This window comes from Micromys minutus, assembly GCF_963924665.1.
Source record: "Micromys minutus genome assembly, chromosome: X".
NCBI lineage: Eukaryota > Metazoa > Chordata > Mammalia > Rodentia > Muridae > Micromys > Micromys minutus.
In genome coordinates, this window is record NC_137970.1 from 2773847 (window position 1) to 2845935 (window position 72089).

The 72089-nt window shown below is 39.4% G+C and overlaps 1 protein-coding gene across 2 annotated transcripts; it reads right to left on the minus strand.

The window, feature by feature from the left end:
- Window positions 1–16885: 16885 nt before the first annotated feature.
- Window positions 16886–51928, minus strand: RP2 (RP2 activator of ARL3 GTPase). Of its 2 annotated transcripts, XM_080910933.1 has the most exons (6): window positions 51712–51928; window positions 40075–40740; window positions 35501–35615; window positions 20180–20265; window positions 19742–19836; window positions 16886–16914 (listed from the first exon to the last, which is right to left on the minus strand). In XM_080910933.1, the coding sequence occupies exons 1-5, from the start codon at window positions 51811–51813 to the stop codon at window positions 19753–19755; spliced, it is 1053 nt and encodes a 350-aa protein (XP_080767059.1). In that variant the 5' UTR covers window positions 51814–51928; the 3' UTR covers window positions 16886–16914; window positions 19742–19752. The 2 variants fall into 2 exon arrangements, with proteins under 2 accessions (XP_080767059.1, XP_080767058.1); XM_080910932.1 differs by lacking the exon at window positions 16886–16914 and having other exon boundaries at window positions 19600–19836.
- Window positions 51929–72089: the final 20161 nt, after the last annotated feature.

The window sequence follows — 72089 nt, forward strand, 5'->3', positions numbered from 1 at the left end:
CATTTGGAACTTGGGTTAAGGGAAAGGTTCTTACCATTCCAGGACTAAACAATATGTTCACTGTACCTAAACTGTATAAACAAGATTCTTTATGGTAAACACCTATCTTCTTTCCTATTGGGAGCTAGAATTTTAAGTGCTAAACAGGAAGTGCCCACATGACCAACCCTCAGTGTTGCCTCCGGAACTGAGTTTCTAACAGCTTCCCTTGTAGACAACATTTCACACATGTCACAACTTGTCCCTTCGGTCTCTACTAGGAGGGGATTCCTGGAAGCTTGCACCTAGTTTCTTCTGGACTTCATACTTTGCTAGGTTTGTTCTGTATTCTTTAGCTGTAATGAATCATAGCCAGAAGCATGACTCTCTACGCCATGTGTGAGTCCTTGTGCTGAATCATCAAGCATGAGAATGACTTGGAGAACCCTTGACACAAATGTGTTCTCTTCCCTTTGTTCTTCTAGAATAGATTCTGTTCTTTAAATGTTTGGTGGCATTAGCCACTGATACTTAGCACTCAGCCTTTGTTTTTGGAGACCTTTAACATTTCAAATACATTTTTAAAAATAGCTATTGGGTTAGAAAGGTAGTAAATACTCAAATCAGTTGAAATTTGTTAGTTTGTGGTTTTCAAAGATATATTTCTTCAGAATCGTTCCATTTATATGCACAACACTCCTCTATTTCTTGTACCTATAAGGGCTATAGTAAGATTTCTTGTCAAGTTTGTGAGGTTAGTGAGTATGTCTTCTCTCTCTCTCTCTTTCTTAGCCAATATTTTTACATTTTTTTGAAAAATTGTTGAGATTATAATTACATCATTTCTCCCTTTGCTTTTCTCCCTCAAAACCCTCATGCGTTCCCCACTCCTTTGGTCACTTTTAAATTCATGGCCTCTTTTTACTTAGTGGTTGTAATTTTTTAAATGAATGGATTATTCACTCATTCATTTAGTGTGGGAGGGCTTTCTGGTTTTAGGTGAGAAATCTGCTATCATTTAAATCAGCAAATCAGAATTCCTTTAAAGGTAATGCTTGGTTTTCTCTCTAGCTGCTTTCAAGGGGTCCCCCACCCCCTGCGCTTTGTTTTGAGTTTTAAGAGTTTTGTTATGCTGTGTCTTAGTGTGAGTATTTTTGTTGTATCCTAGCCTAAACTTGTGGGCTGCAGTTCCAATGACAATTTAAATGTTAAGACTCTGGCAGTGCCAATCTGGTCTGCTCTGTGTGTTATTCAGAAACCACCTTGAAAACCTGAATCACAGCACGCCACACTGCTAGTTCAGTTCCAGACCTGCAGGTGTGATGATCTGGGCCCATATCACATTTGGGTCAGGCAGATGCCTTTCAGGCCCTTTCCGTGCAGATTTAAAGAATCCCTTTCTCTGGTTCCCTGCTTGCTGAGATCTTTCCTTTACTCTGACTGGGAGGGTATGGGGCGCCAGCTGCTGCTGGCAGACAGGGTGAAAGTCCAGACTTCTCACTCAGTCTTCACTGGCTTGGAAACAGTGGCTGGGAGGGGGAGCACCTGTCTGCTGGTGCCTGCTGGTGGGAGGGGAGCAGCAGATGTCCTGACTCCTCGTGAGCTCTCTGCTGACGCCACTAGCAAAGGAGAGGAAAATGCCTCGGGCAGGCAGCCTGCCTTGTGGTGGGGGTCGAGGGATCTAAAATTCACTTGGTCTCTTGAAGGTGCCAGTAGGCTTGGGAGTTGGAAGGTGTCTGCGAGTGCTTTCCTCTACAACTGCGTGGGCAAACATGGAGTGCTGACTGTTTTCCCTGCTGCTGCGGTGGAGTGGGGGTGGAGGTCTTTGCTACTAGATGGGTATCCACCAAAGCTGCCAGCTGGGCAGAGCACGCCTCTGCCAGCTGCCTGGTGCGGTTGGAGGATTGAAGCTCCTGCTGGCTCTTGGCTGATCTATCAGCCAGCACCGGGAAGAAAGTACTTCCCCAAGCTCCATGGCGCCTTTGGGTCTCCTGCACAATCTCAGCTGATGTTCTCTGAAGGGAGGAGTCCTTTTCCTTCAGCTGTCTTGAGCCACCAAAGCAAGATGACAATCTCTAGACCTACCTGGGCTCTAGGCTTTGGGTTTCACTGCTGATCCTGTCAATTAAGTCCCCCCCCACACACACTGGGTTAGATTTTTCTCCTTTTCCAGTGCTTTGGCCACAGAGAACAGGATTTTCTTTGGTTTGTTTTGCTTTAATAGAGGTTCTTGATTATAGGCCTCTTTAGTACCCATTCCCAACTATGTGGAAGATAAAAGGAAAAGCCAAAGAGCTCACCCAATGCTGTTGGTGCTTCAGACTCGAAGGCCCCTATCAAGGTGACTTTCTGCTTTCTACCCAGCAGAATCCCTTTTAATGAACCTTTTCATCGCTTCTCAGTAATCTTTGTTATGCACAGAGGGAACAGCAAGGAGAACTGACTAGCTACTATCTTATCTGAGGCATAAAGCAAGCTTTGTAGTGCTAAGGATTGAATCTGGGGTCTTACATACACTGAGCTATCTACAGCTCTCTTTTGTTGTTATTAAAAGACTCTCACATTGTAGCCTAGGACATCCTGAAATTCAGTTTAACCTATGCTAACCTCAAATTCACAGCACTCCTTCCTGACTTGGCTTCTTAAGTGCTGAGATTATAAACGGGTACCACCTAGCTCAATCTCATATTTTAAAATAAGTAAATGAAGAGGTTTTTTTTTTTTTGTTGTTTTTGTTTTTGTTTTTTTCTGTCTCAGAAACTGACAGTGTCAGAATTTGACAGTGAGGGTAATGATTTCAGTTTGCACTTCAAAGACAGAATTCTTTTTCCTGGTGGAGAGATGCTTTCAGAGGCAGATTGTTTATCTCTTTTTTTTTCCTCTGCTTCTTTCTTGAACCATTGGTAACTAGTGGCTAGTTGATGAAACAGGGCGCAAGATCGTGAAACTCCTTAGGCTGTTTTAAGTGCTGTAACTTGCCATAAATAAGCTCAGGGGACCCTAAGTGAAAGGACCAAGGAGGTAGAAAGGATTAAATGATCTTTCTTTGCAAAGTTCTCCTGTCCTTTTTCTGCTCTTGTTTTTACTGACCATCACACCACACACCGGACATGATAAGAATCTGTAGCAGGCAGCATTTTCCTCGGACAAGTAAACACCTGCCTTCCACATGGATTCCTCTGTCTGGGGACTGCACTGTGTACACAGATCCGCATACAAAGGGCACTGGCCAAAGGGGGACCGGTAGTTACTAATGGGGAGTAGGGAATGAAGAGGTTTGTAGATTTAGCTATCATTTTTCTCCAGGGAAAATACACCTCTACTTACAGTTAACAATTAATCAAGCAAAACCAATCAGTGTGTGTGTGTGTGTGTGTGTGTGTATGCCAGGCCACACAAGTCTGAATCTGAAAAGTCTTTAAGTTATTCCACACTTGTGAAACTTGACGACACTTTAGACACTTTACATTTGTCCAGAACATTACTACCATGACTCACAAGAACGTTTTTAGATTTAAAAAAATAGGAAACTCTCTGACTCTTCAAATAAAAAAGCAATTGTAAGCACACAATTTTATCTACACTCAAGGTTGAGAAGATAATGTGTAAAAATGGCTTTTGTGTGTTAAAGTTTCAAAATGAAATGTCCCCACAGGCTCATGTTTTGAAAACTTGGTCTCTGTTTCATGACACTATTTTGTGGGGGGGGGGGTGCTAGGAACTTCAAGAAAGTTGGTCACCAGGGGCATGTGTCTTGTGTCTCTTTGTCCAGACTACAAGCTCCCCTTACCATGATGTGTTATTCCATGTGTTGAGGCAACAGAGTCAGGGGGTTATGAACTGGAACCTCTGAAACCAGGAGACAAAGTAAATCTTTCATCACTTAAGTGACCTATTTTGTCTCTGATTAAAAAAATAACACACTATACACAGAAGTAAATACAAAAGATCCAGTCAGTACGAGCTTTTGTTGGTAGTGGTAGTATCATTTTGTTTTATTTCATTTTTATTAAGAAAAAATTGGTGGGGATAGAGCAGAGACTGAGGGAAGAGTCAACCAGTATAATATGCCCAACTTAAACCCATTTCATAGGCAAGCACAATCCCTGACACTATAAATGATACTGTGTTATGCTTACAGACAAGAGCCCAGCATGGCTGTCCTGTGAGAGGCTCCACCCAGCAGCTGACTCCGATTCAGACACCTAAGGCCAAACAGTGGGTGGAGAGCTTGAGAAGTCACTGAAAAACAGAGGAAGGATTGCAGGCCTTAAGGGGACATGAGCTCCACAGGAAGACCAACTGAGTCAACAGCTTGGGCCCTTGGGGCTCTCAGAAGCTGAAGAACATACATGGGCTGGACCTAGGCTGTCCGCACATATGTAGCAGATGTGCAGCTAGGTCTTCATGTGGGTTCTGAACAGCTGGAGCAGGGGCTATCCCAAAAACTGTTGCCTGTCCATGGGATGTGCTCTTCTAGCTGAGCTACCTTGTCTGGCCTTAGTGGGAGAGGATACACCTATCCCTGCAGAGACTTGATGTGCCAGCATTGGGGCTTAGCCAAAGGGGCCCGCCCATACCTGCTCAGAGGATGAAGGTGTATGGGGGAAGGACTGTGGGAGGAGGTGACCAGGACAGGGGCAGTGAATGAGATGTAAAGTGAATAAGTAAAATATAAATTTAAAAAACTGGAGTCTAGGGAGGTGGCTCGGTACTTACAAGAACTTTCTACCAAGCTTGATGACCAAGTTAAAACCCCAGAGCCAACATGGTGGAAGGAAAGAACCAACTCTCCTTTAACCTTTAATCTCAGCATGTGCACAATGGCATGTGTGCACATGTACAGTAAATAACCCGAAGAAAATTATCGTTCCAAATAATGAGTTTCATTATGACATTTTTCATACACACGTATCACTGTACCCCACTCATATTCACACCCGTGTGACCTGTCCCTGTTCCCAAACTGGTCCCCTTTCTCCTCTCATACAGTTCTCTTTCTCCAGGGTGTGGGGATTATGGGTATGTATCACTGTACTCAGCTGGAGAGCACTTTCTATTTTTTTTTTAATTTTTTTTTTGAAGAGAACTTTTACCTCGCTATATTCATGAAAAGGGACAAAAATGTTGTTATTTGTAGAGTGTATGCTGTGTAATTTTTTATTAGATACTCTGTATTTACATTTAAAATGTTATCCCTTCCCCTACCCTGCTCCCCTCCCCCTCCACTTGTCTCCAAGAAGGTGCACTTCCTCCCAACCATCCTCTCCACCTCAGTGCCTTGGCATTCCCCTACCCTGGGAAAACAAGTCTTCCCTGGACCAAAGGCCTCTCCTCCCATTGATGTCAGACACTGATGTCCTCTGCTGCATATGCACCTGGAGCCATGGGTCTATTCATGTGTGCTCAATGGTTGGTGGTTTAGTCCCTGGGAACTGTGAAGGGTTTGGTTGGTTGATAATGTTCTTCCCATTGGGTTGCAGACCCTTTCAGCTCCTTCAGTCCTTTCTCTGGCTCCTTCATTGGGGTCCCTGTGTTTAGTCCGATGGTTCGCTGCATGTATGCTGTGTATTAAACTTACATTTCCTTACCTAATTCTTCCCAAACCCTCGTGATAGTAATAATTATTTACATTTTAGAGGTAATCAGAGGAGCCTAGAGAATAAACAACTTATCCAACCCTTTAAAATAAAAGTGCTTTTAACTTACATGAAGGTTTTTATATTTTTACAGTCCTTCCAATCTCTAGGAGAGAGCTCAAGGAAAAGTGGAAAGAACCAATGAAGGCAGCCCAAAGCTCTTTTGACATGTGTGGCATGAGAAAATAATTTCTGGAAGAAATGCATTATTCCTTGAAATCCTTCCTTCTTAAGTATGCACTTCAGTTGAAAGACAAATATTCGTACCAGTCAATGGCAAGAGGTTTGGTGGAACGAAGCACTAGCGTACCCCAGTAGGTAGTTTTAGTCTGTCCTCTCTTCTTCCATGCGGTTAGTGAACTGTCAACCAAGGACATACTGAAACTGACGCCATCCTAGCGACATCAGCTCTCTCTCCTTGGAAGCCTGTTTGGGTTTGTGGTTTATTTTCACAAAGAATGAAGTGTATACTAATGGGATTTAAAAGAAGCACTACATTTCATTGCGGTGGTTAATTGTGGATCATAGCACAGTTAGGTCACAGTCCCAAGTTATTCAATCAGATACTGATCTAGGTGGTCCTGTGAAAGAATTTTATAGACATGATTCAAATCTGTAATCAGTAAGGAATTTTAAAGGAAGATTATTCTAGATAGTAATTCAGTCAGCTGGAGACTGAATTTAGCAGAACTGTGAGCTTCCAGTGAAAAATGCTGCCTATTAATGGCAGCGTCAGCACGTATCCAAGAGCTCTACCCTACAGCCTGTCTTTGCTGATAGCCTGCCCTAAAGGTAGCAAACTTCAGAGTTGCCTAGCCAGCCTCCATAACGTCTACCCCAGCCCACAGTTTCTCTGTGTACGTGCACACAGAGAAGTTTCTTTCTCTAGTGGAATCTTGATTAATGCAATCACTCACTTTACTATTGTTTTGCAAATCCAGATCTACATGCATTTAAAAAATTATTTTAACCAAGCTTTGTTCTTTCTTCAAACTGTATTTTTAAAAATAAATCAAAGAGATTCTTTCAAAAAGAATTCCAGAGAATAGTCAACTTTAGAGACGAACCATTGTTGTCCATATTTGAAGTAAACTGTGCTTTATCTGGCTTAGAAAAGACTTCTTCCTCTTGGGAACCATCATGTAAGTGAGTTCTCACAAGGCTCTGTGGTCAGCTTTCTGAAGATAGAAGCACCAAAGCCTTATGGGACAGAGCCATGAAGTTTGCTCTAGGCCACCTTCTATGTGTGCATTCTCCAAGTCTGTCTATAAATCCTGCATGCTGGACAGGATTAAAAAAAACTGGGGCTTTTAAAAAATTACAACAGCAATATTTTTGCTCCTTATGTTCTCCAGAAATTTTTTTGGAGAAGTTTGACTTTACTGGAACACAGGATCCAAGTATCTTCATTTCTCTTTTTCCCTGAAGGAACTTGTGGGTTCAGAAATGGTCTTAGATCTCTACCTTCTCATTTTAATAGTTTTTAAAATTCGTATATTATACAAAGTTGATCCTTTTCCAAAAAATCACTTAATATAAACAACAAATATGCATTAAATCCAGCAAAACATAGAAACCAAAATTGTTAGAGAAAAGAGATTTAGCACAGAAGAGCAAAAAGAGACAGTAGGGAATAAAAGGGAATTGGAGATCAGAAAAAAATGGCATAATTATCTATAAAATTTTCCGATTTAAGTTTTCTGGCAAGAAGGGTCTCTATGGGAAGGAGGAGGGCCCACAGTGGGGTGGGGACAGGGAAGAAAAGAGGTAGATGAGTGCATGTGTAACAATTCTATTTCGTTATTTTGTTCATTTATTTAAAAAATTCTCTAGTGTAATAGATACAAGATAAGCTACACGCTTCAAATGTTTTAAGAGAGGAGGCCAAAGCAACTTTTAAAACAAATAACAAGTATTTTTGATGTAAAGGGAGACATTGCCTACAGGGATTTGTTACTGTAGTTTTAACCTTTTGTGTTAACACACACACACAAATACATAAAAGCAATGCCTCTAACTTCAAGCATCACGGGTAAAGTTTTAAAAAGATATGTCCAGGTAGCAAATTTTTCCAATTTTACATTCTATTTAATTACCTGAATTTGGGAAGAACTTGTCTATAACTGCACAAAAAGCAGAGCAATAAATTCTTTGTATTTCATACTTCATGTTTGACCCGAGGACTTGCTTGTCTGGTGGAGGTAGCCAGGTGTAGGGTCAGAGACCAAGGATCCTCATGAAGTGTTTGTTGACCTAGTGTGGCTATCGGAGAGCAAACAAAGGGAAGAGAATGTACATGTGAGGCTGGGGTGCTTTCCAACCTGGACATTGGCTTGATAGCCAGCTGTTTGGTGTTTTCTAAGCAGTTCGTCAAATTAATGTGACAAATAGTGATATTTGCTTACCCACTATCCATCTTTTTGTCTCTTCTGATAGAATCTCAATTTTTCAAGACATTGTACTTAGTGCAGTGGTCTCCTTGGTTCCCTGGAAGCTGTGACAGCTGTATAACCCAGCTCTGGCAAATGAGCTACAAGTCTACTGAGTGAGTCTTTTGGCAAAGTTATTTTCCTTGATGAAAAAAGACAGCATTCATGTGCTTTTACTGTTCACCAGCTCTAGCCTTTCTGCTTAGAATGCAGTTAAAGGATTTAGAGGCATGGGAACTACTCCACCAGCAGAAAGCAGAGCCACATTTAAGATAACAGCAGGAAGATAAAAAGGCTTAGGACTTTCAAGATAACCATGGAGATTCTGGGTGGCCTATCTTAAGGTTTTGAGCTGTTCCTGGAACCCAGTTTAATAATTTCCCCTACTTTCCTAGTTAACTTCCACACTGGTGGCTCATGGGAGATATTCAATGAGTTACTGATTTAGTGGTAGTCATGTCTAAGACATCTCCTCAAACAAGTCTGTGTTTGCGTTTGTCCAGCTTTAGGCAGTTTCAGGCAGCCTGAGCCTGGAGGGGCTGTGTACAGAGAGGTCTTAGTATAGGTCCAGAGATAGCTTCGTGTCACTTTGGAAAAACAAGGTAGAGAGAAAAACATGTTTTTCTCTCTTTTCAGAGCAAAGGCCAACATTTTTACCTTATTTTGTGGATTACCTCAAAATAACTGCCAAACAGGCCAGAATCCTCATTTTGGAGATGAGGAAATTAAAGATATTGTTTAGGTGACAGATTTTTCACAGTGGTTCGTAGCAGGAAGTGTGTCATTCTTAGATCGGAGGCTTCTCCATTGTGTGTGGTGGGGAGGGGCAACTCTGACATGAGTAGTGTGGGGAAAAATCAGGGATTAGTGGTTTCCTGATGCAAAGACAGCTTGGGCTTGAACTGAATGCTGGGCAGAATTTGAGTATCTGCAAAGGGAGTGGGGAAATGGGATTCTTGATACAGAAAATAACATAAGCAAAAATCTTTTTTATTCTTTTTGTTTGGAGGGTGCAGCAGAACTTTATTGCTGGTATTCAAAAGATTAGGGAGGGCTCCCCAAGTCCCTCCTATTATTATGGGGTCTGGAATGGAAATTGTGAGGGAGATGCTTAGTGTTGGGATGGGACTCCTCAGGAGCTGAGGACCTCTTTCTTTCTCTCAGTGTCCTTGCTGGGGGGGGGGAGGTGGGTGGTCCAGAGTTTCTTACTCCTTGGAGGCTATGTAGGCCATGAGGTCTACCGCCCTATTGCTATAGCCATATTCATTGTTATACCAGGAAACGAGCTTCACAAAGTTGTCACTGAGAGCAATGCCAGCTCTGGCCTCAAAGGTGGAAGAGTGGGAGTTGCTGTTGAAGTCACAGGAGACAACCTGGTCCTCAGTGTAGCCCAGGATGCCCTTTAGTGGGCCCTCGACTGCCTGCTTCACTACCTTCTTGATGTCATCATACTTGGCAGGTTTCTCCAGGCGGCATGTCAGATCCACAACAGATACATTGGGGATAGGAACATGGAAGGCCATGCCAGTGAGTTTCCCATTCAGCTCTGGGATAACCTTGCCCACAGCCTTGGCAGCACCAGTGGATGCAGGGATGATGTTCTGGGCTGCCCCATGGCCATCACACCACAGCTTTCCAGAGGGACCATCCATAGTCTTCTGAGTGACTTTGATGGCATGAACTGTGGTCATGAGTCCTTCCACAATGCCAAAGCTGTCATGGATGACCTTGGGGGGGGGCAGTTGGTGGTACAGGATGTATTCTTGATTGCCTGTGACTTAATAGTCAGGAAGCCTACTGTCTAAAGCAGAGGATTGATTTCTTGAAGCAATTATCTGTTAACACCATAGCCTGCAATACTCACTATGAAAAAGCTCTGTTCACAAGCTGATCCAAGACTACAGATAACAAGCCCACGAGCTCTGTTTTTCTCTACTGTGCCTTTATTCTCAGTGAAGGAGATGACAGAGGAAATGAGGAGACTGGCTCTCAAGTAAGAACCCTAGTTAGGAGGCTGATAAAGTCACTACAGAGTCAATAGCACCCATTGGGGTTGTGAGGTTGAACATTCAAAAGGAGAACATGTCTGAAAGAAACATTGCCCAAACCAGGGTAGTTAAGAGCTGCTTATCAAGTACGAAACCACTCAGGTAAACCTAAAATGTGAGCAGTGGAACTGAGACAACTGAATGCAGCCAGTGGAAAGAGATGCGCAGATGCAGAGCACATGCAAATTGCTACTCAATGTGTGCATTTGAACAGTAACCAAATAACAGTCCTCCTGGCTCCCATGTGATAAACTGAAAGTGTTACTTCTGTCCTTGCACTTGCATCTAAGTCTGAAAGTTGAAAAGTTTGAGTCTATCAAAGTACTTGGTGAAAAAGACAGTTATCTATGTAAGGGCTGAATCTAGGGAGACATTTTGAAGAATCCTGGGAAGGAACCTGGAGAGATGGCTCCGTGGTTAAGAGAAACTGTTGCTCTTGAGAGGTCCTGGACTCAGTTTCTAATGTCCATCTGTAACTACAGTTCAGGGGATCTAACACCCTCTTTCGACCTGTGCAGGCACCAGGCATGAAAATACATTCATACACAAAAAAATTAAAATGATTTTAAAGTTAAAGAAATAAGGGACTGGTGATACACATTGGAACATGATACAGAGAAGGTGTGAGTAAGGAAACATGCAGGCCTTTTTTTTTTTTTTTTGCCGTATGAAAAGCACCCCTGTGAAGTAGGAATCATTCTTGAGGTATGAAGAAGCAACATTAACAGCTGATGACTGTTCACTTCTTATCCATTAATCGTTAGTTCTTCCTGAACTCCACTGTTCCATTGGTCACAAGGCAAGCATCTTCCTCTCAGGGCCCCAGGGCCAGTCTTTGGTTTGGAGCCAAAGGTCATCTCTAGCAGCTGTCTCTGAGCACGAATCCTTGCCTTCCCTGAGTTCCATTTCAAAACTAAAAACTAAAAACCTTGTCTTTAATGCAGCATTCCCACTTGCTGTTTCTTCCCTTTTGCTTTCCAAAGATTTTTAACATTCAAATCTGACTTTGACTTTGACAATTCATTTACAAAGTTTAAAGATCAGGACAGTAAGAGGTATCGAATCCCATTCTCATCTTTTGATGTTTAATGGTTCCATTTTTGTCTGTCATACTTCTGCCCTCATCACCTTCATCCACTCTTTCTCTCTGCACAGAACTTCGCTTCCTCTTTTAGTAGTTCATCTAGGAATGGGATTCATCATGGCCTTTCATCCTTGTATATGAGGGATTTTTTTAGAGTCACCATTACCTTCTCTTGTGTGTGTGTGTGTGTGAGTGAGTGTGTGTAGTGAGTTTAATAAGGATTACTTACAGGAGCATGGGTAATTTATACAAAACCCACAAACACAAACTTAACCATCAAGCCATTTTGAACATAAAGGATTATACAGTGGGCACATTATTTCAGGTCGTGGTTTTGTAACCTAACAGCAAGATTTCTTCTTGCTACAAAGAGATCTTTGGTTGTTTTGGGGATGGGGTCACCCCATCTTTGATCCATTCTCTCTTCCCTTTAGTATTTTTTCAAACTCAGTATGTATAGACTTTCTAAGTGGTGGGCCATACATACTTTGAAAAATACTTGAATCATTTTGGCACATGCCTCCTTCTCGAATAGTGGTAAAGAAACCCACATTGCTCTATACCTCAGCACCCACATTTACTCTCGTAATGCTGGTCTTCAGGAGAAAAGTGGCCCAGAATTTGTCTTTCTCTTCTCCCAAGCTCTCTGCCTAAAAGGCATGTTACACTGGATTCGGGAGATTCTTTGGCAGTAGGCTAAACAGTCACAGAAAGTAGAACTTCCAAAGTGGTCATTTTCATGTGTCTAGATGTACCCTTTTGCTCAGGCCTCCCTTTGAAGTAGTCATGTCTAGAATTAGAGGCTCTCAGTTGCAAGACAGCATTCTTTCCATTTTTTTCCCATCTAACACTCAATAGGGAAGACCAAACGTAGAATATGGGTGTGGTCCTTATATCTTAGTAGATCCTCCTTACCTAATTTCAAATATGATACCCTGGACAAAGAGGAAATTTCTTCATCTGGCCACGTGGAACCAATCATACAGACTTTGCGACAATGTAGGCAAAACACTAACATTGTGCCTAGCTATCATGCAGGTACCCAATTATAAACATGTTGTTACTGTTATTGCTGAGGACAGTGTAGTGCTTGCAAGTAGAGGCTTTGGAGTTAAAGTGTTCTCTCTTTGACCTGGATCCAGACTTTACTGAGCATGTTTTTGCCACAGGTTAAGTTAACTGACGTCAACTTCCTCAATCATAAAAAACGTGTAGACAGAGAACCTCTCTTATTTGTGGACATTTCATCTGTTAAAGTACTTAACATTGAGCCCAATATTGAAGTAATTTCTGTACCTTAGATACATTTTAAAACCCAAACTTAACTATACTTTAATGATCTTTATCTCTTCAGTTAACATAAGAGGTACCTCTTTATATATTTCCTTATAGGTAATTTACCTATAAAAGTACATGCACAGTATGGTACACTTCAAATGTGATGAGAGTAAATCTCATGTATTTTTTCTCACAATTTAAAAGACTTGTACTCTCCGAAAAAGTTTTAGAGGGTAAATTACATGTCCTGAGGCTTTTATTTTTTCTTGCATTTGTTAACATAAAAAAAAAAAAAAAAAAAAGAGCAGAACGGCACCTATGTGTAGAGCTGTCTGCCAGATGCAGTATGGACACCACCATATTGGACTCAAATGCTGTCCTGTCTACACAGCACTGCATAACCTTTGATCGTGTGTTTGCTCTACAAATATGCGTTAACACCAGAAAATTTACTATGCCCCTGACCAAGGATGTGTAAATGATAGTAAACATTTTCCCCCTTTTGAACAGCTGAGCCCTGGCTCAAGTCCGAAGCATCTGACTCCACATCTAACCACTGCATTTTTGCACACGGTTCTCTTTTCTTCTTCATGTATCATGCTGTTTTTAACATAGTAACAAGAAGAGGGTGAGCTTAGTCTTGTGGGTCCTGGTCTTCTATCATGGACTAAACATAAATACTTTCTAAGTAAGAAAGTCCAGTCTCAAAGACATGAATGTATTTTTATCTGAGTAATGGGAAGAAAAACAAATAAAAGTAAATTATGAAGTTTGGATTTTAGTTTTCCTTCAATGTTTGGATTTAAGCTAAGCCTTCACTCAGGAAAAAAAAAATAAGATTCCAAATCTGAAAACAGTGAGCTTTCCTGGACAACTGTACATGTTTTATGGATACCTGTATATCTGAAGTGGAAAGATGCCAAAAGATACAGATGGTGACAGTTCTGAGGGGACCAAGTAATTAACTTCCCCTTTAAGTCCAAAGCAAGTAGCTGACTGTTCTTTATCTTAGAAATTCAGCCTATTATCGACGAATCACCTAAGCTTCAACATTGAAACACATCAGATAAAAATCCATGTCAGAAATATCTATGCTCTTGTTTCTAGTGCACATCACTGATGTTAAAGCTTCCTCCCTAGGAACCTCCGTGAGCACACAGAACTGACTACTTCAACTCAAAACAAATAAAAATAAGTTTAATATTTAAAAATGTTTGCTTTTAATTCCTAAACCAAGGAGAGTACATGAAGAGTGGAATTAATTACACAAGAAGCTAAACTTGTATAAGTGATGGATAATCTAATAAAAACATTTATTAAACACAGATCACATTATTGGACCCTAATCAATTCCCTCTGTACATAATGATTTCTGAGTTTTGATTCTAGAGCTTGAGGTCAAATAATCTAGAACAAGCTTCTCATACATTAGCATGAATGCATATAGATGGCTGAATTACACGTATATATTCATAGATGTTTAGTCAACAGGTCTAGAGTGACTCTAAGCAGTTCCTAGGTGATGCTACAGATGCTAGAGTAGAATATGAGTGGCCAGACTGGCACAGAAAAGAGTTCGTAGAAATTTGTATGGAGCTTCAAGGGACTAGGCCTTTCTGTATGTGATTGTTAGAAAAGGCTTTGCATAGAAGATTCAATAAGTGAGTCTTGTTCCCCTACTAACCACAAGGGGGCAGCAAAGAGGCCTACATTGCAGTTCAGTGAAGATGGTTTAGGCTGGACAGGCCATCCAACTTTCTGACCCTCAGTTTTCTTTCCTATACAAAATTTTAAAAATTGAGACTCTTGACACCCTAAAACTGAGACTCAAATGAGAGAAAATGTAAGGACGGCATGGAGCAGTTATGTAGCATATGTAAGGGCCTGTGTTCTTTCCCCAACATCTAAAATTATTCTTAAATCACTTATGTGTTTATAAGAACAATAGTATCAAGGAGTTTATGAATGAGTCTATAAAACCATCCTGCACTTTACAACTGGAAGTACAGCACACTGCAAGAAAACAGCACTCAAGTCCTAACTGCTTGTCATCCTTGTGTTTTTCTTACTCAGCTGCCTAGTTGTGCTGAGTTATGTGGCTCTTAACACTAAACATCCACTTTGTTCAGCACAATGATACTTAAGCTTTAAAAATTACTTGTCATTTTCAATGGACGCAACAAGCATCAGGTAATCGGTTGTTACACAATTGAAGTTATTTTTCACTGCTTAATTAGAAGTGGATCAGGGTAAACCAAAGAAGTGAAGGGAGGTGACAGGAGGCTCAGAGCCAGGATGAGAATGCTGAGGGCTCCACCAATTATGTTCACTATATATACATGAAAACAAGCCGTCTCCAAGAAAGTATGAAATCACTAAAAAAGGTAGAAATCAGTTTCTAAACATCTAAGAGCCAAGGTGTCATATACAGAAAGGGATGAAATATAATGACAGCTCTATTCTCTAATATCCTGTATATACCAAGAAAGGAAACAAGTCAAGAGTAAAGGAATTACTTCGCTTAACAAACAAAAGAGGTCTTCGCTAGTAAGACAGCGTAAATCTACATAAATCTGTAAGATAGCATAATCTGTTCTAAATACCGGAGGAAAGCCAACTTTTAAGGAGGAAAGGCTTATTTCCATGTTTTCAAAGCTTTCAGTCCATGGTCAGATGGTCCATTTCAGGCCTCTTGCAAGGTATCATGGCTCAGAGATGGACATATAGCAAAGGTTTTCACCTCATGGTGCTGGGGAAGCATAGAGTGGGGAGGGTCCTGGTTCAAATATCCCTTTGAAGGGCCAGCAGTCACCTTCACTAGACTATTTCCTAATACCAGCACCTTCTGGCAGTACCATGGGCTGGTGACTATTCCTTTAACACATGGACTTTAACATATGTGTATTCTTTTTTTTTTTTTTTGACATAGAACTTCTGTGTGTAGTAGCCCTGGCTGTCCTGGAGCCTCACTTTGTAGAGCAAAGTGGCCTTGAACTCAGAAATCTGCCTGCATCTGACTCTGGAGTGCTGGGATTAAGGGTGTGTGCCATCACTGCCTGACTATATTCTTTTGTAATTTCATATATAAATAAAATATATTCAGATTATATTTACCCCCCCCCCCCGAAATCTTCCCAGGATCCTACCATATCCCTCTTTCAACACCTAGGGGTAGATCCATATGTATGGTAGAATGCTGACTGGCTTGATTTTGTGAAGGTATCAGGCAGAAAATCACAGTGTTGGAGGGTTGACTGGCTTAATCTTGTGCAAATGCTAGGCAGGCAACCATAGCTGCTGATTTTAGGAATGCAAGGGTCCTATTATATTCAGGAGACATGATTTCATTGCAGTCTTCCCTGGCTCTTACTACAATCTTTCTGCCCCGTGTAATGGACTCTTAACTGTAAACTCAGATTATAGCAAGTTCCTTTACCTGCTAAACCCAACACATGGACCTCCTTCGACAGGCTCTTCAGATTGAAGCTACACTACTATATGACTACCAGTCACGTGAAGGCTGGCTTTTTTAGTGTTAAAATTTTTAAAGAAGTTTATGTTTTAAGGATCCTGTGCTGTTTTTGAAGTAGTACAGTATTTATGACACAAGCAGAAATCAAACCACAAAACTTAATCCCCATGGATCACACTTCCTGCATCTAGTTTGCAAACAAATTTATTCTTTGGAAATTCCATGTGACATATTTGAACATACTTACCCCTTCCCCCAACTCCTCCCGTAACTACCCTCTCTATCCTCCCATTCCTTCTCATATCATTTTGTGAGTTTTCCCCCTTTCATAGTTCAGTTTGTCTGTCTAGCTAGTTTTGGGAGTGTGGCCTGTTTCTCCCACTCCCAGCAACTATCAAATGATAATACTTTCTTAGCTCATGGTGGGATTTTGTGCCTACTTTCCCTGCTCCATGCTGGGATTTTCGTCTGGCTGGAGCATGCACAAGACTTGTCCATGCTGTCACGGTCACTGTAAGTCCATATGTGCAAGTGCCTGTTTGGATCTGAAAAAATAGTTCCCTTGATATTATCCACGACCCATGGATCTTTCCAACCTCCTCTTCCAAGAAGATCCCTGAGCTTGGGAGGGACAAGTGTGATATTGATGTCCCATTTAGTGCTGAGCACCCCAAAGTCCATCATTCTCCATGTTACTTGGCATCTACTGTAAGGAGATGCCTTTAAAAGATAAAATGTTTTCTAGAATGGGTTTGAAGGCACCACGATTTTAGAGCTTGGAGAACTAACAGTATAGAATGAATATCTTAAATTTTAATGTGCATCGAAATCACCTTTCCATATATATATAAAACTTACATATATCTTTTATGAGAAAAATAAAGGATAGACATCAAGAATTAACCAACAAAAAGCAATTTTATTATTGTGTTATCATTTCTGCTTGTTCTCAATGCTCCAAATGTTCTTAATGTGCTTGTTGAACCTTTATAAGTAGAAATAAACACAATGTTATATTTTTACAAACTAAACAATTTGCACTTTCAGTATTGTTTTATGAGCTAGGAAAGGAGGACAAAGACTGGTAAATTTGACAATAAAAATACCATCTACTTTTATAAACCTGAATGAAAATTTATCACATTTATTTTTTGAGACAGGTTCTTGCTATATAGCCCAGATTGGCCTGGAATTCAATATATAACCTAGGTTGGCCTTGAATTCCTGAGTACTGGAATTACAATTGCATATACTACATCCAGCATTTTTAAAATATGCAAGGAAAGATGCCTAATCTTAGCAAATATCCAGTCATAACAAAATGTGACTTATTTTAGCAAAGAAAACACGATAGAAATTCTTTATATCAAAATGTTTCTTTCTTTTCATTTCTTCAGAGTACCTTGTGTATATATGCATGTACATATATACATCAAATACATACATACTCAGTATACAGTCTATTTCTCATTAGTATGAGACAGAAATTAGACCACTTTGTTTTGTTTTTAAAATTGAAAAACAAAACACCCAAAGAAAACAAAAATTTTATCAAATTTTGGTACATGTATGAGTAAATATAGAGTACTCTTCATAAAATTAGTACTAAACCATTTGAATTTTAACATTTATTTCAAAGCAAACTTTATAAACACTAGATAAATTCACATATAAAAGCCATACATAAATATACAGACCTAAAATATAGCAGTACTATTAATGCAAGAGAAGTAAACTAATAAGATGTTTAAACAAATATGTCAATAAAATCACTTTTTATGGCTATTAATTTTTCGTGAATTTAAAAGCTATTTAAAAATCAAATGTAGTTAGTATGTTATGATTGCTATCAAAGTTTAGATTTGCAGAAACAATATAAAAGTACTCATAAAAAGTTCTTATCTAAATGGATATAAAGTTTCAGGCTTTGGTTAACATACTAAATTTGGTGGGAAAAATCTTAAATAAAATAAATGTCTCCTTTACATAATATTCCTGAGTTTTTGCACACCATTATTGATATGATAAAAACTTCAATATACAGCTTTGTATAACATTGCATTTTAGTTCTAATAATAAAAACAAGTATTGGGATGATTTCAAATGTGGATAAAGACAGTTAGTGATATAATGAAGGCAGAAAAGAATGCATTTAATTTAGGTTAGCTAAGGGAAACATTAATGGCTCTGATCATTATTTGCAAAGACCATTTTCAAATTATGATAGGAATTGTTCTACCTGCCAGTTTTTATTTGCACCTTATGAGATCATATTGACTTTGTAGAACATGATGCTCTTATAGTAAAAGAAATGTTGAAATGCTGATGGTCAGCACAAGGCTAGGCACAGTGTAGGTACTCAATATTATTAATTCAAAATAAAAAAAACATTCTTTCTACACATTCACAATTCAATATGGTTGCTATAAGTTGGCCTGAAAGTATCCAAAATCACTTTAAACATGAAAATACACTTTTAGTAATAACCATGAAAGGAATTTTTACAAATGGCCATTTTCAATCTCAGTTTTATAAAAATAGAGTTTCATTCAGATTCCTTTAAATGAGCCTATGAAAGCTGTTCCTGTTCCTTGGCAAATATGATAAAATCAACCTATCAACTCCTTCAGAACTGATTACTTTAGATAACAACACACCCTCATTCAGTTTCCCTGGAAAACTGAATCTGTGTATCTTTAGACTGGATTCATCAATGTGTATTTCTGAACAATTCCCGTGTCTTCTCCTGGGAAATTACTATTATCAACTGGATTTGAGAAATAGTGATTTCAAGAAACCAAACTTTATCATGTCTTAATATTAGTTGACATGAATAAAAAAATGGATGGAGATTTTGAATAACCTGTCTAGATTATCATCACACCTAAGTATTCCTTGCCTAAAAGTCTTAAGTTTTGCTCTAGGTCTCTTGCTAGTCACAACAGCTAACAGAGAGTAGTGACCTCTGTCAAATCTACTGGTGACTGGTGTTCTATACTTTTATGTTGTATATACCTTTTCTTATTAGAAAACAGAAGAATCATCTGGCAGCCATACTACTTTGGAAGTAGTCCTTAACATAGCAATGCTGGGGCAGTTACATGTAGCTGCAAATCTGATTATCTTAGTTTTTTACTTTCTACTTGCCAAGGCTCGTTTTTTACTTTCCACTCCTGAGCTCAAGTGATTCCTCCACTGCAGCATCCCAAGTAGCCTGGGACTATAAATGCCATGGCCACACTCAGCTTTCAAATACCATTTTTTAAAAAAGAATTCCAAATTTACAAAATAGTTTGTCAACTCCATGTACAAAATCTCATTAGTCATACAATGAAAGAAGGAAATGATTATTTAACTGGCTATGTATGTATTGTTTTAAAAGTGCATAGGTTTATTTAATTTCACCTAGTAACAAATTCCTCTAAATTAAAAGAGAAAATAAGAAACAAAATATACTCTTAAATGAATTATCATAGAACACTAACAAAATTTGGAAAGTTTAATTACCAGAGATATGAAAGAACTTTTAATTAGGAATAAAAATCATGAATATTTCCTAGTAAGACTATTGTATGAAAAGAAATAAAACTGTAAGCTTATTGAAGCAGGTTATATGGTTTCTAAGATGATTAGAACTCAATTTAAATTAACTATTTTAGATCCTCAAATAAATGATATGGTACTCAAAGAGCTATTGAAAAATGGCCTTCAACAATTTTAGCATTAGTAAATTACTAATTGCTAAATGACTAACATACATAAGTATATTATCAAAATGTCTCTCTTTATAAAGATTGGAAGGGGCTTAATACCACAATCTGCTTCATATCCCCATCTGGATTTCAGCCAAGTTATAGAAGCTTTCAACATCTCCAGATGCAGTCTCCTTCTTTTCTGATACAAACATCTATTGAAAATACAATAAACAAAAAATTAGTTCTGTAGCCCTTAAATGTCAAAGGCCACCTCTTCACAGAACAAACTCACAGGCTGGGTTTTCTTTCTAAGTTTTTAGAGTGATTTTGTATGGGTATGAATGTTTTGCCTACGTGTATGCAGTATGTGTACCACACACATGCCTAGTTTCCCCAGAGGTCAAAAGAGTGTGTTGGATCCTCTGGAGCAGGAGTTAGCGATGGTTGTGAACCTATGTGTTATGGTATATACCGTAAATAAAAGTACTATTTGGTAGAAGGGAAAGGAGATAAAATGGGAAGCTGGATTGAGATACAGTCAGTAAGATTTTCTACCTTTGTCCCGTTGAATATCCCATTTACAATAAGGTGACATTCTTGTACAGCACCATCTCCATTGAATTCCAAGGCAATCACAGGACCTGAAAGGAACCCCAAATAGTGTTTTCATAGCACAAATACAAATATATTGTAAAAGTAATCATATTCTTTATCTTAGGTTTTTGACAGTCTCACTATGTAGGCCTGGAATGCACTCTGTAGACTGGACTGCCCTTGAACTTTTCCTTATTCTCCTGCCTCTGCCTCCTGAGTACTGAAATTACAGGTATGAACTACACCAGACATTCATTTGTGGATTCTCAAGAATCATCCGGTATCTTTGTGAGGTAGGAAAGGAGGTAAGTAGAAGGGCACATGACTTCAGGGCTTTGTCCCTGTCTCTACCATTAAACACCACGTCTCATCCTATGACGAGCAGCTCCCGTACTATTAGTAGACTAGTGTCACATTTTTAAAAGTATGTGTGTGGGGGGGGCGTCTGAGCATGTAGAGGGCAGGTGACTTGTAGAGGCCAGAAGAGGTCATTGGATTCCCTTCAGCTGGAGTTACAGACAGTTGGTTCTGAGCGGTACCCAAATTCCAGTCCTTTGCATGAACAGTTCACTCTTACCACTGAGTCATCATCTCTCTAACCCACTCACTGTCACATTTTTAGCTGTTGGAAATTGTCTGGTTGCTCTCTTTTTATTCTTGTTTTTAAAACAAAACAAACAAACAATACAGAAGAATCTCCACTCATTTAGCAGTACAAAGAATAGTGGGCAAAACAACAAATGAGAAAAAAATCCAAGTCAACATAAACAAGTCTTGCCAGGCAGCTGGATTTCCTTCCAGTTCCCCTACTTACCAGCCAGCCACGCTCTAGGTTATCAACTGTGCAAGTAAACCAAAGGGGAATTGAGGCCAGGCACCAAAGCCATGTCTCCTTGAAAAAAATTCCCCAAGTGTGTCTTAAAGCTACATTCTAAAAGCAAAGATAGAACTTTTCTTTTTAGTCCTCTGAATAGAAAAATTTGTCTCTCCTTTCCCATCCATTAATTTGAATACTTTTAAAACCCCTATGATTTATATTTTGGGGTAGAGATTCATGATTTAACCTTTGGTAGACCTGGACTGTAAGGATGCCAGGTATTTTTTGTTTTTGTTTTGTTTTGTTTTGTTTTTTTGGCAAGCAAGGCCAAGGCCATTTAGACCAAGAAAATGTGCCCTTTAATTCAAGTAATGTTTATTCAGTGATCACCATATTCCTAACAGATCAGCCTTTTTAACTCCTATCATGATGGAAAAATTCGGACCTCCAGGGATTTACAAACATGTCTTGAAAGCAGATATAAACTGATAAAACAAAAATAAAATGATATATAATAATAGAGTACTAAGTATAAAAAATTAAATATCAATGTAGTTGACTGTCCTGAACAAAGCGCAATAATGAGAAAGATGTCATTAACTTTGGCACTAAAATAACTGGAGGGTTGTAATTTAATACAGTAAACATACAGGAAAGACAAGCAGTATAGCAGTCAACCCTCAGACCCAGAGAACAAGCTAAACTATGAACTCCCAGCACCACAGTATCTGTAGATTACCATAGTACTGAATAAAAGAAAAGGTAAGAGCTGGAGAGATGGCTCAGCAGTTAAGAGCACTGGCTGTTCTTCCAGAGGCTCCTGAGTTCAATTCCCAGTAACCACATGGTGGCTCACAACCATCTGTAATGGGATCTGATGCCCTCTTCTGGTGTGTCTGAAGACAGCAACAGTGTACTCATATATAATAAATAAACAAATAAGTAAATAAACTTTAAAAAAAAAAGGTAACTGCTAACATTTTCTCATTCTTGGCAAAAAGTTTCATAAATACTAAAAACTCTCCATGTTATTGTTAGGAGCTGGTGGGTTGAGATAGTCTGATGATATTGATCATTGGGTCTCAGGAGTTTAATCTGGAGTTAAGATCATTCCAGGTGGCAAACAATAGTGGCACTGTTAGCATTTTGAGTTGGTGATATCAAAATATGCTGTCTAAATTTGCTATTGTACGATATTTGCTTTGAGAATATTTCTTATTCAATATAGAAAAAAAGAGCACTTGAAAATCTGTAAGGATGTATTAAAACAAAACCTTCCTCTCAAGTCAGTGAACTTAGTTCAACTCTTTCTACGAGTGCTCTTGAAGCTCCTAACTGCTCTCTCTAGACAACATTATAGACTAGCAGGCGGGGTACTCTGAGATTCAAGATGAATTTTAAGTTGAGATGTCTCAGAAAGCCTTCTGATGGGTATAATAAAAAATAGAATATACAGAACACTTAAGTTTTGTTTTAGGGCCACACTGTATCAAAAAAGGGACCTGACAAGGCACTCATGCTTGGGATTAAGTTGCAGATTACTGTTAATCTCCACCATCTCAGTTCTGTAGGGTTAGAGGGTCTCACTCATCATAAGTGTCCTCAGATAATGAAAGTGAGCACAGTGAGGCCAGCACAGCTGCAGTGAGTGCAGAGACAGTGAGTGCCTCTCGCTCACTTCCTGTTTCTTCCAGCATTCATTGATGCAAAATACAGAATTTGTGACATTAGGCACCTTAAAAATCACTGTTTTAATTACTGCCCAATCCCATTATCTACTTTTTTTTTTCCAAGTCAGGCTCTTACAATATAGCCCTAGCTAGCTTGAATAACTCTGTGTAGACCAGGCTAGCCTTAACCTCTACCTCATGCATGCTGGCCTTATGTCCACGTGCTTGGGGCTCTTTGGTCTTGTTTTCATTTCATTCAGTTCTGTCCTTTTCACTTTTTAATTCAAGACAGGGTCTTGCTGTGTGTCCTAGGCTGGCTTCAAACTTTCCTGCCCTGGCCTTTAACTCTTGGGATTCCTGCCTCGGCTTTCCTGAATTGCAAGTGTGAGCCCCAATGCTTGCCTTTGTGTTCAGTGGCCTCTGTGATCCTGTCTACAGATATACCCCTAAATCACTTACAGATCATATTTAAAGTAGAAATGGCAGTATGATTAATTTTAATGAGCCCTGCAGTGGATTAAAGATATGTATTGTGCCATTTTGGAAATTGAAGACTAATTGAGGACATTTATTTTTTAAGTTCCTTAAGTGAGAATGCGTGGAGTCATTTTGGTATTGAGATTCTTTTCTTACCTTTTACCTCTTCAGTTCATGTGGTGGTCAATGCTGGCCTCTTTAGTAAGACCACATGCTATTTTTCCTTTTTTCTTTCCACAATTCTCAGCTCTTTAAATCAAGTTGTTAACAAGCATAACTATAAAATTTGAGAAGCCACCAAGGCAAATAAATTGTTTACTTGGTAGGAATTCATTTAAAAGAGTCTTACTAATAGATTTATTTAAATGAAGGTCCAACCAGTGATCTTCTTCCCTCAAATTACACTCAGCATTTGAAGCTATGTCCAGCTCACCATCGGCATTGTTCTGCTAGTTAAATGTTCAGTTTATCTTTGTTTTTTTAAATGCCTTTTACCATCTAAAATACATGTTTACTAAAAGATGTACATTATAAAAAAGTTTTTTGATTCTTTGGAGATGTGTTTGTGAATATCCATTGTTTTTCAGTATACCTAATTCCTGTGATAAGTTTTCATTGTCTCACTGTAAGCCCTTGATGATCAATATGGGGGAAACAGATACTGTAAAATGCAAAATAAAGTATCCAATACTAAGCGAAAAATAAAGAAAAATGTGAATGATAAGAGGAAGGTATCAAATGAAACCTTGCAAGGAACAGTAACTCTAAAGGAAGCATTTAAGGAAACAGTTCTTATGCTAAAGAACCTATTCTATGCCACAGACCTGTTCAGAAAAATGTAAAAAGGTAAATATCAAAAACCCTGCCCCCAAACGTTTACACCCATTGAAAGAAGGAGGGGGTCAAAGTATGCAGGTGAAAATTCTATCAATGTACCATTTTATATAACTTGATATTGGAAAGAATGTCGACATCTCAAAGCCAAAAGTAAATGTGGAAAACAAAAGCAGTTCTAAAATTTAAAAGCAAACTAAAATAAATGAATCTATTAAGTTAGTGATATGACCATACAGAGTCCTAGTCTAAGCTAGCTTAGAAGGCAATGTTTTGTCTGTATACCCTTAGTGGAATATGGCCTAAGTACAAAAAGATAGAAGGGAATTTTAAAGTTTCATTAAGTCTAACTATGGTAGCAAAAGTTGTTGTTATTTACAAAAACCATTGTGTTAAAACAATAAGGTAAGAAACCAAACTTTCAGAAGAAAAGTATTATAAAAGTAAAAATTTACTAAGTCATATATTGGCTATGAGCTAGTACCTAGCCCAAAGTACTGGAAGCTAGTGCTGGAAAGTAGTAGAAATGTTTAAGAGAAGGTACAGAGTGGGAGATTTTTACATCTTTGGGGGCTATTCACAAAGAGCATCCTGGGGCCTTATCTCTTCTTCCTTTTGTTCCAGGTACAGGGCGAATAGGCTTTTCTCTGATATGTTCCCATCATAGTAAACTGTGCTATGGAGAGCCCAAAGGAACAGGGCCAATCAGTGACAGACTGAAAGCTCCAAAACTTCAAGTCAAAATAAAACCTTTCCTTTTTATTAAGTCGACTGTTTCTGTTATTGTTTTATAGCAATGGAAAAGTTGTGAACAAATTTGCAAACAGTAAAACCATGATGGTAGAAACAGTTCTGTGTTACATCATTACCTTGTTTTTTGTTGCTTCTTTTTGAAAAGAAAAACAAAACCTACTATTTAGTACTGGCTGGTCTGAACTTGGTGGACCAGGCTGGCATCAAACAGAGATCATCTGCCTCTGTCTCTTCCATCAAACCTAGCTGAAATATCTTATTGAGTTGAAAGCACTGAAATTATCCAAGGGCAACAGAGTGTATTAAAGGGATATGAGACATGGTGAAATCAGAAGGAATAATTACAGCTTATTCAAACACACTGGCTATATAAAATCCTTGAGTTCATATTGGTATTTAGACAAAAAAGGAATAAAACTCACTGGACATTACTGAGGGTTGCTAGGGTACCAATTCAGTACTCTGAAAATTGATGTATACTTTTCCTTTTTTTTTTTTTTTTTGGTATGAGCATATTTCAAGTCAACCAAACAGTGCTGGTGTAGTAGGTGTTCTCTTAACATCTGCTAATAAATGTAGAGGTGGGGATATAACCAAAAAGTGATCATTTTGCAACTCCTATTAAAATAATTAATTCAAGTAAAACTCCTATGGTCTTGAAATCCTATTTACTTCATTCACATTGAAAACGTCACTGCCACCTGAATCTGCTGATGACTCTTAGCATGATTAAAATTCCTAATCAAACACTAGGCATTTGCATTTAAAGTGATAAGAGGTACTGCCGCCTATGAAGTATTCTTGTCAAAAAATAAACCTAAGTGTAAACAAGGTTTAGATTTAACTTCTACAAAAACGTAAGTAGAACAATTTAATCCCATAAACACTACAGAACAACTGACCAACCTTCATTCACAGAGGCATAAAACAAAAAGAGGGGAAAATGCTTGGTTTTTAAAATTAAGACATGCAAGATATGAAACAACAAATTACAACAAGTGGGTCAATTTTCAGACCTGGATGAAATTAGCTGTAAAAGGACATGAGGAATTTGACAATGAAGATAATTTGCATACGAGTATGAAAGGATCTTTAAGAAACTGCCATTAAATATTTGTTAGATGTTAAAATGCAGTGTGGTTACTCACAAAAGCATGTTTTAAATTTTGCTTTAGTTGAGATACATAGATGATTGAGAATGAAAAGTCAAGACAAAATAACATTGGATTATAAAATTTTAGTGAAATGGGAGGTTACAAGTTTGTTGTTTGGGGGACAGTGGTAAGCCTATAACCCAGGCTAGCCTGGAACTTACTATGGAATCCAGGTTGCCCTGAACTTTGTGTTGATCTTCCTGTCTTATCTTCCAAGTGCTGGGATTACAAGCACAAGTCACCATAGCTGCTTTAAAACTAAGACAAAAAGTTGATAAAACTGGAGAATGAAACACATGGGCTCAATACATTTTATTTTTTTAAAGATTTATTTTATTTTAATGAGTCTTTTGCCTGCATGTATGTATGTTAGGTGAGGGAGCCAGATCTTCTGGAGCTGGAGTTATGGATAATTGTGAGCAATTGTGTGGGTGCTGGGATCCAAATTCCAGTTCTTTGCAAGAACAATGAGTGCTATTAACCTCTAAAACATCTCTCCAGACTCCAATTCTATTTTGAGTAAAAGTAATATGCTTGAAAATTTACAGAAGAAAATATTTATCTAAGTTTTCTTCTTCCTTTCTTTTCCTTCCTTCTTTTCTTTCCCCTTTTCCTTTCCATTTCCCTTTCCTCTCCTTTTCCTTTTCTTTTTCCTTTCCTTTCCTTTCTCCATTCCTTTCTCTTCCCCCTCTCTCCCCTCTCCTCTCCTTTCACTTTCTTTCCTCTTTGGTATTGGAGACTGAACCCAGAGTCCAGGGGTTAAAGGCAAGCATTCTACCACTAAGATATGTTCCTAGTCCCTCTCTCTTTTAAGTTAGGCATTTATTAATGTTACTGTTTTCTATGAAGAGAATATAATCTAGAATTCAGAGTATATTGGTTGATATTCTTTACTAGTACATAGTAAACTTCCAATAAGTAGCTAAATAATTTTCTAAGACAGAAATACCAATAAAACAGGAATGTAAGTATATCATTTTACACTAGGATAATCCTAAATTTAAGCCCAAAAGCTCAGATTTCCTAACATACAATTCACAGACCACATGAAGCTCAAGAAGGAAGACCAATATGCAGATGCTTCAGCCCTTCTTAGAAGGGGAAACAAAAATATCCACAGGAGGAAATATGGAGACAAAGTTTGAAGCAGAGACTGAAGCAAAGGCCATCCAGAGACTGCCCCACCTGGAGATCCATCCCATATACAGACACCAATATTTCTGACACCAAGAAGTACATGCTGGCAGGAGTCTGATACAGCTGTCTCCTGAGAGGCTCTGCCAGATCATGACAAATATAGAGGTGGATGCCCACAGCCAACCACTGGACTGAGAACAGGGTCCCCAATGGAGGAAAGTATTGAAGGAGTTTTCATTCAACCCCATAAAAAGAACATTAATATCAACCAACCCAGAGCTCCCAGGGACTAAACTACCATCCAGAGAGTACACATGGATGGACCCATGGCTCCAGCTGTATGTATAGCAGAGGATGGCCTTGTTAGGTATCGATGGGAAGAGTCAGTCCTGCCAAGGCTAGATGCCCCAGTGTAGGGGAATGTTAGGGCAGGGAGGCAGGAAGGGGTCCGTGGGTGGGGGAGCACCCTAATGGAAATAGGGGGAGGGGGATAGGATAGGGGGTTTATAGAGGGGAAACCGGGATAACATTTGAAATGTAAATAAAATATATCCAATAAAAAGGAAAAGACAAAGAAAACTGTGATATTGACAGTGTATTCCTTAATTATCCCTGTTTGTCTAATGATGCTTACTAACATTTCTGTGATTATTTCAAAGTAAAGTACGAGGTCAACAAGGACAGTGGTCACGTTTTAGTGTTTCAATGTAAATTTCAAATACTCTGCAATAGCTTTAAATCTAGACTTTTTGGTTGCCATGAACAAGCCACTATCCTGCATTAATTAGATCATAGCAGTACCTACATGGTCTCTCTACATGCCCCCTACAACAATAAGAATAATAATATTTGCATTTTAAAAGAACCATGTCATTCCTCTTTTATAAAACCTCCATTAAATATGATCCATTTGTTCTATTTTATATTGCTCTAAAATGCATGTGAATTCAAAGCAATAACTAACCATCATTATTACAATGCATCATAGTAAACATAAAAGAAATGATAAGGGATATAAGACGAAAAGGGAGATCTAAAAATATGCTAGCAGTTCTTAGACTGAGCGAAGCTGGATGGAAATTATCTAAATTGTAATTTACTTCTGTGAAATGAAATTTTAGAAAACACATGTACAATCAGCAAGTCAATAGAAGGTTCAGTGGAATCATTAAAATGCTCAATTACGTTTATAAAGGTAATGAAAATGTAACAAAAAATAGCAAGATAGAAGACTTTGATCCAACTTTATCAATAATCTACTTTGATATGCTCTAAGGACAACAGTTAAAGACTGTCAGACTGGACTGAAAAGCAAAAAACAACTATATGTTCTAAAATGTTTTACTTTAATCACATATATTTGATAAGAAATATGTTATATATACATTATATATAAATATAATAAATGAGTAACCTATTAATTAGAGCAAAGAAGATAATCAGAGATAAAGGGTACTACTATATAATAAAGATTCTCCAAGAAGAGCATCCTAAATGCATGTGCAATTAGCAGACTTTCAAAATATACACAGTTAAGCCACAAAGATTAGAAAAGAGAAATGTCACAAATCCTCATGACACATGTAGACTTCAACATTTCTCTCACTAAAGTATGAAATAAGTAGGCAGAAAGGAAAGAGATGACTTGTTTGCATATTATCAACTAAGTTGACATAGAAGTTATTTCTATAATATCCTACCAAGCAAACAGAATTTACATTATTATCAGATGAGCATAAGATCTAAAAAAAATAGAGTCATAAAATAGATTTAAAGAAAACAGCGTGTTTGTCTTTATTGTACTTGAGTGCAAGTGTCCATGGAAATCAGCAGAGGGTACCCTGGAGCTTGCCTTCTGAGTCGTCCAACATGGGTACTAGAAGAGTAGCAAGTGATCCTAATGACTGAGCCACCTCATCAGCCTCCAATTGTTTTTTCTTCTTCTCTTCTCCTTCTCCTCCTCCTCCTTCTTCTAATGACTTAACCATCTCTTCAGCCTCCAACTGTTGTTTTTCTTTTCTTCTCCCTTCTCCTCCTCTTCTTCTTCCTCCCCCTTTCTCTCTCCCTCCTCCTCCTCTTCTGAGACATCATCTAAATAAGTAATCCAACCTGATCTTGAACTCAAATATAACCCACACTGGTTATATTTGATCCGAAACCTGTGATCCTCTTGTCTCAAGCATGTGCCACTATACTGGCTTCAAAATTACTGTTTACCAAATTAAATGTCAAGTTAGTTTCTCTATAAAGGATCAGATAAAAATATTTTAGGCCTTGTTGACTATACATTGCCTGCCACTAAACAAGACTTTGGTGGTAACACTAAAGCAGCAGAACAGAAAAAAAAAATGCATATGGCCATATTCCCATAAAACTCCATTTTCTAAAGCAGGCTATGGACTGAGTTTTACCAAATCTTCAAATGAATGAATATCAAAACAAATTGAAATAATAATACTTATAGGAAGAAAATCGGTATTAAATAAATATATAGTAGCTCCTCATTTGCTTATTTGCTAAAGTTCTTCTGAAATCACATCCAAGTCCTTTAGGTGTATTCAGCTCTGTCTTAGTCAGGGTTTCTATTCCTGCACAAACATCATAACCAAGAAGCAAGTTGGGGAGGAAAGGGTTTATTCAGCTCACACTTCCACATTGCTGTTCATCACCAGAGGAAGTCAGGACTGGAACCCAAGCAGATCAGGAAGCAGGAGCTGATGCAGAGGCCATGGAAGGATATCACTTACTGGCTTGCTTCCCCGGGCTTGCTCAGCTTCCTTTCCTATAGAACCCAGGTCTACCAGCCCAGGGATGGCTCCACCCACAATGGGCTGGACCCTCCCCCCTTGATCACTAGTTGAGAAAATGCCTTACAGCTGGATCTCATGGAGGCATTTCCTTAACTGAGGCTCCTTTCTCTGTGATGACTCCAGCTTGTATCAAGTTGACACAACACCAGCCAGTACAAACTCCTCTACCCATCACTCTCTGTCTGCTTTTGTAGCTGTTCTCAGATCCAGTTGCTGTGCCTGTTCCCAGCTGAGAGAGGTTCAGCCTTCTTGTTTTATTCCTTATATAAAAGCAAACATCCTTTCTGCTGTCTCGACTGTATCTTATTTCTCACTTATGTATCTTATGGATTTTGATGTTGACATGGTCCTCAAACGTTGTGTGCATTGTACCTAAGTGAGGAGGGCTGTTCCATGTTTCATGTGAACATGTATGCATATACACTTCACTCAGGCATGCTGTTAGCTGTTAGTTTTCAATGTCAAAACTTACTATTACTTACTATTATCTGTAACTTATACTAAAACTTTAAGAAACTGGAGAAAGAATAACGCATACCTAATGTTAGTGAAAGTAAGGAATAACTATGAGAACAGAAACCTAATGGAATTGAAAAGGAAACTGAAATGCAAAGCACTTCTTTTAAATTACCATAGAAGCAACACATGAAAGAGTACCAAATGTTGCTAATCATGAAAATACAAACCGAACCTACAATGACATATCAACTTCTCATACATATTATATGGGCTATTATCATAAAAATATGTTGATAAGGATGCGGAGCAAGGAGAACCCTAGTATACTGCTAGTGGGGGTGTAAATTGTTATAGTCATTATGAAAATACTTCAAAAAATAAAAAATAGAACTACCATATAATCCAGAAATCCAACTTCTAGGTATGTATTTGAGTGGATAAAGGAGTACAGTATGGCTCACTCTTTGTGGCCTTTAATCCTAGCACTTGAAGAAGAGAGGCGGCAGGTCATCTGCGGTTACACAGTAAAACTACCCCCCTCCTTCCCCCCCAACAAATATACATGCACACATTCACATCTATTTTGCTATTAAAACAATCTCACCATCGACAATGACATGGGTGAGCCACAGGGAAGTATAAGTAAAATATATAAAAATACTGTATAATTTCAGTTATATGTGGAGTCTTGAAAATTTGAATCCACATAACACGGTGGAATGCCAGGGCCTAGAGGCAGGAGCAACTGCAAAATGCTGGTTACATCATGTAAACTTAAATGATTAGGTAGTTGGGGCTGCATGTATAGCTTGAGCTATCTTCTGCCTAGAATGCATGGTGTTCAATCCCCAACACAAGCACCCCCCCACACATACAGAACGATAAGTTCTTAAGATTTAATGTATAGCAGTGGTGACTATGCCATATTGTATACTGGAAAATTGCTATGATGACACTTAAGGTTCTTCCCACAAAAAGGCTATCACAATGGCTCAGTGGGTAAAGAAATGCATAAACCTGGAAACGTGAGTTCAGTATCCAGAACCCTGAAAAGGTAGAAATGGAAAACTGACTTCAGAGTTTGCCCCTGACCTCTAGAAGTATGCTATGGTAATGTACCCATGTACATGTACACAAATATGCATGCTTATATATAATAAGAAATTTTATACAAAAATTTGAAGGTGATTATTTGACTTACTACATTATATACTTTAAAATGTAACATCTGGTAATTATACATTTAAAAAGCTGAAAAAAGTTAAGTTACCAAACAAAATCTAAATCTCTAGACTGATAGGAACATGAGAATAAAAGCCTCCTAATAACCTGAGTTTGATCCCTGGGACACACATGGTAGAAGATATTCCCACAAGTTATCCTCTGGCTTCTACATTCATCCTGTAGCACAAGATAAATAACCACAGCAGATACCATCTGATGCCAAGCCAAGGCTGTGATGGAAGGAGAGGGCTACTTTACCTCTTCTACAAGACCTACAACCCTGTCTAACCTTAGAAAACAGCTGACAATCCCCAACAGAACGATATTCTTCAAACTAACTGGAAGTGTTTCAAAGTTTCGGATTATGAAAAAAAGAGAAGTTTAACAACTGTGACAGAGTTGGGGAGATGAGGGAAACACAGCGACTAAAGCCAATGTGAGATCTGGAATGGAATTCTGGAACTGAAACTTGCACAGTAAAATAAATCTGGTGAAATGAAAACAGACCATATGAGTTAACATTTTACCAAGATTAATTTCTTGGTTTTGACAAATTTTCACTGGCTATGTTAACATTTGGAGACTCCAGTAAAGGGCATACAAAAATTCTTGGTACTGTCTTTGCAAATTTTCTGTAAATTTAAAATTATTCTAAAACTTTATTAAAAATAAAAAGTATACAAATGACTACAAGCCTATCTCATTTAGCCTAAATCTGTAGTGGCCTAGAAAGCACCATGCTGTCTGATGGCCCCCTACTGATGCTCATCTACTGTGTGTGTTCAATAAAAGAAAGACCTAAACCAAAGGTAAACAAGATGCTCAGAACTGTCTGAAAAACTACCAAAAATGCTGATTCCAAGGATACATCAGAAAGACTTCTGAATCACTCGAGACAGTAGTCGGAAATTGATATTTTAAAATACATCCTATATAGTTTTGAGGATTAGTCAGGTTTAGAAGTCTTAGAACAGACAACAGACTCTCTTATTAATAGTCAAATAGTAATATTTATTCATTAAAACTACATAATTGTAATTAAAGACTAGATTCAGCTATGAATTGCAATAAAAGTAAAATTTCAAGAGTAAGCCTACCATTTCAAAAAATAGCTTTCAACTGACAGCAATTTTGCTCCTTAAAGGACATCAGGCAATGTCTAAAAACATTTTGTTGCTGTTGCTACAACTTAAGAAATTAGTATCTAGTGAACAGAAGTCAAGAGTGCTGTTCAGCATTGTATTACACACAGGCCAGTCCTACCCAGGACAAAGAATTATCAGACTTAAGATGTCAGTGGTGCCAAAGTCAAGAAATCCTGCCTGAGAATGGACATTGTTCACTGTAAAATAGGGCCCAGTGCAACCTTTTGGAATATTAGCACTGAGTCTGTTTGCTATTCCATATGAACTCACTACAGGACAGCTTGGATTCTCCTAAAAAATCTTGGGGACTTTCAGAATAAAATAGGTAATTTTTTAAAAGGTTTGATTTTTTTTTTATAGTTTGTGTGTATGTGTGTTTTGCGTGCATATATGTCTGTGGACCATGTGGGGTCTGAGGACCCCAAAAGAGAGCATGGGATGGTAGGAACTAAAATTATAGCCAATTGTTAAACACTACATGAGACTAAAACCTGGGTCCCCTGGCTCTTAACCACTGAGCCATTACTCCAACACTTCAAATTCTTGTTTTGAAAAAAAATCCCACATTATAAAAACACTGAAAGAACAGCTAAATATTCATCTTATTGTTTGAGGCCAGCCTGGTTGGTCTACAGAGTGAGTTCTAGGACATCCAGGGCTACACGGAGATGATCTTTTCTCCATTCCCTGCTCCTCTATTTGACCTTGTATTTCCTCCCATGAGTGTTTTGTTCTCCCTTCTAAGAAGGACTGAGGCATCCACATTCTGGCCTTCCTTTCTTTGAGCTTCATATGGTCTATGAATTGTTTCTTGGTATTCAGAGCTTTCTAGGTCTAGTATACGCTTATCTTACCTTCAACTATAGTTACCAAGAGTCAAAATCTGGCCACAGAGGTTTTCTTTATTTTATATTTATTTGTTTGTTTATTTTTTGTAGCTGTAGATGTATGGGGGCACTCATGACAAGGCATGCTTATGGAAGTCAGAAGGCAACTTCTCTCCTTCTTCCATGTGGGACCCAGGAGCTGAACTCAGGTCATCAAGCTTGGTGACAAGTGCTTTTACTCACTGAGTCATTTTGCTGGCCCTATAAACATGCTTGTTATCTTATAAGAATGTCTTGTATTTTGGACTTGGTTCATTGTTTCCTTATGTTGTCATTTAATTTACTTTCTTTTCTATCTTGGTTCATTCATGACAATGATGTAAAAAAGAAAATCCCTGTCTCCAGATTTCAAAAAGAAGAGAACAAGCAAAGACAAAAGAGAAAAGAGGCAGGAGGCAGAAAATAAGAGGTAGCCTAATCCTAATGCACCCTCCCCTCTTCTGGAAAGAGTCTCAAGCAGTCAAATGTGGCCCCGAACCATGGCTGAGGATGGCCTTGAACTCCCAAATACCTCTTGCCTCTCCCTCCCAAGCACAAGTGTGCACCACTTCACTCATTCCTAGCCTTTTCCACAGGTGCATTTATGCCTTTTGATGCATTATCTTAATTACCCTTTTGTGGGGTTTATTTATTTTTATTAGAAATCGAATCCAAGTCCTCAACACACTAGGCAGTCTTACCACCGAGTATACTCCCATTCTTCTTTTCCATGGTCAAAGTGTCCCCCAATTCTGCCAATGCAAACTCCTCCAAGCTGGCTCTTTTGACTTGATATGACTACATCTGTCTTTTGAGTACTTCCTGTAGGCTTGTACTTCCTTTTAAAAACTTATTTGTATAGCATTTATTTCCTGAAATTCTTATAACATCTGCTCACTGATTTTTGTTCTACTTTTGGTAGCATTTCACTATTACCATATGAAATGTATTATTTAAAGGCAGACATTGTTTAGGTTGAAGTAATTGCACAATGCTTCTTTACTAATACTGTACAAATATAAAACCCTTGATTCAGATTATTGACTTCAACACTAATCCTCACACTTTATGATCCATTACAGTCCTCGCTCAATTCCATTTCTGAAAGTTGACAAGAGTTTCAAGGTTCATTTTCAAGATTTCATTTGAATGTCCTATGTCAAAGTATATTCTAAGGTAGACTCAAGCGCTGGATTGGAGTAAGTCTTTCCATTACTATAATAACTGTAAAAGGATATGAAATATTGTGCTAACACTTAATAGCCCAATTACACACAACATTACTGATTAAAATTATCCTAACAGTCCTCCAATGCTTTTTTCATATACAATTTTACAGTTCCTTTTAATTTATTTATATATAAAGAAACACACATGCAGATGTGCCCTCTCTGTAGGGTGTACCTAATTAGCATTGCATATTGCTATTCATATCAGCTTGGAGCCTCGAGCAAGCAAACAATGTCCCTACTCCCAACAGACAGATAATACTTTGGTCTCCAGAGTCAGTACACCTTTAAGAAAATACAGGCAAACAGCAACCCTTCAGCAAGGCATACATACACTGTAGCTCCTCTCTTATGTACATTTCTTCAACAGCTGAAATTTACTGGTGACATTCACTCACTAAAAACATTCTACTTTTTTCCTGGGAAGTTAATTATATGAAAACAGAAACTATTGGTTTGTATTTCTTCTTTTTCAGATTGTTGAAAGTTTATCAAGTGCTTTGCAACAAAACAAAGGTACAATAGTAATAAAATAAAGGTAAAATAATATAGAAATCTGACTGGTTTAAGTACTAAACACAGAGCAGGAAGAGAAAAATTGAAAAAAAAGAAAAGAGAAAGAAAAGGCAACGTGGAAGGAAGAGAAAATGGTAAGATGGTCAGTCAGGAAAATAACCACAAAAGCACCCTGATCATTCAGAAAATACCTTTGTTTAGAAGAAGTAAAAAGTCTGATGCCTTTTCCCGGAATATCCTTTGAGCATCTTCGGTTTTCAGTGTCATTTCCTTTGTCTGCACTAGGGAAAAGCCTTTCCCAACCATCTGTGGAGAATAATATTTTATTTAGATTTTCAAATGAACTTCTGGTATGAAAACAAGGTTTTGATACTTCAGCATTTTTCGGCAGATAATGCAACACAACATTCTGACTTCTGCTTTGGTTCTGACTAATTCAGACTCTGGTGTACTTTCTTTACTACAAGTCCTAAACAGAAACTTAATTTAATAATACAGCAAATATTCAGGAAAAAATACCATAGTTCATTACAATCAACATAATCTGTTAGATATAATAAAGATGTTATAGTAAAGTGGAAAAAAATTACCTAATGTTAAGCTTAAAATCCACCATATCAATTTGTATAGCAATAGTGCAAGAATGCTAGACTACACTTATGGAGGCACTGACTATGTACATGAAGTTTTCTGAACTTTATACATATATTTTTGTGTATATATATATATGTGTATATATATATTTATAATATATTTAACCTCTCATAAGATGGATAATACGACCATCTTCCTTGTAGAAATAACTAAGAAATGACACGGTTAAGAAACCTGTCCATGGTAATATAGTTATTTTAATTCAAGTTAATCTGATGGTGAATTAAATAATTCTTTTTAGGTCAAATGATTGTAGAATATGCCTGTAATTCCAGCACTCAGGAGGCAGAGGCAAGTGCATCTCTGAGTCCAAGGCCAGGCTGGTCTATAGAAATGAGTTCCAGAAACCCTGTCTCAAAAGACCCAAAAGAATTCTTTTTTTAAAAAATCAGTTAGCTATATATTTTTTCAAATTTGTACTTACTTGATTATGAATATTTTCCAACCTATTCTATAAAGTCAGTCAATACTCATAATATTTCATGCTGTGGTTCATTACTGAATATCATACCATCAAATTGAATCAAAGTCAAGTCCTATTTCACAAAAATAAACTACATCGACATTGTTGCTAGATGGTAAGTATAAAGTTATTTAAAATCTCAGAAACAATCTCACCACCACTTTCTAATGTTGAAGACATTTTATAGTCAGATATGGAAACTGAAAAAAATATCCTTAAACAGTTAGGGATATTCCTGCTTATAACCCTAGCACCCAGTAGACAAAGGTAGGAGAACCAACAGTTTAAGGTCATTTTTGGCTACATACCTAGCTCAAGGCCAACATGGGCTGTATAAGACATTTTCTTGAAAATATGATTAATTAAAATACCATTATCTAAAACAAAACGGGAACTATGAAGCTGTATCTATTTTAATATTTTCACTGAAGACATTTAGAGACTCCTTTACATAAAAATTCTATTTCTGAAGATTTGTAAACTGTGGTAACTAATCAAATTCAACTATAAAATATACTTAAATAATTCAAACCTTGTTTACCTAACTTATCCTGTACATAAATGGGACTCATAAAAGCAAACAAGTAATTTTGGTGGTGAGAAAATCAAGTCTTGGTAACTTCCTTTAACTCCGTATGCATTGTGCTTCTGCTTTAGAGAGCTAGTTGTGCTAGCCTTTAGAGAGCGTCCTGCCTTCTCAAGTTCATACTCCTTAGCTCACACAACCATGTACTGAGTTTGTAAAACAATACAAAATGCACTTTATGATAATCCTCAGCAAACCAGAGTTGGTAATTGCATCTCCAAGCTGACCTAATGTAGCTGTGCAGTGAGACAAACTTAAACTCAATCATGGACGAGCCAACATATTCAAGTCTCACTGCTCACTTGCCAGTATTATGCTATATAAAAAGAAAGTTTATATTAACTTATAGGGAAAACAACAAAAGAAAAATAACAGCCATGGAACCAAAAAAGTCAACATCAAATGGAAAACTCCGGGACCCATGTGCATTTTTTCCCTTCCCAATTAAACATGGGAATTAACCTATAAAATCTATGAACAGGGAACTTGACCAACCATGGGACTGCCAAGTGCACTCTATGGGAGTCATCTTTAGCCTATTCCAAAATTACCATTTTAAATAAGGATATGCTTTACAGCCTACACTACCAACTTTTTAGGTGGGTAGGTGGAAGGAGCCTCCCCACATTTTAAATCTGTAATGATGTCACTTAAAAAAATAAAGTTTTACAATAAAAATGTGTAGGTCTTTTACTATTCTGCAAGCTTTGATACTTTCCATATGTAAGTTTCATTTTCAATTTCTCTCTCTCTTGTACCCTCTTCCTTTTTCTCCCATGTGTGAACCAATTAAATTAGTTCATAGGGCTTACTTAGAGTGTAGTTGAGGCGTTACTTACAGGAAGGAACACTGGTGACCTCTAAACTACTTCATGCTTAGTCATTTATCCCTTAATATTGTGCTTTCTGAACTAGACAGTTCTAACCAAAGCACCTCTAGTTTAGAAGCCTCCTGAGTCTCAATATGTGGGGTCACATGCCTATACCTCCCATCCATCAGTTTTCTGTTTCAGGGTTAATACACCAGCAGCCTGCAGGGATGAATCCCAGCTCCACTGTTTACCAGCTAGCTGAGTGACCTTTGCCAAGTTACTTATCCTGTCTATGGTTCATAGGGTTTTTTTTTTTAAAGGAGTGTGTTAATTCATGTAAATCATTTTTAACAGTGCCTGACACAGTAAAAGTGCATAGCTAATACTATGTAAGAGTAAGCTACTATTATTAGTAGTGTAGGATTTTTGCATTCTAGAAGGATATTTAAAGAATAGCACTCTTCTAAGCTATATTTTTTGCAAAGGCCACCATGTCAAACATCAGATACCAAAGGTCAAAAGGTTCAAAACATTCATAACTCATAAATAAAAGACTGGGTTGATAGTGTTTTTTCTTTACATACATTAACTTATCTGTATATCCACTCCCAGTTATCTACCAAAGGAGTTTAAGTTCAATGATCAATATTTTAAAAATAATATATAATGAAAATTCACCATACAAAAGAAATTTGCCATGCAACCTAATGAAGATATTTACTTCTCAGATATTGAATTAACGTTGTGACTAGATATAGTGAAAAGGCTACAAGCATATGTTTTTCCATTTTATAAAACTTACAGAATGATTCTTATCATACTGTCATAACAAAAGAAAACATCAACGTCTGAAGCCAAACACAATGGTTTAAGCCACTGGGTCACAGAGACAGAAGGATTGTGGGAAGTTCAAGATACAGCCTGGTCTACATAATTAAGTTTCAGGCTAGGTATGGCTACACAGAGAGACCCTGAATCAAAAAAATCCAATAATGAATAAAGTATCAAAGTCTTAAAATTATACTTTAGGTTCTACAGTTTTAAAACTTCTGCCTCAAATATACTTTGTGGAGTTCAGACATGGATTCTCTGAGATATTCATTTTTATTTTTTGTCAAGAAAAATCATTCCTTTTGGTGTATTTCAACTTTACAACAACCCCTTCAGAAAGAAACTTACTAATCCACTTCTAGAAGCTTGATTTTTAAGTTTAAATAGATTTTATTGGATAAATCCTGATCAATGCATCTTCTTACTGGCTCACCTACCAACAAAGGGACTACTGCTCCTGAAGCCTTAACTGTTCACCCCTCAAATGTTTTTTCAAAGGAAAGCTGCTGTGCATTAACTCTTCTCTACTTAATGAACTCACTGAAAGCCACTGCTCATAAGTGTTAGAGCTTTTGACAGTCCAATCCCCATCTTATTCATATTATTGAGTCTATATTAGATTCTATCCTGGCCTCCTATCAATGGCAATGGGGACAAGAGTGTGGATATGGATGGGGCTGTGATGTGCATTGTCACAGCAGGGTCTAAATGTATTAAGTGTCATTTACAACCAATTAAAACCCCAAAAAGGGGCTGGAGAGATAGCTCAGCAGTTAAGAGCACTGACTGCTCTTCCAGAGGTCCTGAGTTCAATTCCCAGCAACCACATGGTGGCTCACAACCATCTGTAATGGGATCTGATGCCGTCTTCTGGTGTGTCTGAAGACACCTACGGTATATTCACATACATTAAATAAATAAACCTTTTTTAAAAACTCCAAAGAAATTTCCTCAGTAAGCCATTAGAAAAGGCCATGCTTCAATATGCAGTGCTGTTGAGTGTGCTGCGTGGAAATTGTTGATGATGAAGAATGACAGTTCTTGAGGCAGAGAATTGTATCTATATGCCTTCATTTTAAACATCAACTATGTTCAATTACTTCTAAGTTGCAACTGATTATGAAGCATGCAAGCAGAGATGGAAAGCAAACATGCCTCATATAGTGAATGAAATATGGTAACAGCGTGACACATATAATTGGTGTTAATGAATGCTTACTGATTCCAACTAGGATGAAAAGTTTTCGGGATTTTTGAAGACCAAGTGATCTGCTTCTAAGGCAAGCCTTGTGGAGATAAGGAGTTGGGGGGAACTAACTTCAGGCCTGCCGGTATTTCTAGTAATAAATTTGAAAACAAGAAAACCTAGAAAGTCTCCAAAGTAGCATGGTCCTATGTAGCTATTCTCTTTCTCCTTACCTCATCAATTAGTTTCCTGGCATTTGCAGTTGTATAATCATCAGCAAATAATACCACGAGACATGATTCATCACTGTGTTTCTGTCTCTGGCCCCGGGATACAGGGACGATGCTTCTATTGGCATCCGTGGAAATTCGCACAGCTTTGAATTCTTCAGTCGCTGGAAGAGGAACATAGTCTTGAACCACGGCATTTTCTGGCAGAAGGTTCCAGTTGAGCTCTCCTGACACAGGTGTAAAGTCATGAACATGACTCCATATGTTATTGAAGATGCTGAGGCCTGCATCTTTGAACTGGGCTGCCAATTCAGGGTAGTACCATTGAAAACAGCCAAACTTGATGTTTGTGGAAGATTCAATAATGGGTTGAGTAGCACAGCACAAAAAGACTTCCAACTTTCTACAGTCCCTCACACGAAACTGTTGGCAAGCCAGTGTGCACTTGCAATCTCTACAATTTCGGAAAAACACACTGCCTTTCACTGGTCCCAAAAAAATCACACAGTTAGTGCAGTCATCAATGGTAACGGTAGCTGAGTGATCAAAAATATAGATATTACAGTTCTCACAGTCTTGAATGACAAATTGTTGTCCCACCACTTTTCCAGGTAAGCGACCTACTGTTTCATCCTTCAGTCCACTAAACATGTAATCTTTTGGATCAACCTGCAGAAACAAGACACATTACCTTGATTATTGTTAACATTATTCACCAAAACTAAATAAGTACCTATGGGATGCCAGGTACAGTTAGTTGTCAAAGCTAAAACTTAAGTTCCTTGGCCTCACTGTATAGGAAGTTCTTTGTTTGTTTTCAGTAAATGAAAAGCATGAGTGAGGAAAGCAGGAAAGAAACCAAAGTTCCAGTACACACTCACCAAGTGCTATGTATATCGCATGGATCCTGTTTCAACCATTTCAACTGTAAACATGCATTTTTGAGGCAACTGGGAATAGTCACACATATCTAACACAAAGCCTGTTAGATAACCTTAAGGGCTTTTATTTTTCCATTTTTCTAAGTGTGATAATGGCAGTAAGGTTACAAGAGCGGTCAATTTACCAATCTTAAATAATCTAAAGTTCCTAACCTTGGTTAATATATAACTACCCCCTAGGAAATGCATCCACTCTTTCTACTATCAAATTTCATTCTTGGGCATGAGAACCTAAAGGGAAGGCCATGTGACACTATGACTTGGGTCTTCCTGTGAGTTAACCCAGGTGGTATATGGTCACAGCTACTATCAATAGTCTTTGGCCTATTTGGAATCAGTATAACCACAAAATTAATATGGAGCGCAAGGTAAAGAATAAATTTTTAAAAAACAAATATTTTAATGGAAGTAGATATGTAAGCCAAACATGGGGTATGTACCTGCAATCCCTGCACTTGGCGAGCTGAGGCAGGAAGATTACACAGCAGGCACTCAAATCCAGTCAGGGCTACAGAAAGAGTCTGTTTCAAATACAACTCCAAAAAAACACTGCTAGGAAATTAAAGCCTATATCCTCTGCATCTATCCTAATCAGGACATACTAATTCAGGCTAGGATATAACTCGGTATTAAAATGTAGGTTTAGAATGTACATGGTCTTGGATCCATCCCTGTAACTGAAAATTAACTGCTAAAAATATAGACACATGCTATTTCAGCTTTCTGATGATTTGCTTTTCCTTTGCTTCAATTTTAAAATTTATATTTCTTTTAAAAATCTTAAATTGAATATATTTCTTTACCCTACAACAAAATGATATTTGGGTCTAAGTTTCTAAGTCCTGAGATTTTCATACACCACAGACAATGGAAGAATCTAAAGACACATAAGCCTTGATATGTTGGTATTTACATTTTAATCAGACATTGAATGAGCTATTCATCCAGTGTAATTTTTCAAATTGTGCTATCCTGTTAAGTATTATAAACTTTGCCCCATATAAGCTTTTAAATAATAATATCTAGAGTATGTCACTTTTTTATTATAACTGTGCTATCTATCAAAATATAGTCAGAAAACTAGTGATGGAGTGTGTTTAGCATGCTTGAGGCTCTGAGTCTGATTATCAACACACACACACACACACACACACAGAGAGAGAGAGAGAGAGAGAGAGAGAGAGAGAGGAGAGAGTGAGAGAGAGAGAGAGAGAGAGGGGAGAGAGAGAGAGAGAGAGAGAGAGAGAGAGAGAGAGAGAGAGAGGGAGAGAGGGAGAGAGGGAGAGAGGGAGAGAGGGAGAGAGGGAGAGAGAGAGAGAGAGAGAGAGAGAGAGAGAGAGAGAGAGAGAGAGAGAGAGAGGAGAGAGGGAGAGAGAGAGAGAGAGAGGAGAGAGAGGAGAGAGGGAGAGAGGGAGAGAGGGAGAGAGGGAGAGAGAGAGAGAGAGAGAGAGAGAGAGAGAGAGAGAGAGATTGAGAGAGAGAGAGAGAGAGAGCTCAAAAGTCAAGTCTGGCAGTTTAAAAACAGCTGAAAATGTATTATAAATCTACTGAAACTATCTTAACCATTTATGAATATAAATATTTACATGCAAAACTATGTACTAAAAACAGGTTTCTACAGATACAGTACTTTGTCTATTTACAAAGTAACATATAAGCATGTTCATCATTAATAAAGTAGCTTAAAGTGACTTCCATCATACACAATATTATATTTATCTTGCTTTACACAATGTCCTAGAATTAGCTTAGCACTGGTCTATAGCATAAGGCAACGAGAGGTCTTTTTTTCTAGCCTCGGTTTTTGTCACCTATGAGCAACATGATCTTGAAAAAGGTCACTCTACCTTTCTGGATCTTTAGTTAGTCTATTAACACTTGAATGGACCCAAAATGAACCAGACACTATTTTAGGCTCCAAAAGGGAAGTAACATATACCTAAAGAAACCATTTAAACAACAGGACCACGTGGTAAGAGGTGCTGAGAATATTTTAGAAATCCAGAAAAGGGAAACATAGAGGACAACCCAAGACTTAGTGTACAAAGTTAGAATGAAAAAGTTGGAGTTTACTGGAAGGATTGGGAAAGAAAGACAGTACAAGACAAAGGTAACACATTGACCAAGGCAAAATTTTCCAGTCGTCAGGAAGAAAATGGAAAGAGACCTGGTATTTCCAAAGATACTAGAGTGAAACTACACAATTAGGCAGGGGTCCTGGTATAAAGTTTGGAAGCTATCTATGAACAGAAGCCACAGAACAATTTAAATATGCTAAATTTACATTTCAGAAGATTAATAAAAATATGGGGGTTGGAGAGATGGCTCATTGGTTAAGAACACTTGCTCTTTCAGATTTGAGTTTTTTCTAGCACCTACATTAGATGGCTCACAACCAAGCATCTGCAACTCTAGCTGCAGGGGTTCTACTGGTCTCTCCTGCAGGCACCTGCACTCACACAGGTGCATATACACAAAAATAAAACTAAAATAGCTTAAAAGGAATATGGAAATATGGAGTGTGAATCTGAGAGGCTTAGACAGAATGGACTGAAGTAGTTAGACGGGACGGGAAGGATGGGATCATTTGAGAAGTGTTGAGAAAATTAAATCAACAGGTAGGCTAAATAAAGCAGGAAGATTGTCATTTTGAGGCCAGCTAAGGCTGTACAATGAGACCAACCAACAAACAAAAGGCAAACATATCTAAGAGACTGTGGTATTGCTCAATTGTACAGTGCTTGCCTAACATCCACAAAGCCCTTGGTTGTATTCCTAACACCTCCAAATCAAGAAAACTAAAATATCAAATAAAATCCAAGGAATGTTTTCTAACACTACTTCTCTCAATTACTTACAGGTAAAAACAAAACAAACAAACAAAAACCCAAATTAAAATCTAAAAATACAGGATTGGGGAGATGGTTTAGTTGGTAATGCACATGCATATCAAATAAACAGGCTGTTGCAGGAAAATCTCCAGCTCAGATACAACCTGCATTAAATAGCAAGACCCTACCTCAAACAAACAAAATCAAATCAAAAGAGCCTCAGGAGACAAAAAAAAAAGATCTAACTTAGGGACCTGAGTTGCAGTTATATAAAAAGTTGGATGTGGTGGAATATACACGTCACCACAATAGTACTGCAGAATCAATTACAGGCAGAGCCTTGTAGCTCACTGGCCCACTGCCTAGTATATGTGGAGAATCCCAGGGTACTTGCTTGCCTCAAAAGACAGTGTGTGTGTGTGTGTGTGTGTGTGTGTGTGTGTGTGTGTGTGATGCCTAAGGAATGACACCTGAGGATGTTCTCTGGCTTCCAAAAGTACATACATGTGCATGTGTGCCCCCACACACATGTTCCTGCACATTCATATGTATGTACAAAAAAAACCCAGATAAAACTACAAATGAAGAAAACCTGAACCCACCCACAACAAGTAAGCTTGCACTACATATCTAACAAGAGTAAAATTACCTTGTCCATAAACACACACTGAAAAGAAAACTATAAATAAAATTGGGGGATTGGAGAGATGGTTCAGTAGTTGGGGTGCTTGTTGCTCCTTCGGAGGACCCAGGTTTGATTCCCAGCATCCACCTGCCAACTCACTGCTGTCCTGTAACTCCAGTTCCAGGGGATCCATCACCCTCCTTGGGTACCAGGAATGCATGTAGCTAGGTACAGTGGCACACACCTATAATCTTAGTGCTTAGAAGGCTTATGAAGAATAATCTCATGTTTTGAGGCAACCCCGAAAAAAAAAAAGGCTTGGAAATTTTAAAATAAAAGATAATTTACAAACATGCCATGGAATGTTAACTATATTTGCAATTAAATGCTAAAACAATCCACAAGAAAAGTTAAAATCACAGAAGAAATTAATAATTTAAACATTAAATATAATAAAGAACATCAAAGTCAAAACAAGTTTTAATAGACAAGCCAGTCAAGAGTGATTAAGATACAAGACAATACGGTACAATGAATGAAAATGAGGAAATGATTATAAACAGGTTCAACGCAGACTATCAGGTGCGGAGAGATGGCTTAGTAGTCAGGAGCACCTGCTGCTCTTCAAACAACCTGGGCTTAGTTCCCAGCACCCACATCAGACACCTCCAAATACCTGTAACTCTAGTTCCAGGGCTTCTGATACCTTCTTCTGTGGGTACTTGCATGCACATTGTGCACTTTCGTACACATAAAATTTACAAAATCAATAAACCACTAAAAACAGAAGATAAACAACTATATAACCATTTTAATCAACGAATCTTGGTTACCCCAGAATATAACCCAGACAATAATATAGGTATTATGTGAATAGTAACTAAATCTGATTAGCAAATACCTTTTTTGTTATGTGTATGGGTGTTTTGACTGCATATATGTGCCTGTGGAGGCTTGAAGAGTGTATCAGATCTCCTTGGAACTAGAGTTATGGATGGTTGTGAGTCACCATATGGGTGCTGGGAATCAAACTCAGGTCCTCAGAAGAACACCTAGTACTCTTAATGTGGTGCCATCTCTCCAACCCAATCACACAGTCTTGAACAGAACTTGAAACTTCTCCATATTCCATTCTCCACTCCATCTCCAATGAACTGGGATTCTGATGCTGATCAAGAACAAAAGAATAAAGCTTAGGATCTAGCCCAGTAAGAGCACTGGTCTAGTGTATGAAAGGTCAGAGTTCAATTCCCAACACTGAAAAAAAATGGGAACAAAATAGCACTCAGGGACATTCATTTAGGTCACTCTTCATGGCCAACTTCTGGTTAGGAAAAGAAAAGAACTATAGCGGGCAGAGGCACTACTTATAATAACTGCTGTAGGTCTTTCTTTCCTTTATGTATTCTCTTTTCTCCAATATCCCAAGTAAAGGGAGGCTGAGGTGGCCCTCCTCTGTAAAATGCCAGTACCAGGACATGGGATTATAGTTATAGTGTGGGCTAATGAGAGCCTGTTCTAGTTCTAGGCCTTAAAGTGAGAAAGAACATGAAGGGGTGGCTTAAGTCTGTTCTGCATTAAATTTTAGGGAGGAAAACAGTATTCTCTGATCATATTTTGCTTATCATCTTGGCACTGACACATTAATCGCAGTGGAGGTAGTGAGAGCAAAGGTGAATAGGTGAAGGGAAAAGACCACCAGGAGTTGACTGATTTCTAAAAAGCTGAATGGGCAAAAGGAGCCAGGTATGTGTGGTCCCACATTCAAACAACAACACCACATCATTAGTAGGAGTTAAGACTTCTTGTTCCAAGTAAAATCTGTTTGCTAAATCACTGAGCTGCTATTTTAATAGGCTTGAGTGTGCTGGGGACTTAATATTCACGTCACCCTCATTTTTAATGCTACTGGGGATTGAACCCTGGGTCTCATGTATGCTAGGCAAGTGCTCTACCACTGAGCTGTATCTCTAGCTGGTCTCCCCAAATTTCTATTTTGAAGCTCTAGCCTTTAATATCGTATTTGGAGGTGGAGCCTTTGGGAAATAATTAGAGGCCTTTATAATGGGATTACCAACCTTGTAAAATGTGGGGGGAAAAGAGAGTTCTGGAGCCAGAGAAAACATAGAGAAAAAGTCCTAAAAGAACACAGCAAAAATTCAGCCATCTACAGCCACGAGGACAGGCCCCACTAGACAATGAATGTGCTAGCATCCTGATCTTCTGAATCTTGGACTCTAGAACTTTGAGAAATAAACTTGCTGTTTAAGCCATCCAGAATGTGGCATTTGTTATGACAGCCTGGCCTAGCTGGCTCCAATGGAAAAAAACCCTTCATCTCTATCTTCACCAGCACTTTCTTCTAGGAGGGGTTGAGGGACATGACTGTGCTTACTTTCTGATGAAATCTTCTGAAGTCATCAATCCTGTAGGATTAGAACTCTACACTTATAAATCTTATGTAAGCTTATTTCTTTCTTTAGTGACCCTAACTCCAAATATAACCACGGGGGACTTAGGCCTTCAACAATTTTTGACTAATACCCATTCCATAACAGCTTCCAATACTGAGGAATTCAACGTAATCTACTATTCTTAGTTTCCCCCTAGACATCCATTTTTACTGGCTTTTAAGGATGAATTAATCCTGTAGCAAAAGATTCTATAGCTCACATTACAGTATAAAATTATTTGGATTGTCAATTACTATTCAAAGGAGAAACATAGGATATATGTTACTTTATCTTCTCAGAAATTCCTAAAAGTTCTTCAAAGCAAAAAATTAATAACTAATTTCAAGTTTAGAATAATTTTATAAAAGCTACTAGTTCTTAAAATGTCTAAAATTATAAGCATAGATTGGTTTGGTCTAAAGTATTTTAACATAAGAGCCTTGATGAAGAGTTAGAGAAATGGCTCAGTCAAGAGTACATCCTGTTCTTGCAGAGGATCTGAAGTCTCAGCACTCATATTAGATGGCTCCTAACTGCATGAAACTCCAGTTCCAGACAATCTGATGCCTGTTTCTGCTCTCTATAGGCATTGCTCTGATGTGTACAACCCCCCACACACATTTGTAAAATATATATACACATATATACCTAATTATAAAATAAACTTAAAATATATTTGTAATAAAATATTGAGATTAGAAATACTTATTTGGGGGAAAAGATGTAACATCAATTAGACTCAATGAAGTCATTGGGCCCTGGACCCTGAAGCCCCGAATACACATGGAGAGTACTTGCCTTCAGCCCCAGTTGAGCTTCCCAACTGAATACCTGTATTAACCTGACAATCACCTTTGTGGTTAAGCCATTCTGAAGGTGATCCTGGAACCCCTGATCAAGTTGCCACAGTTGATGCCACATAGAGTCAACTCTACCTAACTGTATACAAAGGGCAGAGTCCTAAACAAAAACAATATTTGCCAGTGTTTTAAGGTATTAAACTCTGGGATGATTTAGTTCATGTCAATCGACAACTAATTTATCTCACATACTTAGATGATGAAAATAGCATCTAGCTTTCTATCCACGGCAGATACTTCTTTCTAGCAGGCCACCCATTCAAATAGACATTGGTTCCCCACAAAGTCATCCCTTCTATTGATGATCAACTCTTGGATTATATTCTCCTATAAATTGTTCTCGAAATGTCTCTGGAGATGACAATGACTATTTAATGTCTCTTCTTTAGGACAGACCGTTGCCTTGCTAAATTGTACAGAATTTTTTAGGACTAGCCAACTTTACAGCTAAGAAGCTTGAAATGCACAGATTGGCTGGTTTACCCAAAGTTGAACAACAGACAATTGAATTTCTGATCTGAGGCTCTGGCTTTAATAAGTACTATTTTGAATAACCATGAGACAAATGTAGCCGATACAAGTATGTTCTTCATACTCAAATCACAATTTTCATACTTAGGCCATCATTTGGAAAACTTACTCTTTCTTTTTCTTTTTAAGGAGTGAAGATCTCAGTCTCACAATCACCGAACTCACATAGGGCAGCCTGAAACCCAGGAGGCTGGTCCTGAACTCAGAAGCACCAAGTCTTCCAAGTTGCTAGCGTTATCGGCAAGCACCACCTTGTCCAGCCATAAGAACTATTATTCTTTCTATCACTGAGGAGTATTAACATGAATAAGTGGGAACTGAAAACTCCCCTTCTGTGCCACTCATCCTCATCTCATTTTGCCTCAGTAGTTCCCATTTTCACTCCAAAGGACAAGTCAGGTCTTGGAGGACAAGAATAATAATTTTGGCTCTTCCTTGGTGTTTGAATATATATAATAAGTTGCTTAACTATCAAATACAGCATACAGATAATAAGAAAAGGCATTTCTTTACAAATGACTTAAACAGAGATCTTGGAATCCAAAATATTTCTCATGTCAGTATAGTAAGTTTTTTTTTTTCTCTTTTTCAAAGTCAGCAGCAATGGAAAATGAATTCCTTCTACTGTTGACTGTAGTATGTAAGTTGCCATGACACCACTTAGTCCTCAAACATTCTTTCTAATTGAGACAATTTCTCCTTGCTTCAGTCCCTTAAGGCTGACCCAATTACCCAACACAAAACCCAAACCCCATGGGATACCCGTCAACTCTGATTATTTAACCTAAGGAAACTTTAAACGCCACTCATTTTTTAAAAACTCTTACAGGTTGACCAATTGTTTGTGCTAACTTTAAACCACACAGACTTAGACTCCATAATATTATGAAAACCTGAGACAAACTACATCTTTTGCTACAGATACAGTGTATCTCAGTTATTTCTGTAGGCTGTGTATTTACATTCAATTCCTTGTAGTGAAAACCTAAAAGTTTCAAGAGATAGCAAGACCAGGCTCAGTAAAAGTACCGCTGGAGGGCTAGGGGTTTTAGATCAGTGGAAGCGTGCCTGCCTAACATTCTGTGTTCTAGTCCCAGCACCACAAAAGAGGTTTTAACTTTTATATCTATATAATACATATAATTATACATATAATATATATGTGTAATATATAACAATATTATATTGTGGTATATTATACACACTATGTATTATAGAGAATATAATTATATATCTAGTTACTTATATAATATATATAGAAGCATGAGCTTATTTTATATTTCCAATAACAGCTCTTATATCTCTACAACTATATTACCTAGTAATGCTTTCAAAAAGGGTTCCTTTATTATTTATATATATATATATCTATGTATGTGTAAGTATGCATAAATATATAAATATAACCTATTGAGTCTGTTTTTGCTGTTTGTATTATATGGTTTCAGGGATGGCCTCTTTATTGGATAAAAACATGTAAAAAATATAAATGAAAAAATTGTAATGTTCCTATTTATACCAGAAAGTTTAATGTAGTCCATATGGTAGGGGAGGGAACATTTAGATGTTAGTATCTACTATACTATTTTTTGGTACTTTTACTTAGATAAAGAGCACAAGAAAAAGGAATCACAGAACACATTCATATGAAAGATCCCAACCATCAGGGTGTGGCAGTACAAGCCCATAATCTCAGAACTCAGTAGGCTCAGGCAGGTGAGTTGCCAGAAATCCAAGGCCAGCCTGAGCTACATAATGTGTAACAAGCTAGCCAGAAGTACACATCAAAACACTGTCTAGCATAAGTTGGTGATGCATGCTTACAATTCCAGCAATCAGGAGATGGAGGCAGGGGGATCAGCCAGATATTCAGGGCTAGGCAAAGTTACATGAGACCTTGTCTCAAAAATATAACAAAAAAGATCCTGTTGAAAAAAATAACATAATAAGACCAGAAGATCCCAGTTAACCAGAACTTTGTAAGTAGAAGTTAGCAGAAAGACAATTATTATGAAACAGCAGACCACAGCCAGCTAAGACTACTGGAAAAAAAAAAGTACACTTTTACTTTTAGCCTGAGACTTTAAAAGAAAACAAAAACTATCTCTGCAGCAGGAAGTTCAAGTTTAAAGAGCATTGTTTAGCTAGGGATGCCACTCAATGGTAGAATGCTTGCCACTGAGCATGGTTCAATCTCCAGCACTGGGGAGAAAATACTTAAACAGAACTGTTAGAAATCCCAAGGTTGTTGAAAATGAATATTTCAAAATCCACCCACCAAATAACTTTGATGGGTACAATCTTCTTATAAAACAGAAAATACACCACTTTCCTACATGACAAAATACTGCTATATAAGAAGAACAAAAGGCCACATGGCCTAAGAAGGGTTTCAGAGTCAAGGGCAAAAAGCTGAGCCTGAGAATTCCATCAGCATCTTCCATTTGTTAAAAGCCAACATTTTGAGAATATCATTCATAAGAATGCCTAAGTTCTGCTGGGGATTTGAAATGATGCAGGATGATTTGTTATATCAAAAACATTAATACAAGACTTACTTACAAAGCATTTTTGGTCAAAGGTGTTGCACTAAGCAATAGTTAACTGTTCATGACACCCATTTAAAAAAAACAACTTCTCTTATTTCGTTTAAGAAACCAAATAATTGATGTCTATTAAGTGTTTTTACTAATCAAGTATACTAAGCAGAAATGAAGAACTATGTAGAAAGAGGAACCATTGTGAAATGTATGCCTAAGTAAGTGCATTTTGTGCAAGATTAGGAGACTTTTTCAAATCTTTATAGATATATGATAAAAATAAGGGCGTTTTCATTAATATAAAGCAGCAGTAATAAACTACTTCCTGGTTTGTGTTGGGCACTTTAACCTTACACAATACATTCCAAGACTGCCTCAATTTTCATAATTCTGAAGAGAATAAAGGAAGACATGAAACAGTCCATTTAATAACTGAGCAATCCCAACGAGAAGGGCAGACAAAAGATTTAAAAGCTTGGGAATACAAGCCGCAGAAAAGATGAGAATCAGTCTTGTGTGTGTAATTCGACCACTGGTCCAAATCCCTTTGGCCACTGCTGGTGAAATGAGCTGACTGGAGATTCATCACCCTCCCAGCTCTTTCCCTCCCTGAGTTCTTTTTGGGATCGGGAGTCAGGGTGCACAGCCTACATAGAGGCCCTGGGGGTCTAGTTAGGCTGACCACCAACTCTATGCCTCCTTTGGGCCCTTCACATCCCGCCCCCAAAGTCTTGCGACTTCAGCTGCTTGTGCCCGCCAGTGAAAGCCAGTTGTGGGCCACCTGCCAACCTGCTCTGCTCTGGTCTGCTGCAAAGGGCAACCAAGGAGGACGCGAAGCAGGGGATCCCCAAAACATCACCTTCTCCCGCTGGTCCCAGCTGTACAGCTTGGGCTGCTCCTCCTCTCCCTCAGCCCGCGACTCCTTTTCACTCTTCCGCCTCTTAGTGAAGCAGCAGCCCATGGTGCCGGCCTAAGGGTCTTGCTAGTGGACCCCACTCGCTCAGACACCTTTCAGAGGGTGGCGGGAATCCAGGACGACTCGTGCAACAGCTCCCCAGACACCGCCCAGGAGAGTAGCCCAGCAGCCTCCAAACCTCAGCACTCCCGCCAGGCCCAACACCCTTCTTCTCCCACCCCCTCGGTCGCCGTGACAACCATGGCAACCAATAAGCGGGCAGCAGTCCCTGAGCCAATCAAAGCCTCGCAAGTTGCTCTGCTCCTATGAGCTCAAGCCGAAGTACTCATTCGCCAATCCTATGTTAGCGGCGGGGCTGGCCAGCTCAGGTGCTCTCACAGAGGGTCCCGCCCCAAGGCCGGTCCTACCCCGCCCCCAGCTCCTCCCCTCTGGTGAACTAAGCTGGGCTAGCTGGCTGCTGTTTGCTTGGGCTGAGTACCCTTTCCCCACATGGTACTCAAATTTCTAAAGTTTCCAAATTTTAAGCTCTGGAGGGGAATGACATAAAATGCAAGGAAAAAAGAATTCTTGTTGATTTTGTAAAACAAATTTGTGTCCTTCACTCCTCCTTTTCAGTACCCTTCCAGGGAGCCTACAAGCTCTGGTCGTATTGTCCCTGTCTGGTGTCTGTGGAGGTCAGGAGAGGGCTCAAATCTCCTAGTTACTGATGGTTGTAAGCCACCAAGCAGGTGCTAGGGACCAAACCCAGATCCTCTGCAAGAAGAACAAGTAATCTTAAAGACTGAGCCATCTCTCCATTCCTTTGAGAGATTTCCAAAAGCTTCCACTTACTGCTCCAATATTGAATCTCTCAGCCTACGCATCTAATGACAGAAGCACATATTACCTTCTCCAATCTCTTCCAAAAGACAGTAACCCAACTGCAGAGGTAAGAGAGGCATATGGACTTACCACAAAGGAACTGTAGGAACTCAGGCAGTACAAAGTCTAATAGAGGATATAAACCCTGCCATATAAATCTGTTCAAAGCAAATGGTACAAAGTTTGCATAAAGATATAAAAATATACACAATCACTAACATTTGTTTTATTTGGGTGGACTTTGAGTACAATGTCCATGTACAGCTTTCATGATAGACACATTGATTTCTGTGAGATACAGTATGAAAACATCATAAGACATCAAATGCAGACCTATGGTTTTAAATTTCTTTATCTTTTTACTTGACCATACTTATTGCATTTAATGTGGTTCTAAAAGAGCCTCTGACTTAATTTGGGCATTAAGATTGTTCCTCCTTTCACTTCCTGTCCTTTTTGCACAACCAGGAAGAAAGGTACAGTGCTTAGGAATTATAAATGACCGGAAAGTTAGGTTTCAGGTCTTAACTAATAAAAGCTATCCATTACCCCCTTTTTCTTCAGTCAGGTCAAAGTTATATGTAAGGGTGGTTTTGTATTAGAGCTTTGCTGCTAGTTTATATTCATAGAATAGCAAAACTTTGATCACCGCAAAGTGACAACAAGAAGCCGAGATCCAGGGAAGAATCTGTGGCCACAACGAGAGGAGCTGAGCAAGAACTAGAAAAATCCAGATCCTGTGGTATCTGGGGCTTTTTCCTATATTGATCTTGTAACTCTCAAATTTGTCATCAATATAAAGAAGTAGAGATGCATCTGCATTGGCCTTCTGATGCCTATGGGACTCTATCACTTGGGGATCATATTCTTTATCAAGACACAACTTAAAAAACCTAATTTTAGAGAAAGAATTTCAAAAACCCATTTCTTTGAAACATGTGCTCTTGAGAATCTCAAACCTGAAACAAAACCTTGACCAACCTGTATTATTTCTTAGAAATCCTCAAATAAAACTGAAGGCACTTGGATAATTCTCATCTCACTGTCAGTCTAATCCCAGATGAAATTAAACTAATATTAAATTGAAATTATACAAATTGTAGCTGGGTGTGGTAATATATTCTCAGCAATTGAGAGTTAGAAGCAGGAGGGAGTTCAAGAGTAGCCTGGGCTACTCTAGACACTGTCTCTTCCTTTTCGTGTAGCCCCATCCACCCAAGAACACTCAGGATTAGAAAAGATAATAAACAAAGGTAAGATTAGTGATCTGTTTTGCTCTCTTGCTACTTTTTCTTCTTCAGAGGTGCTAGGGATTGAGCTACAAGCCTTACACATGTTATACATGCTAGGTAAGTGCTCTATCATCAACATAAATCTCCAACATCTCCCTGTGCCTGTAGAAAATACTTTAAAATTTGAGACAGGGTCTGGCTAAGTTGCCCATTAACCCAGACAGGCATTAAATGGAGTCCCCTGTCTCTGCATACCAAGTAGCTGGGATTACAGGTCTTTGTCACCAGGCCCATGTCTCTCTGTCTCTGTGTCACTGTGTCTGTCTGTCTCTGTCTCCCTCTCTCTGACTTCTCAATGTCTTCAGTTCCTCCCACCATGAATTCCCATGACTTTCTTTGCAAGCCAGCTCTGTATTAAACTACTAATCAGCATATACATTGCTGTCAACTAACATTCTACCTTGAGTCCTGGCTCTTCTGTCCCAGTACAGAAATGTACAATGAGCTCCTTATATATTAACTCAGACTCAGAAGGGAGGTAATCAGACAATTTTTTTGCCAGTTAATTGTCTATAGATTGATGTGCACACATGATCTAATTGCTACATTGGTAGGAATGAGTTCCATATTATAAAAGTAGGTGGTGAACAAGTCCTACAAAAGCATGTACTAGGCACAGGTATAAGTTCAATTACTCCTGTCTAGATAGACACTTCCCACCTGTCTTAGTTAGGATTTTACTACCATGAACAGATATCATGACCAAGGCAACTTTTATAAGGACAACATTTAATTGGGACTGGCTTACAGATTCAGAGGCTCAGTTCATTATCATCAAGGCAGGAACATGGCAGCATCCACACAGACATGGTGCAGGAGGAGCTGAGAGTTCTATATCTTCATCTTATGGCCACTAGCAAAATACTCACTTCCAGGCAGCTAGGATGAGGGTCTTAAAGCCCACATCCACAGTGACACACCTACTCCAACAAGGCCACTCTCCTAATAGTGCTACTCCCTGGGCCAAGCATATACAAACCATCACATTCCACTCCACGGCCCCCATAGGTTTATTCAAACATATGAGTCTATGGGGGCCATACCTAAACATAGCATAATGCAAAATACATTTAGTCCAACTTTGAAAGTCCCCATAGTCTATAACACTCTCAACAATGTTAAAAGTCCAAAGTTCAAAACCTCTTCTGAGATTCATCCAATCACTTAACTGTAATTCCCAAAGCAAAACAGGAAACAAGCTGGGTAAACTCCAAACTCTGCATCTCCATGTCTAACATCAAAATAGACTTCAGATCTCCAACTCCTTTTTCATCTTTGATGACTACAACAAACTTCTTTCTCCTGAGCTGGTTCCACTCCCTGTTAGCAGATTTCATCAGCAGATAACCCATGGTTCTGGCATCTCAAGCATCTTGGGGTCTCTAAGGCAATTTCAATGTTACAGCTTCTTGTTTCAATGTCTGGGAGCCACACATGATCTTCTGAGCTCCTCAAAAAGGGTTGGTGTTGAAGGACCCTAGGGGCTTTCGCCAGCCTTATACCCACTCTCCTCAGGTCAAGGCTAGGCATAGTTCCATTCTCTACCCACAGGAATATTCTTGAGTAGAGAATTCTCAGAATGTATTGACCAAGGCTTGCTAGACAATAGATATAAAGGTCAATATGCTTAGCCAATAAATTTGAACTTGCTGATGTAACCTGTGCCCCTAAAACGTATAAATACTGCTTGTAATAGCTATTCTGGGTCACCATCTAGTCACTTACTACGAGGGGCCTGTTGAGGGTCAACCCTGACACGCTGGAAAATCAACCTCTTGCTTTTGCATCAAACTCTATTCTCCTGTCTCACTTGGAGAGTCTCCCAGTAGTTAAGACTCACTTCGAGTCTTACATTTGGTGCATTGGCTGGGAATCCATACTCCCTATGAGGTCAAGAGGAACAGTGATTGGGAGAATAGCTTGAGCTTGAGGTCAGGTATTGTGGTTGTTTGTATTTCTGTTGTCTGTCTTGCTTTCAGCTTGCTCTTGAGTGTATGTAAAGCTTAGAAAAACTCTGGTATGGTACAGTCAATTGCAGGGGGCAGATGTGCCTTAATGTTGTGACTGTGGGGAGTCTGCATTAGGCACCCCAGAGGGGTGCTCCTTTTGGAACCTGATAGACTTGATATTGATGGGAGCTGGCTAAGTTGCCTGATTACCTAGTTAATGCACCTGGGGCAGGGGCAAATTGTTTGCATGTTGATTGTCTTTCTCTGTGCTCTTGGACTTGGTCTTGGACTGACATTATTTTTGGACATGGGACACGCTGAATTTACCCCGTTAAACATCCGATTTAACTACTGGAGGAAAGTTAGGGAAAGAGAAGAAAACTTGTCAGTAGTAGTAAAGAAGGGCAGCTTAGTTACTCTCTGCACCTCCACCACCTTCACAGTAGGGTGGCCACCCATAGGGAACTTTGATTTGCAGGTGATCAAAGCAGTAGAGGAAAGAGTCTTTAGGCCAGAATCTCTTGTGTTGCAGTAAATATTAAAAAATAATGATTGGTTTATCTCTTTATCGGCCCTGAGGTCTCACTCCTCAGGCCCAACCCTGATACAGAGCCATGTGCACCTCTGGCGCCTGGTCTGAGCTGCCACCACAGCCCAACTTGTCCGTGCAACTCCCTTCCCCTGTGGTTTTCTACCACCTATCTTCCACCTCCATCTCGGGTGTTCCTTTACCCCAAAACTCACATAAATACAACTTTACAGCCCGATAGCTTTTCATACAGGTTTATATATTCAACTCTCAATCCACAAACCCTCTACACAACAAGATTGCATCAAATAGACAAAGATACAAACTGCCCTTCTATATAGGATACTAGACCTATAAAATTCTTAATGTTCATAGCTATTTAACACCAATCAATATCACCTGAGTCTAGCTGTTCCTTGGGAACCTCCATCTTGCCACAACCTCCACCCTCTATTCCTCTGACCTCCTCAGACCTCTCAGCCCCATCTCTCTTTCTTGCCCTGCCCAGTCACTGGTTTTCCTTTATTTTACTAATTAAAATGGGATGGTTCAGATGATGTCATAACTAGGAAGCCCTTCTAGGGGAAGTGGAATTAGCATTAAAATACAAACAGCTTCCAGACAATCTACACCCTTGGGCACACCCAGACTAAGTACCCTACATTGTTACCTGAAAGGATCTAGTAGAGGACACTCTAGCCCTCCCCCTCGAATAAAGGGAACTGTCTTAGAACTGGGACTGGCCTTGAGGACTAGGAACAAAAGGGCTATTGTGCCTGATACAACAGTGGCCCTCCCTCTCCAAGCCGATAGGCCCACAGATGAGGAGGGCAATCAGGCCATGAAATATTGGCCTCTCTCTTTGGCTGACTTGTACACCTGGAAGGCCCAACACCACCACCCCTTTCAGATAACCCCTAGGGGCTAAATAATCTCTTTGAAATTGTCATGTTTACCCATCAGCCCACCTGGGATAACATACAACAGTGGTCCTCTTTACCACTGAGGAGAGAGAAAGGATCCTCAATGAGGCTGAAAAGATATGTACGTTTGGACATGGGGGCTCCCTTGCGGAAACCCCCCCCCCGCAGTCATTGTTGCAGGATACCCTTTAACCAGACCTTTCTTGGGCTTTAATTCAGCCAAAGGTTAGGATCTCCTTAAGGTCTACTGACAGGCTCTATTGGTAGGTCTCAAGGCAGCCACCCAGAGGCCCACAACTTTGACCAAGGTACGTGAGATTAGACAGGGATCAGATGAGTTGCCAGCTGCCTTTCTAGAGCAGCTCATAGAGGCATTTCTTCAATACATACTCTATGACCCCCGCATTGAGGAGCATAAAGCTACTGTGATTATGGTTTTTATAGACCAGGCTAGTGAACATATTAGGAAAAGCTTCAGAGGCTAGATGGACTACAGGATAAGTTCTTGAGGTATTTAGTGCATGTTTCTGAGAAAGTCTACCATAACAGGGAGACAGAGAAGAAGGAACAAAGAAAGAGAAAGAAAAAAAAAAGAAAGGGAGATGAAAAGACAGGAAAGGAATTTACAGAGAATCTTGGCTACAGTAGTTAGAGAAAGCAGAGACTCCAACCAAAGAGAGACAGAAAACCCTTTGAAGGGACCAGTGCACATATTGCAAGGAGAAAGGCTACAGGGCTTAAGAGTGACCTAACAAATGGAAGCCAGGAGCAGGAAGTCCCAGGTCTTAAGAAGAGCGCCCCCAAATGGTGAAGGTGTTAGCCCTGGGGGAAATAGCAACTAGGGAGGAAGGTGTTTGCACCCCCTTCCTGGACCCAGGGTAACTTTGAGAGTAGAGGGGAAACCTGATCAATTCTTGGTGGACACAGGGGCTCAACTCTCAGTCCTTCTCCAAGCTGATGGCCCTGTTACCAAGAAAAAAAATTGGGCCCATGGAGCCACTGGCATCAAAATGTATTCATGGACTATCTGAAGAACAGTATATTTAGGGATGGGCCGGGTATCCCATTCACGAGAGACTGTCTTTGTTGCAATTACATGAGGTTTATTGCTGAGCCAGTGCACTGGGGTCAAAACTCATATCTGACCCTTAGTGGCTGTGAGAAGGGAGTTTTAAAGGAAAACACCACAACCAAAGGTGGAGGGAGTACATCATTGGAAAATGCCAAAAATACCAGTGAAGAATCACAAGGGAAACACCCGGTTTCTCAAGAATGTTTATAAGGTGTTATTTTAACTTTTATGGTTTTATGGTCAGTCAGCTCCTGAAACAGAGTCACTGAACCAGGTAGCCTACATTTTTGCCTCTACTCTACCTTCTAGGGGTCTTCTACTTTACCTGTTAGGGGGTCAGGATTTATCCTGGTCTTTCAGTATAACTCAAGGCGCAGGCTACCCCAGTGTCTCTCAGATAATACCTTATGTCTTGGGAGGCACAAGAAGGAATTAAGCCACACATCTCCAGGTTCCTCTAGCTTGGGGCATTATGTAAGTGCTATTTGGCCTGAAACACACTGTTCCTGCAAGTTAAGAAGCTGGGAACTAATGATTATCACCCAGTCCAGGCCTTATGAGAGGTAAACTGTTGAGTGACTGATATCCCCCTACACTCTGTTGAGTTCTTTGCCACCTTCCAGAATTTGGTACATGGTATTAGATTTTAAAGATGCTTTCTTCTGCCTGCCCTTGGCACCCCAAAGTTAAGGAAACTTCACCTTTGAATGGAAAGACCCAGAGAATGGGATGACTGGTCAGCTGACATGGACTAGATTCTCCACTGGTTAGGTTCAATCTGGCCACCTTGCTGCCTGATCCTAACCTCCAGCCACTACAGAACGAGTGTCAAGAAATACTGGCAGAAGCCCATGGGTGGAGTAAAGACCTCTCCGAATGACCCCTACTGGGAGCAGAGGCCACCTGGTTTACAGACAGGAGCAGTTTTCTCCATGAAGGTCAGAGATGAGTGGGTGCTGCTGTGGTGGATGGCACAAATGTCATCTGGGCTGAACCTCTATCCCCAGCATGTTGGCACAGAATGCAGAGCTAATTGCTCTCACCAAAGCCTTGGAACTTGGGGATGGCAAAAAAAAAATTAACATCTATCAGGATAGCAGGTATGCCTTTGCCACAGCCCATATCCACAAGGCTATATTCCAAGAGAGAGAACTGCTCACACCAGAGGGAAAAGAAATAAAATTCAAGCAGAAAATCTTGGATCTCTTGGATGCCCTGATGAAGCTGGCAATTGTGAGTATTATTCATTGCCCAAGACATCAGAAGGGAAGAAGACTCAGTGGCCTGGAACAATAATCAGGCAGATCAAGTGGCTCTTGACTATGCAGGAGCCGATCCAGGTTATGGACCTGCAAGAGACACCCTCTGAGAAATAGATTGGACTAAGGGTTGGCCTCAATTAGAATATACAGCAGAATAAAATGCCCAAATTGCTAGTCACCACACCAACTATTACTTAGAGGAGGAAGGAAAATAGCACACCCAAGAGGGGAAAACTATACTCCTCAGAGAACAAAAAACTCACTTGACCAAATGTTCAAATGAACTGATTTAGGGGATAAGAAGCTCATCCAAGCAGTCAAGGGATCTAAGGTATAAATAATGGACCTTAGGTTTTTATCCAGAGACAGTAGAAAAATGTAAAAATGTAGGATATGTCAGCAAATAAATGTTTATGAAGCCAAGAGCAAACAGGGCAAGAGATCTTTGGGAGAATGACCTGGGTTGAGATTTCATAGAAGTCAAATCAGGAAAATATGGTTACAAATACCTCCTAGTGTTTGTAGGTACTTTTTCTGGATGGGCTGAGGCTTTCCCCACCAAGCAGGAAACAGCTACCTTGGTAGCCAAGAAGATATTAGAAGAAATCTTCTAAGGTTCAGAGTGCCCAAGGTAATTGGACCAGATAAGAGTTCTGCTTTTGTTTCTAAGGTAAGTCAGGAATCGGCAGAGATATTGGGGGCTAATTGGAAGCTCCATTGTGCATACCATCCCCAGAGCTCAGGGCAGTTAGAGAGAACAAACAGAACTTAAAAGAGACCTTAATTAATAATTAAATTGACCTTGGAGACTGGAACTGACTGGGTGGTGTTCCTTCTCCTGGCCTGTTTTGAGCCTGGAACACCCCCTATCATTTTAACCTGACCCCTTCTGAGATCCTGTTTGGTACCCCAACTCCCTTTATGTCCACTGGGCTTTCCCTGGATGTATCCCAACTCACTGATAGGAACCTCTCCTTGAGGCTTCAAGTGCTTCAGTCAATACAACACAAGATTTGGCCCAAATTGTCTGCCTTCTTCTATGCTCCAGGAATGGCACAGACCCTTCACCATTTCCAGACTGGTGACTGGGTCTGTCTGAAGGCATCAGGCACAGTCGCTGGAACCATGGTGGAAGGGACCCTTCCTGGTGCTGTTAACCACTCCCATAGTCCTCAAGGTGGATGGTTTTGCAGCATAGGTGCACGAGTCCCATGTGAAACCTGCAGATGCCCTACTCCCTGAGGACCCCTGCTGGTCAGTACAGAAGACGAACAATCCACTCAAGCTCAAGATCACTCCGCCCTGATCATGTCGGCCTGGTGGTACCTCTGGATTTTGATTCCTTCCCCCATCCTATGAAGCCCCCATGTGCTCGTTCGTTAAACATGGACTGTAGTTGCCACTGGAATTGGAGATGAAGTTGCCTCCCTGACAGCTTCCAAACTCCTCTCTATCTGGTGACCCAACCTCACTTTCGACCTGTGCCAGCTGGTGGCAGGATTTGACTCTTGGGACATCCCCACCCAGAGGAAGCAAACTGCCCATATGGGAGTAAGAGGGCTCTGGGCTGGCAGGGGGTGGGGAGGTCGGATGTGATTTTTCTGCATGGAGGTATCACCTGTGCGAGACCCCATTCATGTTTGCCCCCAAGATGGAAGAAGCCAGGCAGAAGTTCACCGATGTGGGGGTTCAGACCAGTTTTATTGCACTGCCTGGGGATGCAAGACTTCAGGAGACACCTACTGGAACCCCTCCTTTTCTTGGGGCTTGATCATGGTAAAAAGAAATTACATGACTGGGGGCCTTTCTAGGGTAACCGAGGGTATTGGGGCACTCCCTGCGCAAATGCCCCCCTATAACTCAATAATAATCAGATTCACTCAGAAAGGCAAAGAAGCCATTGGATGGCTAAAGGGAAAAACTTGGTGACGTAGGTTGTACAAATTGTGGTATGACAGCCAAGGTGAGAGAAGGGCTAGCCAAATGGGAGAGAGAACAGTCAGGGCTCGTTGGAGTCTTGGTTTAACTCTTCCTCTTGGCTAACCACCCTCATATCCATCTTGTTAGGACCCTTAATTTTTTTGCTATTGTTGATCTTTGGACCCTGCATATTGAACAAGCTTATATGAGACCCCGAGGACAGGACCTGAAGAATTTGAATTAGTTACCAGAGATCCCTAAGTGTAACTCTGAAATTAGAGCTTGTACAAGAAAAAGGAGGAAATGAAAGAACCTAGGGGCTTTCACCACCCTTATACCTTCTTGGGTCAAGGCTAGGCATAGTTCCATTCTCTACCCACAGGAATATTCTTGAGTAGAAAATTCTCAGAATGTACTGACCGAGGCTTGCTAGATAATAGATATAAAGGTCAATATGCTTAGCCAATAAATTTGAACTGTAACCTTGCTGATGTAACCTGTACCCCTAAAAGGTATAAATGCTGCTTGTAATAGCTATTTGGGGTCACCTTCTAGTCACTTACCATGAGAGACCGATTGAAGGTCAACCCCGACGCGCCAGAAAATCAACCTCTTGCTTTTGCATCTGTTCTTGTGTCTCAATTTGGGGAGGTCTCCTGGTAGTTAAGATTCACTTTGAATTTTACAGTGTCACTTCTCCAGCTCAGCCCTCTGTAGCACTATAAGATCAGGTTGATCCACTCCACTACTGCTGCTCTCGGTGATCATCCCATGGCACTGACATCTCCAATACACTGGGGTCTTCCTCTGCAACTAGGCTTCACCAATAGCCTTTCATAGGCACTCTTTGTGGTGCCAAGCCTCAATTTTTTTTGCATAACCCCTTCAGTCCCAGACCATCAATTACAACTGAGGCTGCACCTTCACCAATGGCCTTCCATGGCCTCTCATAGTGCTGAGACTCAGCTGTTCTTCATGATGCCTTCATGCCTTCAAAACCAGTACCACCTGGGTGACTCTTACACATTACCAAGTACAGCTGCTGCAGGAAGTCCAACCTTGGCTAGCTCTGGCACACAATTGCTTTGTGTGCTCAGAAAACATTTAGAGAGTAGCAAGTCAACTTTGTCTAAAGCCTAAGCTTGGCTAGCTTTAATAGTCAGAAGGCTGGTGAGGAATTCCTCTATATGAAATCTCAGAGATTCTCTTCACCATGTCTTCAGGATAGTTGGACTCCATTTGTGGTGCTCAGGCTCCAACAGTGAGTATTCAAAGACCAAAACAAATGTCACAAATGCCACGAATGGCATCATCTCAGAAGCCAGAGTTTACTTCCACTGCATTCTATTGGCCACCTAAAGCCCACTGTGACTCACAGACTAAACAAGAGCAGTAAGTACTGTAAAGTATAGATCTTCTTGGTGTCACCTCAGAGGCTAGCTACTGCAGTGAAGGTCAGCCATGTTAATATCAAGTATTAAAGAAGTGGATTAGAGAATTTCAGAACAAAACTTGCCATGCAAGCTATTTTTGAAGCCAACATTTTTTTCCTACTTTAACTCTCAAACAGTTCTTTTGAATCTTCTTCTACTTCCAATTATTTTAAAAGCATTTCTTTTCTCTTGGTTGTGCTGGTGTGAGATTATTTATTTTTTCTGTTTTCATGGATGTAGTTAATCTTCTTAGGTTGAAGTCTTCTTTCTAGGACATATAGGGCTGGATTTACAGTTAAAATTGTTTAGGGACTGGAGAGATGGCTCAGCAGTTAAGGGCACTGGCTGCTCTTCCAGAGGTCCTGAGTTCAATTCCCAGCAACCACATGGTGGCTCACAACCATCTGTAATGACATCTGATGCCCTCTTCTGGTGTGTCTGAAGACAGCTACAATGTCATCCTATACATAAATAAGTAAATAAATAAACTCTTTAAAAAATAAATAAAAATTGTTTAAATTTGGCTTTATTATATAATATCTTATTTTCTCCATCCATGGTGATTGAAAGTTGTACAGGGTACAGAGCATTTGTGGTCTCTAAGCATCTAGAATGCCTAGGTCCTTCTGGATTTTACAGTATCCATTGGGAAGCAAGTGTAATTCTATCTAATAGGTATGCTTTCATATGCTACTTGGTCTTATTCCTTGCAGCTTTTAAAATATTCTTTCCTTTGTCCTGTACGTTTAGTGTTTTGATTATTATATGTGGAAGAGACTTTCTTTTCTGGTCTGATTTATGTGATGTTCTGTATGCTTCTTGTATCTTTATAGTTATCTTCTTCTAAAGAAGACAATTTTCCTTCTATGATTTTGTTGAAAATATTTTCTGGGATTTTGTGCTGGGACTCTCCTTTTATTTCTGTTTGTCTAGGGTTTGGTCTTTTCATAGTGTCCCAGATTTCCTGGATGTCAGGAAAATGGGTCAGATTTTTTTTTTTTACATTTAATAGTTTCTTTTATCATATATTTGAGGCCAGAGATTCTGTCTTTCATCTTTTGTATTCTGTTGGTGAAGGTTGCCTGAGTACTTCCTATTTGAATTCCTAGATTTTTCATTCCCAGAAATATCCTCCTCAGTTTGTGTTTTCTTTATTGCTTCTATTTCCATGTCAAGTCTTGGACAGTTTTATTCATTTCCTTCAAGTGTGTTTTCCTGGCTTTCTTTATGGTATTTATTCATTTCCTCTTTAAGAACCTCTACCATTGTCATACAGTTAGTTTTAAAGTCTTTTTCGTGTGCTTCAGCTATGTTGGAATATTCAGGGCCTGCTGTGGTAAGATAATCTGACTCCAGTGGAGACATACTGCCCTGCCTGTTGATGATTGTGTTCTTACACTGGTCTCTAGGCTTCTGGATTTGGGGTGACTGTAGTTCTAGGTGCTGATTTCTGGGTTTGTTTTCACTGAATGGTTGTTTTGTTCCCTGGTTTCTGTTTTCTCTCTAGATTTTGAGAGTGTGATAGCTGAGTGTTGCTGTTTTACTGCCCAGCTGGGCTAGTGTAATCAAAGGTGTTTGAGGCTGGGAGGGAGATTAGGAAGCCTGGAGCGGTTGGGAGAGGGTAGAGCAGATGGGGGTGGGAGTGCAGCTGCTGTTCTGTTTGCAGTGCCTGAGGGATTGGGGAACAGATAAGAGAGGAGGTCTGCCTGCAGGCTACCTAATCTTCTGGCAGATGTGGCCACATCTGCCAGAAGATCAGGTAGCCTGTGTTGAAGTGGGAGGTGTCCTCCTGAGCTCAAATATTGTTAGGATTTTACTTTGAAAAGCTAGTGTCCTCTTCCCATGTATACTAAAATGAGTTTTTGTTGGATACATAGAAGATCCTATGATTGCCACCCATCAACATTTATGAAATTTGAAAACAATTTTAAAATAGTGTGTACTGGGGAGAATGATTGGACAAAAGAACTGACGCCACAATACAAAGTTTGGTCAAGGATATGTATTCTAATAGTCAGATGTGGCACATACCCATAATCATAACACTCAGAAGACTGAAGCAGGAGAATCATAAGGTGAAATTCAGCCTGGACTGTTGTTAAAAGATGCCATCCCGGGTCTTGGCACCAAAATGTTAGGGGAAGGATGAAGAGAGTGGGGGGCATATGGCCCATGGAGGTGTTGCGAGACCTGGGAGCAAGGGAGATGCCTCTGAGGGGCCCATGTTGGGAGTCCCTTCCCCCTGAGGGACCAGCCACACGACTGTATAGTACAGAATAGAGTTTATTCAGGTCATGGGAGAGTTAAGAGGGTGGTAGAGGCAGAGAGAGAGAGAGAGAGAGAGAGAGAGAGAGAGAGAGAGAGAGAGAGAGAGGAGAGGGAGAGACAGAGACAGAGACAGACAGAGAGAGAGACAGAGAGGGACAGAGAGAGAGACAGAGAGAAACAGAGAGAGAAGGGAGAGGAATAGAGGAGTAGAGGAGAAGAGGCTGGCCATGAGCACATGGAGGAGGGGAAGGGAAGGGGAAGAGGAGAGATGGGGGGAGAGCAAGGCCGCAAGAGAGCAAGAGCAAGAGAGAGAGGAGGGGGCAAGCAGCCCCTTTCACAGTGTGAGGTCACTGGGGCGGAGCATACCTGGTTACTGCCAGGTAATTGAGGGGTGGGGTTTACAGAATCCCAACATGGACTACACAGAAAGTTCAGAATTTCTAAAAAATAAAAGTATCTGTAATAACAATTCCAAAAACTTACCAAAGAAAAACATTAGCATCATGTAGCTAGCCAATACCTAAGCAGACTTAGGCACCCGGTGCTTATAAAGCAGAATTTGTTTACTCTCCTTCTCTCTCCTTTGGTTTCTAGCAAAGTAAATAAACAGCAGTGCTTAGTCTAGACACACACACATCTTCCCCCAGAGTTTTTCTGCTGCGTTTGATACAATTTTCACTTCCCCTTCTCCCCCACCACAATACCCAGCTGCACAGCACATTCTTGGACAAGGGTGCATGTGTGTGTCGGGGAAGGAAGTGTCTCAATCACTTCTATCAGGCATTCCTTGATTCCTGTATACAGAGAATGGCATCTAATCAACAATAACTCACACAAAGACAGGAAGAAAATCAAGCTTTATAGATTCTGAAGTTTCTATAATATATATCATGTATTTTAAAGAGAAATCGTACAAAATGATTAACACAAAACAGCCAGGACATTTCTTAGAGTGTTTGCAAGATTCATGCAAGCAAAGGGCTCTAAAGTTTATATTTCCTTAGATGAACCATCAAACTGTCTAGCTAAGCATGGTGGCCCACACCTTGAAACCCAACTCTTGGTAGACATGAACAGGTAGATCTCTGTGAGTTTGAGGCTATCCTGATCTACAAAGTAAGTTCCAGGTTATGTAGTTAGGGCTAGAGAGGTGACTCAATCATTAAGAGCACTTACTTTTCTTGTAGAGGACCTGGATTCTGTTTCCAGCACCTACATGACAGCTCACAATCATCCTTAACTCCAATTACAGGGGATCAGAAGTCTTCTTTTTCCCTCCTTAGGTACTAGGCATGCACGCAATACATATACATACATGGAGGCAAAACACTCACACACATAAAATACAAATAAAGTAAATCTGTAAAATGGCTTGTCCAAAAGTACTAGAGATATTATTTCTCGGGGAGTCAGAATCTAAATTTACACATGCTATGTATTTTTTCACATACCATTTGGCTTCCAAATGTTTCCATGTAAGCATGGTAAATGGGCAAAGAACACAGACTGTTTGGCCAGAGTACCTCATATCTGCCACATCTCCTGAAAACCTCAAGTGGAATAGAGAAGCAAATAGGTGTAGGCTGATAAAAGCCAGTCAAAGATCAGCCAATAGAGTCGGATATGCCAAAACAAAACCCCAATGCATTTATTACAGACTTGTTAGGAATTTGCAAAGAAAAGTGTACAAACATTCTGATGACCAGAGGCACACATTTAATCAAATACTTTTGCACTGTCCACTAAGGAAGGTAACTTAGCACCGTGAAATCTATGTGCAGGTCCAGTGTTTCAGATTTAACTTAGTATGACTTCGAGCTTTTCTTTTTTTCCAAATATTTACTGGAACTTATGCTTCTTATTAAGATAATCTGAGTTCTTATCATAATGTTTTTTGCTAGCAGAAATAAACCCAGTCCCAAATTGTATCCACAGTTTGATTTTGACAATAGTATTTCATTTTATAGATAACTCACTTGCTCTGTAGTTGACAAGAAACTGTACCAAATGTATTAATTGTATTAATCAAATTACATTCTTGATTCAGAGTTGGCTAAACCTTAGTTGGGCTTGTTGGATGGTCTTCCAGAACAATATTCAAAGGTCATTCAAAGCATGCATTCAAAGACACACACATCTGTAAAGCCAACATTTAGGAGTCAGAAGCTGAAGGCCACAAACTAAAGGGCAGAATGAGTTACACAAAGAGAGATGGGGTATCGAAAAAATTCAAGGGTGGGGCTAGAGAGATGGCTCATAAAGTAAAAGTACTAGCTGCACAAACCTAAAGACTCAAATTTGATACCTAAAGCCTACATTAAAAACAAAAACAAACAAATAAAACAAACAGATGTTGGGCCAGAGAGATAGTTCAGCTGTTCAGGGCACATGTCATCAGGCTGACAATCTGAATTCAATTTCCAGGACTCTCTTCTAAGGAGAGAACCAACATCTAAAAAGTCAGATGCAACATCTCATGTCTATAATCTCAGCATTTATATAGCAGAATGGGAATTGGAAACAGGAGAATCTCCTGAGCTTGGAGTGCAGCAGCAGAAACAATACCTTGCATTAACAAAGTAGAAGATGAGAGAGAACTGACTCTTGAAAGTGTACACACATACACACCAGCACTACCACACCATACATCAACTAACTAATTAACTGAATAGAAAGCAAAAATCAAAGGATGGACATGGAAATTGGTGGCCTATCAATTGCCCAGTGTTCCCAAGACCTTGGATTCCATCTCTAACAGTGGGTGGTGGGGAGCCAAGCATGCAATCATATTGCTCAACTCCAAATTTTATATAACTTCTTTAAAAAAAGATTTACTTTATTTTTATTTGTGTGCGTATGTATATGTGTGTGCAGGTACCCACAGAGTCCAAAAAAGCTTGTCTGAGCCTTGGGTGCTGGAGTTACAGGTGGTGTGAGCCCCCTGACATGGGAGCTGGAAACCAAACTTGGTCCACTGCAAGGGCAGTGAGTGAGCACAATAGCTGAACCATCTCTCCAGCCTTGAATCATGAGCATGTTTCAGAATAATATGATTGATGCTATGTCAGTGATCCAGAGTATTTGAGGTTTGCCTGAAGGATCGTGTTTGGCTTTGGTTATGTCTTCTGTGCTGGAGACAGATCCCAGGGTCTTCTGCTAATGGAGCCCACTGAGCTCCATCTTCAGTCAAGAACCTAGAGTTTAAGGCCAAGTTGATTCTCACTTTTAGTTTTCAGAGTCACAGAAAATGCATCTCTTGTGACGCATTCTAACCTCCTAGTCTATACTGAACATGTCAAGTCAAACAGCCAAGCAATGGTTCTAGGTGACAGATCAGGTGAAAGCATGCTAGGCTGTAAAGTAGTCTAAGTCCAGTTTCTACAGAACGTGTCTGCTGAAATTCTAGCCCTCTGTACCCAAGAATGTGAGGTTATTTAGAGGTAGTCTTTACAGGGGTAACTAAGACAAAAGTGAGACTATTAGTATTAATCCAATAGAATTACTGTCCATATAAAAAGGGGCTGTTTGGCACAGGTATGCCAATGGAAAGAAGATATGATGACAGATGAAACATAAGCCACTTAAAAGCTAAGGAGAGAGACCTCCACCAAATTTTGTCATCATGGCCTTAGGAAGAACCAACCCTGCCAATACCTTGCATATGGACTTACAGTTCTGTGAGACAATGCATTTCTCTTGACTAACCCCTCCCTCAATTCTCTGTCCCTTTGTAGGGAAGTATAAACCACTCTGAAATGTATAGGTTTTTTTTTTTTCACTCATATGTAATGGGGATTTGGTTTTGGTCAGGCTTGTGATCAGAATGCAAAATCTTCCTGTGCAAATGGTTTTACACAATTGTCAGAGGAGCCATGGGACCTTTTAGAATGGCCTTTTGGGCTTAGAGAGTTTCCTGGAGGACAAGAAATACTTGCATACAAGTTTATTGCTCTGAAAAAACAAAACTGAACAAAACACGCGTAATAAGTACTGTACTTCAACTTTAAGATCCCTTTTCACTCTATCCACACCCCAAAAGTGTTACATGTGGCACATGCTAATATATATGTGTCATTTCTTTAAGAAAAGTACTACCAGGGCTGGAGAGATGGCTCAGTGGTTAAGAGCACTGACCGCTCTTCCAGAGGTCCTGAGTTCAAATCCCAGCAACCACATGGTGGCTCACAACCATCTGTAATGGGATCTGATGCCCTCTTCTGGTGTGTCTGAAGACAGCTACATAAAAGAATAAATAAATCTTAAAAAAGAAAGAAAGAAAAGTACTACCGGGGCTGGAGAGATGGCTCAGCGGTCAAGAGCACTGACCACTCTTCCAGAGGTCCTGAGTTCAATTCCCAGCAACCACATGGTGGCTCACAACCATGGGATCTAATGGGATCTAATGCCCTCTTCTGGTATGATCTGAAGATAGCTACTGATTACTCATATAAATATAATTAGATAAAACAAAGTAAATATATGAAAGTTGGGCTGGTGAGATTGTTGAGAAAGCAAAAGCTCTTGCCACCAAGCTTGAGTTTGAACCCAGGAGTCACATGGTGGAAGGACAGAACTGACAGAAGAGATCTGATCTGCACATACAAGCATACCCTTTAACACACAACCCCCACACTGAATAAATGTACAAAAGTGAATGACAAGTGGTGATGGGCACAAAGCTATATAATTCACAAACACAGTCAGAGACCCCATCAATCAGTTCTTCCACTCCCTGCATATGCATGCTGTTCTTCCCACCCAAAAGTAAAGTCTATTTTCCTCTTCTATCTAAGACTGTTGTGTCCCTCAAGCAAGAGTATAATGCAACAATATTGACCTACAAGTTCTTAACCAATAAAGAACCTGGCAATTTCTACCTCATTTAAGTAAGAAGCTGCCCACCATTCCCATATTTAGCCTTCATTTAAATCAATCGTAGCAAACAGAGGTTGAACTTCCAGCCCATATATTTTGAAAATATAAAGTTATTAGTATTTTAAGCCACTAGGTTGTATGGTGGTTTGGTATATTTTGTTATACAAAACAGGTAACTGAGGGAAATGGTCAGGGGGAAACTGAAGGGCAAAATGAGAGGCAAGTCTACTATTTTAGAGAAAATGAGCACAAATCCAAGTGCACAACAGGAAAGAGGGTAATTGATAGAGAATCTGGGAAACCTATTGGTAGTACCAGTGTATGCAGGGACATAAACAGACTATAAGTTAAACTCAAGAAGTTTCTGGGCAGGGGAAAGGTTTAATATGTGGTTGGGAATGCTGAACAGAGGGAAGGCAGGAAGAAAAGCAGGCAAACAATTAGACTGCTACTAAAGTGATCCAGGTCACAGTTGATTCTGGGCTGAACCAGGAAGTCAAGTGGAAAAATGTTGAGAAATGGATTTTTTGTTAAAGGCAGAGTTCATGAAATATACTAATGAGTCCAAATAGGAAAGGCATAAAAGAAGAATAAGGAATGAGTTGAACACCCTGTGAGATGAGATTTCTATTGACAGAAACAGGAGAGTATGAGGGAGGAAAAATTGAATATACTTATGGAAATGTTTGGTGTATGCCTTAGGTAACTAAAGATTATCTGGGACTAGGGTTCAAGGGAACGTTCATGGTTGATGATATTTACTTAAATGCTACTTATGACAGTTATTAAAGTCAGAGCATTTGAAGAGATTGACTAGAGCATAATACCTCTATACCCCCTCTGTATCTAGAGAAGAAAAAATATATAAAGAAGGAGCTATAAAAGAGGAGGATGGGTCAGCAACAAAATCGGATAGTAGACTTCACGTTCTAGACAGGATGGAGCTACCCATTCCATGCTACTCCTGTCATTAATTAAAAATAAACAATCTGAACAAAGTTGGTAAAAGTCACATAGTCATCAGAAGACTGAGAGATGTGCTGAAGAGAATTTCGGGACTTTAGATGTACTCTGGTAGCCAGACATTTGGCCCATACAAAACATTCTAGCACTTGGAAAGCTGAGGCAGGAGGATCACCTTTAATTTAAGTCTAGTCTGTGCTACCTGGTGAGTTCGAGTGCAGTCTGGCCACTAGAGTAAGACCCTGTCTCAAACAAACAAAACTCAACAATAAAAGAGCAACACCATAGTAGTTAGTCCTGTGGGGATGTTGTTGCTGTTTATCTCTTTAGTATCATGACCTAGGCAGTGAAAGGCCCCAAATCCAGAAATATCAATAGGCACATACAAAAATTAGCACCTTCAGAAAAGCTTGTTCACTTCCCACTGCTAAAAGACCAAGTAAAGTCAGCTCAACGGAGTAGAAACAGTTCGATTTGACTCACCCTGTCACAGGTGCGCAGCATTAAGATAGCCATACCCTCACCCCTCAGTAGGAAGTGGCAGGGAGATTACCAGGAGAAGAGAACTAAAGAAAGTAATTTAAAAAATCAGCCTAGGAAATTCTCTCTTGAGCTCTTAGCAGCTCCAGTGTGAAACTAACCAAAAACAACAGATAAATACTTGGGAACTGAGCACCACCCAGATTTCACAGTAATTTCTGGGTACCAAATATCTGAGCAGATCCAAACAGTGCTGCAGAGACTGAAAAGTAAATGTGCATTTGGACTGCAGCCCAGAAATGTGAGATAAGATTATGTTTCCTTAACCTAAACAGATTGTCTTCTAGCTTAGAAGACTCAAATAGGAAGCAGAATCTGATAAAGTAATATCTAATTTGTCTAGGATGTAATAAAAATTACTAACTCTACCATGAAGTATGAAATTTTCAGCTTGTGCAAGTGAACAGAACTGACAGTTGGGAACACCACGATGG

Coding starts and splice junctions, on each gene's coding strand:
- RP2 (XM_080910933.1), bottom strand. CDS start 51,813: ATGGGCTGCTGCTTCACTAAGAGGCGGAAGAGTGAAAAGGAGTCGCGG. Junction 20,266..35,500: donor TTTACTTCTTCTAAACAAAG/GTATTTTCTGAA, acceptor GGTTCCTTTCAG/GTCCTGTGATTGCCTTGGAA. Junction 19,837..20,179: donor GGATATTCAACGGGACAAAG/GTAGAAAATCTT, acceptor TATTTTCAATAG/ATGTTTGTATCAGAAAAGAA.